This window comes from Cynara cardunculus (genome assembly GCF_001531365.2).
Source record: "Cynara cardunculus var. scolymus isolate 2C chromosome LG 2, CcrdV1, whole genome shotgun sequence".
Taxonomy (NCBI): Eukaryota; Viridiplantae; Streptophyta; class Magnoliopsida; order Asterales; family Asteraceae; genus Cynara; species Cynara cardunculus.
Genome location: NC_037529.1, coordinates 19,543,444 through 19,605,995, shown reverse-complemented (window position 1 = coordinate 19,605,995; position 62,552 = coordinate 19,543,444). Strand labels below are relative to the sequence as shown.

At 35.5% G+C, this 62,552-nt stretch overlaps 1 protein-coding gene across 1 annotated transcript; it reads right to left on the bottom strand.

Moving 5' to 3' along the window:
- Positions 1-24,608: 24,608 nt before the first annotated feature.
- Positions 24,609-25,703, bottom strand: LOC112507631 (probable carboxylesterase 6). The gene has a single exon (XM_025112280.1). The coding sequence runs from the start codon at positions 25,699-25,701 to the stop codon at positions 24,715-24,717; it is 987 nt and encodes a 328-aa protein (XP_024968048.1). The 5' UTR covers positions 25,702-25,703; the 3' UTR covers positions 24,609-24,714.
- Positions 25,704-62,552: the final 36,849 nt, after the last annotated feature.

The following is a 62,552-nucleotide window of genomic DNA, read 5'->3' as shown; positions in this document are numbered from 1 at the left end:
ATCACATAAAGTCATATTATAACATCGACTGAGATAAAGAATAAAATGAAATATTAAAATCACGATGTATCTCGCTGCATTGCGCGAGTACGCTTCTAATACTTAATAAAACGTTAAACTGATGATTTATATATATATATATATATATATATATATATATATGATTAAGTTGATTGGGTCATTAATAACATTTTCGACAACTATGTTATAATTTTAAAAAAAAATAAAGTATCAACAATTAAAATCTCTAATTTTTTACATCCAATTTCAACATTAGTTATATTATTAAATATTTATAACTTCATTATCCCAAAACATTTTTAATAAAACTTTATAAAAAATTATTAGCACATTCAACCTCATTGATGGACACAATTAAAATAACACGAGTATGGAATACATAATTTATGCATTATTTGTATAATTGATGATTTTGCATGAAGTTATTTATTTTTGTAAAAAAGATGGTACTTTTACCAATATTATTAAGGGGGTGATGGGATTGCTTATAAAAACAACTTCTTGACTTATTCTGGTGTGGTATCGGTAATAAACATTTTTGAGTGTTTGGATAAACAACTTATACCGATGCCAAACCGGTAATAAAGAGTTTTTGAAAAAGTTTTACCATTTTAACTTATAATAAGTTGATAAGTGATTTTGTAGAAAAACACAAGTTGTTTCAAATAAGCAATCCCAAACATCCCATAAAAAATAAACAAATATACACCTAAATATCACGGTAACTACCGCCCAAACGCATGTCCACTCTCCAAATGGTACATGGCCAAAATGTTAACATGAAGTCAACTAATCCAATGATGAGGCCATATGATTTGTTAGCTTAAGCATTTTTTTAAATGAGAGAAGGTACTCATTCATGTTTGTATGTTATAAACATCGTCCTACAATTATGAAACTCTTATAGTTCTATAAAGTCGTCTAATTTATTTTCTTAGTTTTAATATCAAAATAGAAAAACAAAAATATCAAGTTCCATATATATTTATCCCTTACTCCTATCAAACTAAAACACAAAAATGTAACGAATGGCATCCACAAAACTAACATAAAGGAAACTTGAGAAAAAGATAACATAACACTGCAAAATGTATATCTTTCTTTCAAAAAATACTTAAGTACATTCCTATGAGACTTTAAAAAGTATAAATTGGAGGAAAAAAAAGACTAATATATTTACTTGACATATGTGAAAGAGTCATGCCAAGTCGTTATCAAAATGGAACTCGCACCATGGTCGTGAGAGTAGTTCGTGCTAGGTTACCATGTGGTTCGACCAACCCATTGTGCCCAAATCAACTCCTTATAAGAGAAAAAGACCTTTGCGGTCCATAGATTTGGAAAACTAAAAGAGGAAATTAGTATAACATTAACATGTATTTCTTAAGTTGCAATTGTATATATCATTTTCCAACATTGAATGTGTAAAGATATAAGGTATAGTGAACACCTAAGTCGTAAGCTTGAGGCTTGTCACTAAACTTAAAAAACCAGAAATTCTACAATCCATAATTTAATATTATTTCATAAAAATGATATTATATATCTTGCTTTGATTAAAGTAGCTTAGTCTTAACCATTTTGTACCCCATATTCACTAGAGAATAACAAAAGCAAAGAATCGTGCAAAGTTATAAAACTTTCTTCATTGAGTGATGCTTTTGTTGCTATAATATTGAACCATTATAGTGGTTTAAGGTTGAAGTTTATTGTCTATTAGTAAAAAAATAAAAATATTGAGAAAGTGTTATAGTTGAAGATAGAACAATTGCAGCAACGTATTCGGCTTTATGAAAAGATAACAACTTAATATGATGTGTTTACCAAAATATCGAACATTATGATGAGATTACTGTTATTAGGGGATCTCAAACACTTATCTTCTTTTGAAACGATGATAAGTGAAAAATCAGCTTTCTAATGGTATAAAAAATTTCAGTTTTGATGATCCATCATTCGAAGATACAAATGATATTATGTCGTTTTACGTCACAATGTAGATTAAATATGAAGATCACACAAAAATATATCCCCGGCTAATACCTAAGATTATGAATTGAGAGATATATATATATATATATATAGAGAGAGAGAGAGAGAGAGAGAGAGGGGGGGAGGTCGGGGGAAAATTCTAAATAAATAAAAAATTAGAAAACATCTTATTAACTGTCTTATTAGATGATCTAATAGATGTGATTAAACGGGCTGTTACAACAATATTTTTCAAATTAAAAAATCTCAACCCTTATTTTTTATTTGAAAAACACAAAAAATAAATAAAATTCGAGCGAAATAAATTACACCAAGAAACGATCATATTTTTCTCGTTAATTTGACATCTACATTGATATATTTTTTCATTCGGCTTTTTCGTGGTCTTCCCATTTTCCATTATTTAATGGGAGGGGCCAAAACCGGATGGAAAACTAACCAGCTTTTTTAACAACCGTTAGAAAGAAGACCAAATTCGATCGTTTCTGCAAACCACAATGGAAATTTGGAATTTTGAAACAGTAGGACCAAAAGTGGTATAAACACCAAATCATAGGGACCAAATTTGTAGTTTACTTTTGTTTTTAACAATTATATTAGTTTCTCCAAATTAACTAAGCCTAACATTTGCCCAACAACGGCAACCTAATCCTATAAAACAAACTAATTCGAGCATGAAAACTTATCGTCGCTCTAACCACCTTCGGGTAAACGTGTTAGAAATAGGGACTCAAAAATGATTCGTTGATTGGATGATCTCGTCGGATTGTGAAAGTTCACTTTCCAAATACAATAATTTGTCACTTATAGCCTTGGATATCATGAATTCCATATTAGAATAATCCAAGAGAAAGTCTTTTTCTTAAAGGCTGTAAGATTGAGTTCTTATATACACCCAAATTCTCGTGTACATATTTATATGACTTTTACGGACGATTATTGCCGTTAATAGATAAAATTTGAGAGCAGTTACATATGTATCGAAAATTTGGTTCCACGGTCTAGAGCTCTAATTGTTCTTTGGTTTAAAATTCTTATTCTATATACCAGAGCTCCTAAATTGCACTACGGTCTAGAGCTCTGATTTTGTAGACTAGAACTCTGATTGCACTTCGGTCCATAACTCTGATTCAGACTTAGTCAAACTTCTACCAATTTCAGGAACAATTTCAAAAAGGTTTCCAATTTTCAGAAATTCGTCCAAATCATCCTGAAACTAAAATTCTCTAAGTCTAACTCTACCCCTTAGACCATCATCAGGTGCCCTGCCCCTTGGACCCCACAAGGGGGCGCGACCCCCTTGACCCCCTTGTCTTATGGCAATATATATAAGGTGATAAAGACAACATTTGTGAATGTGCACTCTGCACCTTATAACTCACTTATGTTTGCCTTATCACCTAATCGATCTCACGTAAACCACAATCGCACTAAAATGATTGATTACATAAAAATCACAAACCAACATAGATCGGAAGATTAGTAGTCGGATCGTCGAACCCGTTACAGGCTTCCTGTTGGAGCAATAGATCATCTCAAAAACCTCAATAGAAGTGACTCATGGCCCCATGCTTTTGCCCACAATAACAACTTAAGCTGTTTGTAGAGAATAAAATCATATATATTCAAAACCTATTTACATTTAGTAGTAGATTTACCATGTGAGGTTGATGTTCTATTATACTAATTGTTCTTCTGTCTGCATGGATGACACGCACTCAAACGGGATTGCTCAATTGCCCCTAGCGGCCTAGAATAAACGACTTAAAGCGTTGGTGTCTTGCACCAGTTAAGACATAACACATAGATCATTGTAAACAAAATTATAAAACAATACAAATATTAAACCACATACCTGAACAATCATGGCCAACCAATGCGGCTTTGGGATCCAGACTTGATAGTGTCCCCTAAGGGCTGTGAGGTTCTGATTGTTGAACGTCGTATTGTCCAGGTCAAAGGCTCGTCCCTGGGCCCATAAGCGTGCCTCCCTCATCTGGTATGCATACTGTTAGTCCCGAAGGGTAAGGCAATAAACAGAAAGGAATTGTAGAAGGGGGGGTTGAATACAATTACACAGACTTTTTTTCAACTTTTTAATTCTTATTGATTTATATCAAGAATTAATACACACAGAAAWACAAAAGATTGTTGCGGAAGATAGGAAAGGAAAACCTAACCTAAACAATCTTACAAAGAGAAGAACTTTCAAGAACAACACAAAGAGTTCTTGAAAGGAAATGAAGAACACTAAGAAATTCTTCACACACAGGAGAGCTAGGGAGTAGCCGATTGCTTTTAGAATGCACAGAGTAATCTTTCAAAAGCCTGGTGTGTGCATGGGAGATGCACACTGCCTTTATATACTGCCTTCARCATTTAATGCATGGGGACACTTGTCACTTGAGGATAAGAAGGCAGAGGTTGACCTGACCAATGTTGATATCTCATTTTCATCGTACACTGCATGCATACAACACAGTTCATGCAGAGACAAACTTGCACAGTTCATGYAGAGACAAACCTTACAGAGATATGGTCAGTCTGTAGGAAGATCTCCTTTGGATGGATATGAAGCTTCAAGCAGCTACACATAAGTCTTCGGTCCATGGAGATTTTCAATCTTCGGTCCATGATCTTCAATCTTGAGTCCATGAAGATTTTCAATCTTCGGTCCATGATCTTCGATTTTGAGTCCATGAAGATTTTCAATCTTCGGTCTATGAAGATCTTCCTTCAATCGGCTTGTAGCTTCAAAATATTTTCAATAGGCATTTCAGCTACTTCGGAGTCTTGGTGTGTATATTAGACAGTTGATCCACAACACCGCATCGGTGACCTTCTGTCTTCACATCAGCTAGTCTTCGATTTTGCCAATGGCTTTAAGTATGTACCAAGACACCAACTTACAAAGAACCAATAACTACTAAGTGTTGCTAAGGTAGAGGAACAGATCAGTGGGTCATCACCAAATCAATAGGTGACCCAACACATACATATTCTGCAAGGTACAACAAAAGACAATATAAGCATATGTATCCTGGTCTCACTGATACTTACCACACATATGCATTATTTGTAATAAGTTATAAAAAATTGAAACAAATATTTTGCATTGAGTTATGAACAATCCCGAAAGCGCTTGAACATGAACATGTAGTGAGCGTTAGGGATATCTCATCCTTATAGTGAGGCCACAGACCACTAAACATGTACCTAAATATTGAGTTGACCTCATAGACAGCATGTGTGTCTAGAAACCTACACACTTGCAAAATATATAACACACAAGATATTAGTACAAGTTTATTATGTGATGTAAACTTGATTCCATATTTACTTACCTGTTGCCTACCAGCACAAATAATGATATATAATTAAACCTTATACCACATTTACTTAACGACAGACACCTGAATAAATAATCAAAAGAAAATAAAAATTAAACAAACTAATAGCCGTCGTATATATGTTGGTAATCTTTAATATCACAGGCGGATGACCACTTCATCGGAAAAAAATACACTTAGTCGACCATTTGTTGATGAGTCGTCGGTATGAAAATTATTAACATAAAAATACCGTTAGTGATACTTAGTTTTCTATTTGTGAAGTTCATGTATTTTGTAAAAAAGATGTTTGAAATAAGCCTTTAAAACTTGGATCTAAACATAAAGATGTAAAATTGTCCAAATCACTAGGGACTTTCTTGTGCTCGTCCGCATCCCAGTTTTTCCTGAAATTTTTTACGTGTAAACGTTAAAAAGAACCTCAACTCAAACGTCTAAAATACGTGAGGTAAAAATAGTTAGTAACTACTTCTCAAACCATTGATTGCAAGTTAACACTCAACAAACCAATGCTATTTTTAAAAGGTGATATTTGGCATTTAATGTTTCAGGTGGTATTATTTAAACTTAAAAGCACAAACAAAGTTACTTGTTGATTGATTTGAAAACATAATATGAAATTAAGATATTTGAATATCAAATTATTATAAAAGTTTGAATATCAAAAATGATTATTCCTATTAAACGTGAAAATGTAAACATGATTTATGAATTTATAAAGTCCTCATCTTTGAAAATAATATATCTCCTATCAATCTAAATCGAGTTTCATAGTTATTAATGCACGACCACTAAGTTCCCTCATTTGTATTATCACATATAATAAGAGTATGATGTGATACTATAATCCATCACATGTGATACTAAATCATAGACTCAGATGACCTTTGACACAGCCTAAGTCATAGGACATGTCATCCGCACACCACCAGGTCCCCTCACGTGTGTTTTCATGTGATAAAGTTGTTCTTACGTTCTCATAAAATAAAATATTATCGTTTAAACCTTCACTTATAGATATTATTAAATTAATGATACAAAACATCGTACACTTTCGCAACAACCACTTCAAAAGTAAACCGTTAACGTTTTGTTGTTGAAGTCGTATGAGAAGCAGCCTTATAGATAGATATTTTTATTATTTATATATTATATAATATGATACTTGATTAGTTTATAAGTTATTACTCTACATAATTTTTTTAAATCTTATTCTTTGAATTTTATAAAATTAATCCATAAATTTGTTCAAATATTTATAGATATTGAATCTTGTTAATAAGTTGCATCCCTATTTTCAAATCCAAAATGTTTTGTTGAAACTAAACAAACTTTTATTTATGAATGAAAAGTAAACAAAAACCTTAAAAGCTATCAAGAAGATGAGAGACTTTACAATGATGAGAGAAGTCTGAAAAAGAAAGATGAATCAATTGAAAGAAAAACAATAGCTACAATACAGAAAACAAAAGCTTAAATACCCAACTAGAAATATACACAAACGGTCCTTGAACTTTCATCAAATGTGCACCGCTAACCTCCAGATCTTCACATCTTTAGCTCAGGTCCTTCAAATTCAACAAATCTATAGAAATAGCATTTTCAACCGAATTTCCAACAAAATAACACCAAAAACATATAAATGACAAGATTGAACAACAATACACTATATTTAATACCCCCCCCCCCCTTCAATCTTGACATTTATACAAGTCAATCATCATTAACTTTGAACATAGGTGTTGATTTACACCAAGAAAATTAGTGAAAATATCTGATGGTTGTTATGTTGAGAGTATCATAACAATCTTTAACACTCCAACACTAACCTTTTCNCGCTAACCTCCAGATCTTCACATCTTTAGCTCAGGTCCTTCAAATTCAACAAATCTATAGAAATAGCATTTTCAACCGAATTTCCAACAAAATAAGACCAAAAGCTTATAAATGACAAGATTGAACTACAATAGACAATATTTAACATCCCCCCTCAATTTTGGCATTTAAACAAGTCAATCATCATTAACTTTGAACATAGGTAAGTATGTTGATTTACACCAAGAAAATTAGTGAAAATATCTGATGGTTGTTATGTTGAGAGTATCATAACAATCTTTAACACTCCAACACTAACCTTTTCACGAATATAATGTACATCAATTTCAATATGTTTAGTGTGTTCTAAAACACAGGATTGTAAGCTATTTCTATTGCAGATTTATTATCACAATATAGACTTACTGGAAGTAAGTTCTTAATTCTTGAATTAGATAAAAGCTTAAGAACTTAGACTATTTCGCAAGTAACAGAAGCCATACCTCTATATTTTGAATCAGCAGAAGAACGAGAAACTATATTTTATTTTTGCTCTTCCAAGAAACCATAGAGTTTCCAAGGAATAAACAATAACAATAACAGACCTTCTTGAAGAAAGACATTTTCCCCAATCAACATCAACATAAGCAGATAAAAGAAAAGATTCTGACCTGGTAAAACTCACTCCCTTTTCTCGTGAAGATTTCAAATATTTGAGAACCCTTAAAGCTAATTTAAAATGAGACTGTCGAGGTGAGTGCATAAACTGACTTAAGCAATGAACAACAAATGCAATGTCATGCCGAGTTGCAAGAAGGTAAATTAGTCTCCTAATCAATTTTTGATAACTAGTAAAATCATGTAAGGAAGGATCACTGCGTAAAGAGTTCACATAATCTGTAATAGTAAGGTTCATGTCCATAGGAGTATTAATTGGTTTACATCCTAAATAACCAAAACCATTTTGTAATTCCAAACAATACTTTCTTTGAGACATGCATATACCTCCATCAAAATTTAAAAAATTTCAATTCCTAAGAAAAATTTCAACTTGCCAAGATCCTTAATTAAAAGGTTCTTTTTTCAAATAAGTTTTGACATGATTTATTTCCATTAGATTATTTTCAGTTATAACTATTTCATCAACATAAACTAACAGAATAACAAACCCAAAGTTACTTTATTTGGTAAAAAGAGAATAGTCATTTATACTTTGAACAAAAATATTAGCAATGAGACAAGAAAATAATTTTGCATACCACTGATGTGGTGCTTGTTTTAAACCATATAGAGATTTTATAAGTTTACACACTTTTTTGTCACTAGAGTTGAAATATCCTTCAAGTAAAGACATATAAACTTCTTTAGACTAATCACTATATAAGAAAACATTATTTACATCAAGTAGAAACAATGACCAATTATTTTGAACAACAAGAGCAATAATACATCTGACAGTGACCATTTTTACAACAGGAGAAAGTTTCTTCATAATCAAGACCATCTCTTTGACTATATCCTTTAGCTACTAATGTAGCTTTATACCTTTCTATCTCTCTAGAGGATTTATATTTAACCTTATAAATCCATTTACAACCTATGGGCTTCCTCCTAGGAGGTAAATCATTAACAATCCAAGTACCACTTCTATACAGAGCTTCCATTTCATCATTCATAGAAGAAATCCAATTTTTATCACTACAAGCTTCAGAAAAAGACTTTGGCTCAATGGACTTTATTCAAATTTGACACAAAACAAAAAATTTCAGAATCCAAGTTAGAGTAATTTACCACTTTCTATTCCATACTTAACTTTGCCTTATATTACAAAATCATCAAAAAAAATTACGAGAGTTGTAAGCTCTAGTCATTCTTCGGATACTAGGACCAAATTGGAAAGTAAAACTACCCTTAGGTTGGAGATCTGGGTTTTCAGCATCACTGAGTCTATGGTGATCATCCAAAGATTGCACACAGACCCTATATTATATCTGGCAGCTACCTCTGAGCTACTTAGTGGTTGCATACTCGTAACTCCTCCAGGATTTCATTGAGGATATTTAAGTCACCTAGTTGCTTCCGACTGGTAGCTCTACTTGGGCTAATACCAAGAGACAGAGATTGGTTATTTTCCTTCAAGGGAGGTTGATCTCTAGCCTCATCATCGGGTGGTAAATCAAAAAGATTAGTAGAGGAACCAAGGAATAAGTCAAAGAAATTTAGATTATTTATTTCACTGTTAATATGACTATCTAACTTGTTTGAACTCATTTTAAAGGGAAATTTAGTTTCATAAAACTTGACATCTCGAGAAACAATTATTTTATTTGTATCAAGACTAAACAACTTATAACCTTTTTGACAATTAGCATACCCTAAAAGCAAACATTTCTCAACTCTTGAAGAAAATTTATCAGAAACATTAGTTTTGGTAGCAAAACAAAGACAACAAAAATTCCTCAAATGAGTTAAAACAGGTTGGAATCCATAAACCAGCTCATAAGGACACTTCCCTCCTAAAATAGAGAAAGGTGTTCTATTTATGAGATAAGTGGCAGTCAATATACATTCATTCCACATTTTTAAAGGAATACCTCCCTAAAACATAAGAACTCTAGCCATATTTAACAAATGATGATGCTTGTGTTCCAGAACCCCATTTTGTTGGGGACTATGAACGCAAGACGTCTAATGAATAACTCCTTTAGTTTTGAAAAACTCACCTAATGAGGAATTAGTAAACTCAGTTCCATTATCACTTCTAAACACCTTAACACGTTTGCCAAATTGGGTTCCTAACAAATGATAAAAAGATATACTATTATCAACAACTTCGTGTTTACCTTTCAACAAATTCACCCAAACAACACGAGTATAGTCATAAACTATAGTCAAAAAATACTTAAAACCTTCCTTGCTAATAACCCTATAAGGACCCCCAAACATCTAAATGAACAAGATCATCTATGGACTTGATTTATGATCACTTGAACTAAACTTTTCCCTAGTTTGTTTTGCCATATGACAAATTTCACAAGGATGAGTAGTATCACTTCCAATCTGTAATTGATCTTTTAAAACAATCAAGACTTGGTCAAAAGGACGACCCAGACGACTGTGCTACAATTGACTAGAAACACAATGTTGAGCAACAGAAGAAACGAAAATAGGGAACAACTTACTCTTAGCACAATGGTCAGAAAAATACAAACCACCTTCTTGACTACCAATCCTCATTACATTCTTTCAATGAGAAAATTGAATATAACATCCAGACTCATCAAACCCCACATACAACTTATTATCTCTAGCAAGTTTATGAATATACAATAGATTGACATTGAAGTCAGGAAGCACTAAGACATCAAATAGAGTAACATTGTTTGACAACTTTAAATTTCCAATTTTATTAACTTTTGCCTCTGTTCCATTAGGATGGTAACCTTTTAAATTTAAATCTGAAATGTCAACCACATTATTCAAACTTGAAAAACTAAATGTCATATGTTGATTGGCTTCTGAATCAATAATCCAACCAGATTTATAAAACTTTGACACACCTGCCATATTAGCTGGCACAGTCTTGGGAATGCTCGTTTGATTCAACAAAGCAAGGACTTTAATCACTTGTTCTTCAGAAAGAGATGGTGTGAAAGGATGAAGAGTTTTTCTTTTCCAAGAGAGTTTGTTACACAAACATTACTAGACAAGGACTTAAAACCAGAACTTGATGGTTCAGGTGATCTGTTTTGAAAATCTTTTGGAAAACCATTGAGTTTCAAACACCTTTCGATAGTATGTCCAGACATACCACAGTGTTTCATAGTAAATTGGACGGCTGCCTACCTGTCCTTCTTTTGATTTCACCAACTTTGCTAAAAAAGGCATTATTTTCACATTTATTACCAAAAACACACTAGAACCCCGAAGATGGAATTCTTCCCAAGATATAAGAGAAAAAGCAGTTTTGATAAAAGGAAGGGGATCCCTTGAAAGTATATTACTTTTGATAGGTTGATACACATTATCAAGACCCATTAAAACCTGCATAAGCTTTATTAACTAAGAGTCTGATAAGTGCAAATTTATACATTTTTAGGTCAAAGTACCTTACAATTAATGTTAAATATATGCTTAAAAAGGGGCAATTTAATTTAAGTGAATATAACTATATGAGGCCATTAAAGTTGAGAAAAATGTGTTGATTAGTTGTGTTTTTTGGTCCAAACAGCAGCTGCTACACAGCCCAAAAGCAAAGCCTAAGAAGCAGCCCATGAAGAAAAGATCAACAAGCAACCTGTGAAAGAAAAACAGCAAAGGAGAAAGCCCAAACAGCAGCAGTTGGGCTGCTGCCCAGACCAGAAATCGAGAGAGCGAGAGAGAAATCGGGAGATTGTAGGCAGCCAAACGTGAGTAGAGACGGGAGACGTGGGCAGCAAGGAGAGATGGAGGTGCAATTAAAAGCTGTCAATAGGAGAGGGTCGATTGGAAGAAAAGAGAAATCGGATAAGGAACAAGACTGTCAATTGAGAGGAGATTTAAGACCTATCGATCGAGTAGCAAACAGAAGTCGAAAGAGGGAAGAAATCGAGAGGATTTTCTTTTGAAACAGATGCTGTCTATCAAGAGGTTTTAGAGGCTATCAATTGAGAGGTAGTAGCAAAGGGGAAAAACAAAAGCTGTGAGAGGAAGAAATCGGAAGCGAGCTCAAGATAGAACTTGTCGATTGAGAGACGATAATCTGTTGATTGAGAAGATTCAGGCCGTCACGAAAACCCGAGGCAGAATTCGATTTCACAATTGGAGTCGATTTTGGAGCGGGTTTTATAGGGTTCTTCCTAAATTCCAATTTTACAAGCCTTTTGTAAGTATTCGATTTCCAATTCCTAGTATGCGTAGCTAATTTTCAAACTTCTAGTAATGGGTATGTGATTACTTTGAATTTGGATTCGTTGAGACTCACGTCGATTTCAACATATCATTTGAAGCTATTTATGCGATTTTAGAGTTAAATGGTTATCGTTTTGAGTTGGATATTTTGAGTAGGATCCCTTGTTATGTCTAATTCAATTTCGAGTTGCTAGATAAACCTTTAAGTCCGTAATTGATTTTCGGTTTATTGAAGTAGCATACGACACATAGTTGACATTTATGTTAAATGATGATGTTGTAAGATCGTATAGTCTATTTTAAACAATCGGCGCCCGATTGTCGGTTAGTGTTGGGTTTGTTTGACGTTAGTGCAATTGGCAATTAAACTTTAAGTCCGTGACTAGGTTTGATTAGCTAATTAGAGGTTAGTCATAGAGTGTTCAAGGCTGATCATGCTTTTATAACGAACATAATATTAACGCATGTCGATGACCTAACCAACTTGGCTTCTTTTGATAAAACGGTTTGAATGAGTCGATGATATATAATCCAAAGGATTAGTTGATTGATGCTCATTGCTAGTCTCGTTTTTATAATTGGTTAAAGTTCTCAATTTATTTTGCATATTTAGGCTATTTATCAATCTTCCAACCCCCCCTTTTTATATATAGTGTTTTATTGTTAATGAATTTGCACGCGGTTACGTCTTGGACTTACGGCTAACACCGATCCCTGAGGAGATGACCCTACTTATCGCTATCACAAATTATGTTTTAGAGATAATAGACTTAATTTTATTATTTTTATTATATGCCGGACTCGACACCCGTCAAATTTTTGGCGCCGTAGCCGGGGACTCGACAAAGTTTAACTGTTTATGCCAAGGTCGTTTCGTGCAGGTTCACCATTGCCAATTGATCCGGAAATTGAGAAAACCGCAAAGAAGCTAAGAAAGCAAGCTAAGCTTCGAAAGAAGCAAGACGCGTCTACTTCTTCACCGATTTTCAATATTTGGAAAGATATTGAGTTGTCATCCGATTCAGAAGACCAAACAGAGGACGAAGAAGAGAAACCTCATTCTGAGCAAGAAGAACCGGTCATCGAGACTGAAGAAGAAATGGCAAATCCTAAACGCACTTTAAGGGAATGGGCAGCACCCAACGTCGCCGAGCAACCTCTTTGCATCACTTATCCGCCGAAAGAGGTAAGTGCTGAACTTAAAACTGGTTTAATACACTTACTACCTCGTTTTCATGGTTTAACTAACGAAGACCCGTACAAGCATATGACCGAGTTCCACATGGTATTCTTGGGGATGAAGCCACAAGGCACGACAGTGGAGAATCTCAAGCTGAAGGCATTTCCATTCTCCCTAGTTGACGCCGCTAGGGAGTGGCTTTCTACTTACCGCCGAGATCCATCACCACTTGGGCGCAAATGGCAAGAGCATTCCTCGACAAGTACTTTCTCGCATCCAAAGCTGCAAGGCTTAGAAGAGAAATATGTGGGATCAAGCAGAAGGACATGGAGTCATCATACGAGTATAGGGAGCGCTTCAAGCGCCTTTGTGTAAGTTGTCCTCAACATGGAATTTCTAATGAATTACTAATTCAGTATTTTTATGAAGGTTTGCTATCGAAGGAAAGAAAGATGATGGATGCTGCGAGCGGAGGAGCTATAGTGAACAAGACGCCAACTCAAGCGAGGACCTTGATAGATACCATGGCGGAAAACTCCAAGCAATTTGGAGTAAGGAATAACATTGGCCGAGGCGTTAGTGAGGTACATGTTAAATCTTTATAAACTAAAATAACTGATTTGACTAACCTTGTGAAACAACTTGCCATGGGTAATATGCCTCAAGTCAAGGCATGTGGATTTTGCTCATCAGTGGCACACCCCACCGATGCATGCCCGACTTTACATGAAGAAGAAGAGCAAGTGAACGCCATTGGGGGTGGCAACTTTCAGAATTCAAGCAATCGGGCTCCCGACCCTTTCTCGAGCACATACAACCACGGTTGGAGGCAACATCCGAATCTGAGCTATGCCCCAAGGCAAGGACAAGGTCAGCAATTTCAGCAAAGAGGTTCATTCCAGCCGCCTCAGCAATTTCAATCTCAACAATTCCAAGCACCGCCAGGCTTTCAGCAACAACATTAACCGAAGGCACCATTTCAGCCAGGTGCCCAACATCAAGTGTCACTGCAAGCTCCTAGTGGCTCAGGTATGTCATTAGAGGATGTAGTTAAGTCTATGGTTGCTAACATGGTGAAATTTCAACAGGAAACTCAGGAAAATTTTCAGGACCTTCAGGCCACTGTTGGCCAATTAGCAAACAAAGGTAAATTGCCATCTCAAACGGAGACGAATCCGAAGGCTAATATGAGTGCCGTCACTTTGAGAAACGAAAAGGAGCTTTAAGAGGTTGTAAAGAAGAAAAAAGAAAAGGTTCATAAGGAAGAAGAAGAGTTAGAGGTCAAGACATCCACTTCGGGTGCAAAGGATGTCAAAGAAGAGGAGGCAAAGAAGAAGACACCCAAAGTGATAGTTCAAGCACCGCCATTCCTGAGCCGGTTCGAGAAGACAAAGCGGGAGAACGAAGAGAAAGAGATCCTTGACACATTCCGGAAAGTTCAGGTAAGCATCCCTTTATTAGTTGCAATTAAGCAAGTTCCTATATATGCTAAGTTTTTGAAAGAGCTTTGTATGAATAAATGGAAACTAAAGGGTAAAGAAAACATAAGCATGAGTCAAAATGTGTCTGCTGTTTTGCAAAAACAGTTACCACCAAAGTGTAAAGACCCGGGCATGTTTACCATACCATGTAAGGTAGGCAATGTCTCGGTAAATCAAGCCATGTTGGACTTGGGGGCATCAATTAATGTTATGCCATATGCCATTTACTCAACCTTAGATGTAGGGCCCCTTAAGCCAACCGGTGTTGTAATCCAACTAGCGGATAGGTCTATTGTCTACCCTAAAGGGGTATTAGAGGACGTGCTAGTTCAAGTGAATGAATTGGTCTTTCCGGCAGATTTTTATGTTATAGATATGGAGGAGAAAAATGCGTCCAAGGCCGGTATGCTTTTGCTAGGTAGACCATTTTTAAAAACCTCTAAGACTAAAATAGACGTCCATAGTGGTAGTTTGACCATGGAATTCGATGGCGAGATGATTAAATTTAATATATATGATGCCATGCGATATCCGAGTGATGTTTCATCTTTATGCTTTGTCGATATTATCGAGTCTTTATCTGACACTATGTTTGATCTATCTAATGAGGATGTGTCAGAAGTGATTCTAGACAAGGACTTAACGAATGGAAGTTTGAAGAAGCTTGCCCAAGAGTACAAGCTTGATGATGATTTTGCAAAATTGGTGTCTTGGATGGAGAAAGGGCGAGCACAAAACCCAAGGTTTGAAGTTTCTAAAGTAGATTTGTCTATATCTCACACTAGACTTTTTCCTTCTGTTGAACAGGCACCCGAGCTAGAGTTGAAGATGCTACCACATCATCTGAAGTATGCCTACTTGGGAGATAAAGAGACCCTTTCGGTGATCATATCCGCAACACTATCACCGAAGAAGGAAAGAGAGCTTGTGGATGTTTTGAAGGAGCACAAGAAGGCGATTGGATGGACCATCGCCGACATCAAGGGCCTTAGTCCCTCACTTTGCCAGCACAAGATTCTATTAGAGGAGGAGTACAAGCCACTCCGAGAGGCGCAAAGGAGGTTGAACCCACCGATGATGGAAGTTGTCAAGAAGGAGATACTCAAGCTTTTGGACTCCAATATGATCTACCCAATCTCTGACCACAAGTGTGTAAGCCCGGTCCAGGTAGTCCCTAAGAAAACTGGCATTATTGTGGTAGAGAATGTCGAAGGTGAGTTAGTGCCCACCCGTGTTCAAAACGGGTGGAGAGTATGTATTTATTATCGTAAGCTTAATTCATCGACTAGGAAAGACCATTTTCCCCTTCCATTCATAGACCAAATGTTAGAAAGGTTAGCCGGTCGTACTCACTATTATTTTTTGGATGGTTATTCAGATTTTCATCAAATATCGATGGCGAGAGAAGACCAAGAGAAGACCACGTTCACCTGCCCCTTCGGTACATTCGCCTACCGGAGGATGCCTTTCGGTCTTCGCAATGCACCGGCGACATTCCAACGATGTATGGTGAGTATATTTTCAGAATATGTAGAGAATATTATTGAGGTTTTTATGGACGATTTCACAGTTTATGGTGATTCGTTTAGTTCATGCTTAGATAACTTGACCAAAATTTTAAAGAGGTGCATTGAAACTAATTTGGTTTTAAATTATAAAAAATGTCACTTCATGGTCAACCAAGGTATAGTACTTGGTCATGTTATCTCGGAAAGGGGTATAGAGGTTGACAAGGCAAAGATCGATGTCATAAAATCCTTGCCTTACCCCTCGAGTGTTAGAGAGATCCGTTCTTTTCTCCGTCATGCAGGTTTCTACCGGTGTTTCATTAAAGACTTCTCGAAGATCACTCAACCCCTTTGTGAACTTCTAACAAAAAGAGGTAGACTTTATCTTCAATTAGGTATGTAAGAGTTTATTTGATTTATTGAAAGATATGCTTACTTCTGCCCCTATCATCCGACCTCCAAATTGGCAATTGCCATTTGAGATTATGTGTGATGCTAGCAATCATGCTGTCGGAGCGATATTGGACAGAAAGATGGTAAGAGCTCTTATGTTATTTATTATGCATCACGATCACTTGATAGTGCACAATGCAACTACTCAACCACCGAGAAAGAGTTGCTAGCAGTTGTTTTTGCTTAAGAAAATTTTAGATCTTATCTGCTTGGCACTAAAGTGATTGTATTTTCAGATCATGCCGCATTGAAGTACCTGCTCAAAAAGAAAGACGCAAAGCCACGGTTGATAAGGTGGATTCTCTTACTCCAAGAGTTTGATTTGGAGATTAGAGATAAGAGCGGAGCTGAAAATTTTGTTGCCGACCACCTTAGCCGGCTAGTATTGGATGGAGAGCCAAGCCCACTCATTGATGAGTTTCCAGATGAGCACCTTTTCTCCATTTCGGGTAAAACCCCATGGTATGCGGACATTGTTAATTATTTGGTTTCAAAGAGCTTCCCAAGTGAGTTATCTAGACCCACTAGAGAAAAGATTATGAGAGAGGCTCGTCTCTACATGTGGGACGAGCCATACCTTTGGAAACATTGTACGGACCAAGTTATCCGGCGATGTGTGCCCCAAGGGGAGTTTCAGTTTGTTTTACAGTTTTGTCACTCCCATGCTTGTGGGGGCTACTTCGGCCATAAGCAGACATACCAGAAGGTACTTGAGTGTGGGTTGTATTGGCCGTTATGCGAGATTGTTTTTGTAAGAGTTGTATGAGATGCCAAATGACGGAAAACATTAGTTCCCGAAATCAAATGCCCTAATTTCCTATGCTAGTATGTGAGATTTTTGATGTTTGGGACATGGATTTCATGGGACCTTTTCCCGTATCATGTGGTAATCTTTACATTATTTTGGCCGTTGACTATGTCTCAAAATGGGTTGAGGCAAAGGCCACTCGAACTGATGATTCTCGTGTAGTTGCAGATTTTGTTAAATCTCACATATTTTCCAGGTTCGGGATGCCCAAAGCCATCATCAGTGATCGAGGCACCCATTTTTGCAACAAGGTCATTGGTGCGCTTTTCAAGAAATATGGGGTTATCCACCGCATCTCCACCACCTACCATCCACAGTCAAACGGACAAGTCGAGGTATCAAATAGAGAGATCAAGTCCATTTTCGAGAAGACTGTGAATCCCAACCGGAAAGACTAGAGCTTAAGGCTTAATGACGCTTTGTGGGCCTATCGTTCGGCCTACAAGACACCTATAGGTATGTCTACTTTCCGATTGGTGTACGGTAAACCTTGCCACCTCCCGATGGAATTAGAGCATAAGGCGTATTGGGCAGTGAAGACGTGCAATATGGATTTGGATGAAGCGGGATCGCATAGGAAGCTTCAAATTCAAGAGTTAGAGGAGATACGGAACGACGCCTACGAAAATGCTCGCATCTATAAGGCGAAGACCAAGGCGTTCCATGACTCTCGTATTTCATGTAAGTCTTTCACTAAAGGTCAGAAAGTTCTCCTCTATCACTCTAGATTAAAGTTATTTCCCGATAAATTAAGGTCCAGATAGATAGGACCTTTTATTGTTTTACCCGTTTTTAGCATGGTGTAGTAGAGATACAAAGTCTATCTACGGGGATAACGGCCATAGGCTAAAGTCGTTCTATGAAGGCTTTGATGGAGGGGATTTAAAGAGGGTAGCTTTGGACACGCCAAGCTACAAGAATTGAATCGAGAATGGTCTAGCTAAAGACATAAAAGAGAAGCGCTGCGTGGGAGGCAACCCACGAATTTCCATTTCTTGTTATTTATTACTTTAAGTTATTTAGTTTGTTTTTAGATTCTCCAGTTTCACTCTTGGATTTCTATGTTCTCAAGTTCGCCCCGGATGTTGGACGCTTGAAGAAACGTGCCCATCTCCACGGATTCTTACATTGGGAGGTCACTCATCAAATCAGGGGAGTTTTCTATTCCCTTTTCCTTAATTGCTTAGAGTGTCCTCTACTTATTGCATACCTTGAGGACAATGTATGAATTAAGTGTGGGGGTGGGGTTATTTGCATGAATTGGGTATATAAATGGTTTTAGGGGTYAAATTTTTGCAAATTTTGTGCTTAAATGAAGGTCTTTGTCCGTTTTGACAATGTGTTAGCATGCTTTTAATGAGCTTATTGATGATGATGAGTGTGGATGCATGTATAACATGGTTAAGCTTGATTGATAGCACTTAGAGTTGATTAGTGGTAGCATTTCGGTCAAAGTAGACAATTGCTAATCTCTTGAGCTAGTATTGAACACCGTGAGACTTTGAGGTTATTTAGACTAAATAATTGATATTAGTCTCAAATTCATTTCTTGTGTGATTGGGTCATGCCTAGATATGCATCTCTAGAACTTGATCTTTTTCTCCTTAAGACTACATGATAACTACATGCTAATAAACATGATAAAGGTTGTTGTTTGCTCGTTTTTGTGTTAAACCACTAGTCTTAAGCCTACCCCTTTTGTTGTCATTATCCCTTTTGCCCACCACTTTGAGCCTTAGCCTATTTCGTTTGTCGCCCACATCATAAATCAATCCAAACACGACTCACCCGATTAAGCACCAATGGAGTGATCCCAATATCCCTTTATATTTGAAAGTAGAATTTGTATGTTGGGGAAGGAAATAAAAAAAGAAAAAAAATAGAAAATTCAAAAAGAAAAAAAAAATATATATATATATATATAGAGCAAAATTACGTCGTCAATAAAAAAAATAAAATAGACGACGAAAATGACGATACGGTTGAATATAAGCGTTTCATCTCTATTCCCTATCGTCCGAAAAGAAATGAGCTTCAAATATAAATACAAAAGTCCTTTGTGAAAATAAAAAAAAAGTGTAGTTGAGTAGCCGGATTCTCCGTTGGTGTTAGGTCTTAGTCACTTTTCTTAAATATTTCCCTACCGTACCCAAAGCCTTGTTTCTCGTTACACCTTTTAAGACCTTTTGATTTATAAGCATGTATTTTATACAAATAGTGGAGAGTGACAGACTTTTCAAGTATATGGTAGGTACATGCTAGTACATTGACGATTTAAGCGATACACTTTAACCCAAGGAGTGAATCGAGTGTTGCTTTCGTGAGAGTTCTCGAGATTAGCTTGTGTCTACTTGATTATGTATGCATCCTCTTTTCATTGCTTTGTTGCAAATCTCAAACTCATGATATGCTATATGTATTGACATTCTCGTTAGATTCGATTTTTATAACTACGTGTTAACTCAAGTCATTGTCGGGACGAACAATGATTTAAGTGTGGGGGAATTTGATAAGTGCAAATATATACATTTTTATGTCAAAGTACTTTACAATTAATCTTAAATATATGCTTAAAAGAGGGCAATTTAATTTAAGTTAATCTAACTATATGAGGCCATTAAAGTTGAGAAAAATGTGTTGATAGTTGTCTTTTTTGGTCCAAACAGCAGCTGCTACACAGCCCAAAAGCAAAGCCCAAGAAGCAGCCCATGAAGAAAAGATCAACAAGCAACCTGTGAAAGAAAAACAACAACGGAGAAAGCCCAAACAGCAGCAGTTGGGTTGCTGCCCAGACCAGAAATCGAGAGAGCGAGAGAGAAATCGGGAGATCGTGGGCAGCCAAACGTGGGTAGAGACGGGAGACGCGGGCAACGATGAGAGATGGAGGTGCAATTAAAAGTTGTCAATGGGAGAGGGACAATTGGAAGAAAAGAGAAATTGAATAAGGAATAAGACTGTCAATTGAGAGGAGATTTAAGACCTATCGATCGAGTAGCAAATAGAAGTCGAAAGAGGACAGAAATCGAGAGGATTTTCTTTTGAAACAAAAGCTGTCTATCAGGAGGTTTTAGACGCTATCGATTGAGAGGTGGTAGTAAAGGCGAAAAACAAAAGCTGTGAGAGGAAGAAATCAGAAGCGAGCTCGAGATAGAACTTGTCGATTGAGAGACGAGAATCTGTCGATTGAGAAGATTCAGAGCCGTCACGAAAACCCGAGGCAGAATTCGATTTCACAATAGGAGTCGATTTTGGAGCGGGTTTTATAGGGTTCTTCCTAAATTCCTATTTTACAAGCATTTTGTAAGTATTCGATTTCCAATTCCTAGTATGTGTAGCTAATTTTCGAACTTCTAGTAATGGGTATGTGATTACTTTGAATTTGGATTCGTTGAGACCCACATCGATTTCAACCTATCATTTGAAGCTATTTACTGCTGCCCATAACAGCAGCCCGTGAACAAAAAGAAAAGAAGAAGAAACAACAGCAGTTGGGCTGCTGCCCAGACCAGAAATCGAGAGACCGAGAGAGAAATCGGGAGATCATGGGCAGCCAAACGTGGGTAGAGACGGGAGACGTGGGCAACGACGAGAGATGGAAGTGCAATTAAAGGCTGTCAATGGGAGAGGGTCGATTGGAAGAAAAGAGAAATCGAATAAGGAACAAGACTGTCAATTGAGAGGAGATTTAAGACCTATCGATCGAGTAGCAAACAGAAGTCGAAAGAGGGCAGAAATCGAGAGGATTTTCTTTTGAAATAGAAGCTGTCTATCAAGAGGTTTTAGAGGCTATCGATTGAGAGGTACTAGCAAAGGGGAAAAACAAAAGTTGTGAGAGGAAGAAATCGGAAGCGAGCTCGAGATAGAACTTGTCGATTGAGAGACGAGAATATGTCGATTGAGAAGATTCAGAGCCGTCACGAAAACCCGAGGCAGAATTCGATTTCACAATTGGAGTCGATTTTGGAGCGGGTTTTATAGGGTTCTTCCTAAATTCCAATTTTACAAGCATTTTGTAAGTATTCGATTTCCAATTCCTAGTATGTGTAGCTAATTTTCAAACTTCTAGTAATGGGTATGTGATTACTTTGAATTTGGATTCGTTGAGACTCACGTCGATTTCAACATATCATTTGAAGCTATTTATGCGATTTTAGAGTTGAATGCTTATCGTTTTGAGTTGGATATTTTGAGTAGGATCCTTTGTTATGTCTAATTCAATTTCGAGTTGCTAGATAAACCTTTAAGTCCGTATAAGTCCATAATTGCTTTTCGGTTTATTGAAGTAGCACCAGACACACAGTTGACATTTATGTTAAATGATGATGTTGTAAGATCGTATAGTCTAATTTAAACAATCGGCGTCCGATTGTCAGTTAGTGTCGGGTTTGTTTGACGTTAGTGCAATTGGCAATTAAACTTTAAGTCTGTGACTAGGTTTGATTAGCTAATTAGAGGTTAGTCGTAGAGTGTTCAAGCCTGATCATGCTTTTATAATGAAAAGAATATTGACGTGTGTCGATGTCCTAACCAACTTGGCTTCTTTTGAGAAAACGATTTGAATGAGTCGATGATATATAATCCAAAGGATTACTTGATTGATGCTCATTGCTAGTCTCTTTTTATTATTGGTTAAAGTTCTCAATTTATTTTTCATATTTAAGCTATTTATCAATCTTCCAAACCCCCCCCCCCCCCTTATATATAGTATTTTATTATTAATGAATTTGCACACGGTTACGTCTTGAACTTACGGCTAACACCGAGTCGCTGAGGAGACGACCCTACTTATCGTTATCACAAATTGTATTTTAGAGATAATAGGCTTAATTTTATTATTTTTATTATATGTCGGACTCGACACCCGTCAGAGTGATTGAAAACCTCTTGAGAGGCATTACAAGTGCAGGTGGGAAGAGTAACAAAAGCATCAAACTGTTTCCATAAGAAATTTACTTTGTGATAATACTCAAAAACAGAAGATCCATTTTGATTTAAATAGTTAATTTATTTGATAGAGATTAAGTGTAACAGACCCATCAACTTTGTCATAAGATTTTTTCAATTTTTCCCACACTTTAGAGAAGTCCTTTGAAAACACTTGACCCAAAAACAAATCTTCAGTTACAGAACTTAAAATCCAACTTAACAAAACATAATTACATCTATCCCATTGTTTTTTGAAGAACAAAGTCATCAATAGGTCTAACACAGGTTCCATCAATAAATCCAAGTTTGTTCTTGGTTTCAAGAGCCAAGGTCATAACACAAGCCCATATTCGATAACTGTCAGTACTACTTAACTTCAAGTTTAAAATGGGCGTTCCACTGGTGTCACTAGGATGAAGATACAAGGGATCACCAAAATCTAATTTAGAAAATTGGGACATCCCTTGAGTCTCAATGGCAACCGATGGACCAACCATATGAAGGAACACATACAATCAACCACAAAAACAGTGGACAAGATAGCAAACAACAAGAATCCTAAAACACTCAGGGTGCGAGGTCAAACTAACTATCCAACATAGATTACAGAATAAAAAAGAACAACAACAAAAAAGGGCAGACAATAAAGCAAGACGAAGAACCTGCCTATAGGCCAAGAACACTGACTCAGTGCCCTTGCTACTGACAGGAAGGGAAAGAGGACTTACATAGATACTTAAATAGCCGAGAGCAAGGGGAGAACACCACATGTGACTCTAGTAGTATAACAAAACCTTAACCACAAAAGCAAGGAAAGAAACATAACCAAAACAGGGGCCTCGCACAACGAAGGATTGGTTATAAGATCTTGGATAACACCAAGAGTAAAGAAGAAAACTAGAAATCTTACCACAATCGATTACCTGGACACAGAATACAAAATTCTTCGATGGGAAGAACATGCAGAAAACCAAACCCAAAGAAAGAGTAAAGAAAGGGTAAAGAGACTTACCTGCAAATTGGAGAAAAGCAATGGATCTAAGGAGAAAGATCTCGATTCGACCAAAGAGCAAATGCACCCAAAACAATCAAATCTGAAGAACACATATCTGCAGAAACCAACAGTCGCTCTTCGCAAACGACGAAAGCAAACAACAAATCACCGGAACAGAACATTCTATACAACTTAGAACGAATGAAGCTCTGATACCATGTTCAAACTAAACAAACTTTTATTTATGAATGAAAAGTAAACAAAAACCCTAAGAGCTCCCAAGAAAATGAGAGACTTTACAATGATGAGAGAAGACTGAAAAAGAAAAATGAATTGATTGAAAGAAAAATAATAGCAACAATACATAAACAAAAGCTTAAATACCCAACTGCAATTATACACAAACGGTCCTTGAACTTTCATCAAATGTGCACCGATGACCTCCAGATCTTCACATCTTTAACTCAGGACCATAAGATTCCACAAATCTATAGAAATACCATTTTCAACATAATTTCCTACCATGTAAATGAAAAGACTGAATAGCAATACACTATATTTAACATGTTTGGATTATAATTTTTTTAATTAAATAAGTTATGGCCTAAAAAGAAAAAAATTGCAATATTTAATTTGACATTTAAATCAGTGAATTTTTATCGGATTTCGTTTTACCCAGATCTTCAAATTAACAAACTATGGTTAAATATCATTTGTAATTTGTGTTTGTTTCATTGAATGATTGCATTATTTTTTTATTTATAATAAAAAATATTACAGGATGATACAGGTACGAAAACCTAGTTTGACAATAATTTATGCCATCAATTTAATTAATAAAAACCTATTAATTTCCTCATGTAAACCAATTTAATTTAATTTCTACTGTCAACTAGGATTAAGAAAATAGACAAATTAAAATGGCCGCCAAGTTCAGATGCAAATTGGATCTACCAACATTGTTCTTTAACTAACCCAATTAAGTCATGATTCAATTAACTTTCCATACTGAACAATTGATTTCTTTGATGGAAGCCTGATCGAGGGTTGTGGATTTTAATCATTTTGGGAATAAAAATCATCTGTTAATTATGTAACCTGCATGTTACTGTTGGGAATATATAGTTATGTAAATGTAAGGGGTGTAATGGTAACAGAAAATAAGAAATTGGCATGTCAACTTCTTATTCTAGAGAATAGAATAGAGCTAAGAAATGATCATATTCCTGGGGTTTTGTTTGGGTGATAGCGAATTGGAAGATGAACGTTCACCGATAACAAATATACAATTTAAAATTAATGGTTTCTAATGAAGTGGGTTATTTCTTGGATCAATTTATGAGTCTGCTTCGAGGTCACTGGATCGACATCAATGGCGATTTTGTTCAGGTAAAAACTATGTCCAACTTCTGGACTCACCAACAACTTGACGTTATTCCCACTTTTCTTCATGGCTTCATAAAACTCTACCTCCGTCGCTATCATAAGGTCCTGCTCCGCCACACACACCAGATACGGTGGCAAATCCAACCCCTCCAGCGGCTCCGCCATTGGACATGTAATCTGGTGGTCTTTGGTGCTGCCTTCCGGCAACCCTAGCTTCAGAAACTTATCCAACATGTCCAGAGTTAAAAACGGAGATTCTGGGTTTTCCAACTCCGACTTGCTTCTAACCGACCGGAGAAACCCCGGGTGGATCAGGATTGCTCCGGCAACTCCCATGTTTTCTCCGGCGGACTTTTTGGCCACCTGGTGGACTATGTTCCCACCGGTGCTGTCTCCGAGGAGGAAGATACGGCTAAAATCTCCATTGGACGACAACAATGATTGGTGGGTTTTACGGTTTTCCAAGTCTTGGAGCCAGAGAAGGGTGGAGTAGCCATCATTGATGGCGGCAGGGAGTCGGCATTCCGGTGCCAGACGAAGATAGGTGCTGACGACAATGGCTTTGGCTTCACGGGCAAGCCGCATGTAGAAATTATAGTACATGAACCAATCGGCTTGGCTGATGCAAAATCCTCCGCCATGGAAGTGCAAGATTATGGGCAGCTTTTGGGTGGAGTCGGGTAGCTCCGGCAGATAAATCCGGACACGAAGATTGGTGTTGGTGTCAATCGAAAGGTCATGGGTGGCGACACCGTCGATAAAATGATGGTGTGGTGGGACGGTATCAGACATGAACTTGAATTGCGGTGGTCCGGTCCATGTCCGATCAACAAAACCATCGTCGTATAGAGTGAGCCACCCGGAAACCTGGTCGATGGCTTTTCTGTCGGAAAACATATGGTTTTTTTGGTTGTTGATGCTTGTTTTGGAGGGGGTGTTATATAGTAATATTGGGGTGGGTGAGGTACGTAGAGGAACAAGTTGGAATTGTTTGAGAAGTTATCTGATGTAAAATATTTCTTGAAACTTTGACGTCATGAGAACATCGACTTTATGATTATTGTAAAGTGAGTGCTTAATTGATACGTAGAAAAAAGAGTTGACATGACGTAAATCTAATTACGTAATTATGGGTTTGATAAATTTAATAGATTACATCAATATTTTTTACTCATATACTATTAAAAAAATTGTGAATCCGCAAAACAATAAAAATCCCTTTGTGGTCATAAAGGTTTAAATACGGTGATTCCGAGCTATCTGCAAAGTAGGTGATTATCCTGAGATTAGTCGGCTCGAATAGCGGGCTGGATATCCAGGTTAATCAAAAAAATGTGGGGTATAAATTAAAAAAAAAGGTTGCGTTAATTAGCAAGCTTTTGAATATGTATGATATTTTTTAAAAATTATTTGAAATATATGGAAATTAAATGGAAATTATTTGAAATACATGGGGTTAATTTTTCTATTACATACATAATGTTAAAGTAATATTTTTATGTTTTCATTGTAATGTAAAAAAAGAGGTGATGATATTTGGGTCTTGTGAGAAATCACAAACAATATGAAATTATATTCTTTAAACGATTTTTTCAATCTTATATTGTTTGGGTAACATGAAGTTTGCTCAAACAATCTCTAGATACAAAAATTGTAATGTTTTTGTACATTAAAATAAGAATGGATGTATCATTAATAGGTAGTGATTTTAGCAATTTTAGTTTTATTTTAGTATTTTCTTAGTGTAATTTTAGGTATGAACTCAATTGTAATATTCATTTTACGTATAATAGAGTTTGATCAAAGTTGAGTTTCTCTCTGATCAAGTTTCCTTCCATATTATTCTTAAATGTTCTTGAAGATTGTCATGAATTATTGAAGATATTTGTAGATTGATCTCAAAGTGGACTCACAGCAAGCTATTGAACAATTATTTGATTGTTACAAAATGGGGACTACATACACTAAAGTCTAGAAAATGGTTACCTTATGAATCCAAGTTTGATCTTAAGACGACTCTTATCTTCTCGAATGAAGTCTAGAACATAATTTACCTAAAAAAGTCAAGTCTAACCTTATGAAGGTTCTTCCCTTCTAAGTTTTACTGATTTCAGAAATGATATAGTTTTCTAAACCAGGCTTGGACTTGGCATTTTTCAGAAAGCACATAGCTTTCTGAAGATGCTTTCGAATACATATTGTTTAGGGGCATCACTAATACCCCTACAAGAGGGTGTGGCCCCTTGACCCCTACCATACGACTACATTCCACTATCCAGGTTCTAGTTAGCTTGTACACGTGTATTATGTACCTCCTAACCTTTACTATATATAGCTTAACTACCAACATTTTCATTCTCTTTTGAATCCAACTACACAAGACAACCTAATGATTCACTAAAATCACCAACATGTGCAAATAACAACACATACTTTTCAATTTTGCAATGGATGATTGTTGGTCCTGGAAAGTGATGACCTAAACATGAAGTGTTTGTAGGAGGGGGATTGAATATATAAACATAACAGATTTTCAGTTTTTAAATTTTTGCTTTATAAGTTGTATAAATACAAAGAATTACATATTTGTTGTGGAAATTAGAAAATTAAGGCCTGTGATCCTAAACAAGTTGATTGTGACAAATTTGCTAATTGAAAGAGAGGGTTAGAGAAGGGTTCTCTTACATATCCGATGAACAAATGATGTTCTTTAGATGGTGATGCCAAATTTACTTCAGAAACGCTCTCAAGAATTGTTCTTCCAAAACGGGTGAATTACAATAAATGCCAAGAGTGACTTTTTTATAGCCATCATTGCATTTAATGCCATATGTCCGACTTTTGTACGGGTCTTCTTCTTCTTGGTTGATCCATGCATCCCAGTATTCTTCATATCAATATTTGAATTTGATGTAGACATACTTTTAACTTACTTTATCCTTTTAGTATGCCAAGAAACAGTAAAGCAAATAAAGTACCGCTTGCATGGTGCATTTGTATTTGCTTAGACGGACATGATATATATGTTTTCATACTAAGATTAGGATGCAAGTGAGTTGGAGAACCAAACTTGCTGTCCAAGTTTGTACTTCAAGATTTGGCTTGCAAGTATTAGTATTTGTCAGACTACTAGTTGATTTTTTACTTTATATTGATCTTTTTTCGGCTAGATGACAAGCTAATTCGCTTTGGTAACAATTTTGAAGTCACTTCAACTAGTCTTCGATTTTACTCAAAGCACTATGCTCTTTGATTAATACAGATAGTTATAAGACTTTTACAAATAAAAATTCTATTGATGGATGTAGACACTATGAAGTTTACATGGGATGTATATGGATAGTTGGTGAATGCTTGAATCTTTGTCCGATGGATGACTTAATCGGGTCAAGATTTCTTTTTAGAAGAAATGCCAACTATATATCCTAAGAGATGAAATATTTGAAGTAAACAAGGAGGTCGGAAGATACCAATAGATAGATAGTAAACAAAGAGGTCGGATATGTACCTAGTAATAAGGAAAACAAGAATGTTTCTGTTGTAAGTATTTTGGTCGGATATCTATAAGTATTATATACAAATCCGGTGGTTGAGACCAACAATAACAAATTGAGATATACCACTTTTCTTTTCTTTTGATTTCCTTTATCTAGCTGCAAGTGGTAGAGGCATGAAAATACACATGGGAATAAGACCTGCTTTGTTTGAAAATCCGCGTACCCACCTCGACCAGGGTTGGGGATTCCTCGTAAAACCGAGGACGGGGGGATCTCCAAAAGTTAAAACCAGGAACGAGGACGGATAACGTGATCCCTAACCCACCCGTCCCCGTACATTTAATGTTTTACATATTTATTACTAAGTATATTATTTGTAAAGAATTAGATTTAATATCTTTTAGATTTAGAAAGAGTATTTTTGACTTTTTCTTCTCTTATTTTGTGAACCACTGTTGATATACCACTTTGGCTCAAATGATTTAGATTATAATTTTGTTTTGGTATTTTTGATTTAATATAATAATTTTGATTATTGATTATGTTGATTTGGTTTTGTTTGAAATTAAATGTTGGTAAATCATTGTTGACAGTGACACTCGATAACACCTGTTCCGTTTGCAAATTTGAATTTGAAAAAAAATCCTCAATTCTCCGTTGTAGTTAAGGATGGTGATGTGATTATATTCCATAGGAGGGATGGGACGGAGACTGGGACTGAGGAACAGAATGGTGATTGGGGTTGCCGCTCCATTTCCATGCCTACATGAAAGATTGAAAGTTATCTGGTATTATATATCATCCATGCCAATAGCGATTATATTTTTATGGTTTTTTTTTAGAGTTTTGATGTATAGTTCTATATCACTAACTATTAACCTGGATATCTAACCCGCTACGCGAGCTAACTAATCCCAGGTCGACCACCTGCTTTGCAGATAGCCCGGAGTTCCCGCATTTGAACCTCCGTGGCCGCAAAGAGATTTTTATTCCTTCTTGGATTTGAACCTGAGACCTCTTGGTACTTTTAACCTTTGGAAATGAATTTGTATGGTATTTGCGGTTAATTTTTTTCTTGTTCATGTTGATGATCTACATTTGAGAAAGGGTCAATTTAGGTTATTAATTAGAAATGGTTAATTTGTGTTTTGATTTGAGTGGGTTTGTGGTGGGTTGATTAAGAAAAACGTTACAATTGTGTTTTGAATTTGGAGGGATTTTGGTTTCTATTATACCCAAGACTAAGAGGTTGTTTGGTAATTGTTCAATGGTTTAGTGTAGAATGATTAAGAGGCTCTCATGATATTGTGTAAAATGAAATATAATTGTTTACAATGAAATTAGAGCGCCGGATGGTTAAGGGAGGCACATGATACAAAATTATTCAGAGGGTTTTAGAACCATTAAGAGACAAACTTTTTTTTGTCAAATAAAATTCATCTCTTAACGATTCAGAAGTTGTCTCTTAATAAAACTATTAAAAGGTAAACAAACAACCTCTAAAGGTTTGAAATGAAGCGCGTCCATTTATTTCAAGTGAAAGTGTGTCAAAGTTGTCATCGATGAGGCTATAAAACAACCAAACGAATACAAACGAGGTCTTATTTATTTAATTTTAACATAATAAATTAACAAACACAAACATATAAACGGGCAATCTTTTTGTTCATGTTCATTAATGTTGTTGTTCTCGAATTTGAGAAGGTAAGAAAAAGAAAGAAATTTTTTATTTATGTTCTTGAGGATGAAATGGAAGTAAATGGAGGTTCTTGACTAAAATAACCATTCCAAAAACTGAAACTACAAGACTAACCCTAAATTAAATGGTTTGCAACAATTAACCCTCCATTTAGCATGTGTCATTGTCTGATGCGTAGAGGGGCTTAATTGCAAAAAAGAAAAAATTAAACCCAACGAAGTGACGTGTGATAAGACCATGGGCTGACATCACCCTTATCGAACTTGACCCCTACGCATTGGCCGGTGTGCAGTACGTAAGGGACCCACCCAACGCCCTTTTCGATTTTGTTGTTGACCAAATTATGTTCCTTTTCAATACAACATTTATCCTATTTTTTCTCTTCAAACCCCACTATATGTACAAACCGAATTTTTAATCACCAAGACAAACAATCACTTTCATCTTCACTTTATTACCATTTTCCAAATTTTTTTCAAATCTTAATATAATCTCATTTTTACACCATCAATTTTAAATATTCAGCTACCTCTTTCACCGTTGTTGACCGACATTTGACCGTCTTCATCATGGTAAGTATTCTTACATTAAACCAAAAACATATTTTTATTTCAAAGTAATTTGGATTTATATGTGAGCTGTCCTGCCAGACCGAGTTCTTCCAATAGCTCGTATAATGCTTTCCTATTTATAATATATCTACCAATGGAATTACTATGAAGCATTTGTGAATATAAAATAAAGTATCGAAATTTCGAATACAATTTTGAGGGCATTAGTGGATATCGAGAAATATACTACAAATGTTTAGGAATACTTGTGTCAGTCATTGGCTCGAATATTCAGTCAACACATCAAGATCGATGCTTGTGCATTTGATGTTACAAATGCATGTGCAACCAGTAGAGCAAGACCATAAAGAGGCATTGCATTATAATGTTGGGGGATGTTTTTTGCGTTTTGGGTAAGAAGAATTATATCTCATTACCGGTAGGAAATTTGGCCCGAAAAAACTTTCATTACCAGAGATAATAGTGTCGTCTTTTAAATCATGGGTTTTAGACCTTGATGAAGATCATTTGGAACGCATAAGTGATTTTAATCGAGTTTTTAAAAAAACAAAAATTCGGAAATTAACAAACATTGATGCAGTACGTTTATGTCTTTTTCTTCTGTTGTCCATTGGATTTATCGATCAACAGCCACACCATATAGTTTCAGATGAATATGTACGGTTAGTCGATGATTTGGATGCATGGAACAAGTATCTTTAATGTTTTATGGCACAATTATCCATGTGGTAATAATCTTTGGTGTCCCTATAATGTCAACTTAATTATGCTTTACAAAACATAAAAAAACTCACGTTAAAAAACACGAGTCATCTGAACGCAAATACAGATACACGTTAAAAATGGATTCGTGTTTGCATTTAAGGTAACTTTTAACTGGTTTAGTAACAGTTTTATAACTGTAAAACAACAAAATTGTATTTAAATTAAATTGTTTAATAACTGTTAATTTTAATCGATATAGACGTGGATATTGAAAACATTTCAACATGCTTCGTTTTCTTACATTTTACGACCGATGGAGTGATTGCCAGGACATGTGCTTGTGCAGCGCACGAAACAGTTATTGTGGCATGCTTGTCTTAGGTACATACATGTCGATGATATTGAGGATGTAAGTTTGACCAACTTATCTCGAGCAATTTACTTTATTAACGATAATTAAATACTGAAATAAATAATATATTGAAGAGGACTTGCTTCCATGGACTACGTTGGCACCTACTGACGTAGAGTTATAGTGTCCCTTATGTCAAATTGTCATTATTTCTAGAGGGTTGCACAAAAACAGGCCAGCGCCTCGAGTTTGTCGATGCCACAATCGTCGGATGATTTGATAGGTTATATTGAACAACTTAATTGTAATATTCAAGAAACTATTGAACTTGTTCACAACGGCACCGTCGATCCAATGATTGCTCAAGTGCACATTAAAAAGCTACTAGAGTAGATTCAACGCTCAAATGATGCCATTAAGGTGTACTTTTTAATTTTTCTTGGTCATTGTTGGATTTTGTTTGTATAACTTGTCACTATTTATTGGTCAACAGTTTCAATAGGATGTAAATAATCAAGAGTTTCATCATCCTGAACACTCTCAACAATTTCAGCGGTCTGAAAAAAGTGAAGAGTTTCAGTAGCCTAGACACTCTCAAAATAGTCCTGTTTACATAATTACAAAACCCCTGGAGATGACGATTTTGTCCCAAATTTTGACTCCCAATTTTTTTACGATTCCTATCAGCCGAATTTTAATTTCAAACCCAATTAAGTTAATAACACTGCCTCATCTATGATACTGGAGCAGAACCCACCTTTTCTTAAGAAACGCATCAGGCACTCGGGTCCGATGGTAAGATCTCTGTATATGTCGTTACCAGATTGGACACCTATATACAAGGCGTCGAAACGGAGGACTGAGCCTAATATCTTTGAATTATATACGAATAATAAGCTATAACGACTTAGTATACCTCCCTTTGAATGTGAACCATGGAGTATGCACTATTGGAGACTCTTGTTGGAGGACGGTTGGTTCGATATAATTGTAAGCAATAGTTATTGTTTTTATTTACGATAATACATATTTACTAGTTATTATTTTATTTTGCTGAATCAAATGTTCTTTTAACAACATCTTGATACGTGAGCACATTTAACAATGAAAGAGAGACATGACGGTTTACGACATACGATATTATGGTCACAAGCATTAAAGTTTATGTCACAACCTGGACTACCATATCTCAATTTGTTCGATGACACAAAAAAATACTATCCGCCCTGGTGGTTAATTGACGAGGGTAAGAAATAAGTAATATATGAAGTTCCAGATAAATATTGATTTATAATGATCCGTTTAAATTTTTTGTAGGTAGTCATCCCGATGCATGTACATGCATGTCATTGGGTTATCACGCTTCTAGTACTAGAGACATGAGTGATCTGCATATATGATAGCATGATTGGTCCTAACTGTTTTGCTGGTTGTCTACAAAAATTTGAAATTTTGGCTTGTCATCTCCAAAATAACTGCATAAGATCAATTTTTGGCGCAAAAGAAGAAAACACGTGCCTCATGACTGGAAGCTTAACCACGATTATATCTCTAACGTCCCTCAACAAACACCTTCGTCGGTGGACTGCGACGCTTTTGCTTGTTGGTTTATGGCAGAAATCATGGCCAATGGTGATATAAATTATATTCAGAGTTACTCTGCTTACGACCCTGAAGTACTTAATAGGATATCTCATATGTATCTTGCTAATGAGTTCTAAGCACCCATATTTGGTAATATATGAGAAAGTTGTGTATTCAATGTCAAATTGAGTTGTCACAATATATGATTCATCATTTAAGTAGATAAAACGAAACAAGAAATACAACGTAGAATAATCATAACAATTACACACATTAACATGTTTCTCACACACATGAACATAAAATACGATGACTTGATGCTAGAAACTGAAACCAATAAATTAGATACATTAATATAACAAGTTTTAACATGATCAGTCAAATGTCAAACTCCTGCTACATGATGTCTTGTCCATGCACCATCCCCTTCAAATTCTTGTATGGTCAAGTGATATTTATTTTGAAGTGTTGTAGTTCTCTTTTTCAGTGTATATTTCAATGACGGTATCGCCATCAACCTAATTACGTATATTTATCACATCTTCATCAAGAAACAATGCTTGTAATCCATTTTGTAACTCCTTATTTGGTTTTTTAAAATACATTTTCAAATATTTGCGTTGGTGTTCGTCATAACCTATTTCTTCCATTATTTGGTTCATAAGCTGCATGCAAAGATTGCCGACATACAGTAGGTCAACATATATTTCCATGCCATCGACATAACTCCTACCCGGTGGTTGTGTAAAATTCCCTTGATGATGGACCTTCATCATGAACATCTATGGATAATTAACCGTTGAATGAAAAAAAAGGTAAAGTTGTACTTTTTGTTAAATTTATGTGGAAAATTAACTGTTTAATTTACTAACCACAAAAGTCGTTGGCGGTAAGTGTAAGCGGTTGAGATGGACATCTAAAACTCCATACATGAAGCTTTCTTGATGACATTTTCGTTAAATTTATGAAAAGAATTCATAGGAGTAATGGAAGTTTATTTATAGGGAAATATAGTAGTACTAGTCATGAAACAAGAAATACAACATAATGCAAAACAGATAATACAACATGAACATAAAATACTAAATGAGAAATTTTCACGTCAGTATTGTGTTGTCACGTCAATATATGGGTATATACACCACCCATGTTGACAAAAGTTTTACAACAATCTCTCTACCAAACTCCCCTTAGTCCCTTACCAAGCATCGAAAGAAAATACTTCTACAAACAAATGGCTGGAAACGAGTCATCATCAAATCCTCCATCTTCTCAAATCATGCCTAGCAGTATGAAGTTATCCATTGAAAAAGCCAAAGTTGAAATCAAAGAGATTTGATAAATGACGGAGTAACATAACGTTGCAGGATCAAATCCTTCAAGGAATTGAAAAGAAGAAGAAAATTGTAAAGGAACTGCAAAAAGAGATTCGAGCTAATAATGCTCGTGCCATTGAACTGGGTCAAGCACTTGAAGTAATGCAAGATATGATTGATGAAAACCAGTTCTGGATTACTTCGTGTAATTCACTTTATTCAAAGGAGAATTAAAGTATACATTTAGTTTTATTTCGCGTCGTATACTTATGTTGTTGTTTTCATTGATTGCTATTTATTGATGGTTAATGTTTATGTATTGAAATACTACTTCACATTTAATTTATAGAACTCCAGATGCAAAATATCTAAAAAATACATATGCAATATATTAATCTAGTCATTAATAAAAAACACAAATGCAACATAGTCACATACTATTTTTATTTAGATCAAATATGTCCCCGGTTATTTTTTTGTAGATACCGGATACCCTCCCAGCTACTCTCATAGTCTCTTCATCTGCTAGTAATGTACTTGGAAAATCTCGACGATTATGTCCTTTCTGACCGCATCAACTGCATTCTTTCTCATATATGACCTTTCATTAAGAAGGAATGCGTGCACGGATACCTTGTTGATTTCCTCGTTTTTTTATCCATTAGAGGTGGTTTGATGGTCATATATTCAGCGGGATATTCTCATGCCGCTGGAGGATGAACATAATTTAGTACCTCCATATGTGTAGCTCGATATACTTGTGTCGTGTAGTATTTTGTCGCCTAAAAATTCGTTTTTCTCATTCCACTCCTCCTACAAACTGCTATCACATGATCACGTGGTAGATAGTTTCCATTTCCTACAAATACAAGTCTACTCTAGTAGATCAAAAACATCATTCCTACAGTCATTGCTTACTTTAAACACGATGCTTGTAACATTGTATATTGTCCATGGTGCACTCTTGTTAATTTTTTTAATTACTTTTTCCTCCGTCCAAGGTGTAAGTTCCTGTTCATATAAGACTACACAATGTATGATTCATTAGTTTTTAAAAACAATTACGTAAAATAAATATGTAGATGTTTATATATTTACCTCCCGCTTCTCCATGGTCATAATACCACTGCTGCAGTGAGTTCCGAAAATAATAATCAACATTGAGATTGAAAGGCGTCGTGCATATGTTGACCATGCGTTTATAGACTCCGCACTGTTGGAATTTATGACACTATAACGCATTCCAACGAAATATGATCTTGACCATTTCGTTTTGTCAGTATTGTCAAGTGTTTTCCTTGCACTGACTGGTAGAGCTTGATGTCAGCTAACTTTTGTTCAAAGTCTTCTATCGTATAAGCTTTGCAAGTGCTCCAAAATATCTTTCCCAACAACTCATCTTTTTTCACGCTAAATCGTAAATTCATCTCGAGATGTCGACAACAAAGTTCGTGATTCGTGGTAGGAAATATAGCTCTGATGGCCATGTTGATGGAAGCAGCCTGATCAGCTATGATGCACAAATTTTTTGGCTCCCCATTCTCTGTCGTGCCTACCCCATAAGCAAAAGACAAGATTTGGTTGTTTCCTTCCATGACAACCGCCAAAATTATGGTACCTAAGTAAGGACCTTTCAGATGAGCACCGTCTATTACAATCAGCGGTAGTAAGTGATTAATGAACGATCGAATCTAAAAAAATTGAAAAGAACCAACGAAAATGAATATATAAAAAAATAATGTAAATATATACATATAATTTCGACAAAGAACCAATAAAAATGTTCTTACCGCACAACCAATGACAACAAATAACCACTCAAACCATGTCCTTTCATCCGTCCTGATCTTCGTTACGGTCCCTGAATTAGCCTTTTCCAAATTGTATCACTACACTGGGAGTAGGGAAAAAAATTCTTCCAGGTCGCCTCTTAGTAGGAGAATGACATAACACTTCGCACTTGAAGCTTGCATATAGATAATTGAGATTTTATAGTTGTTCTTCATATCGATGATGATATCATGACTCTTGTATACTCTACTTATGTCATTCATTGCATCTTTCAATATATGACCCAACACCTTCTTGTTCGCTTAACGGTGATTGGGATACACTTGCATTTGTGAACGTATGTGTAAGTCCTTAAATGTACGAACCTGGAACAACTTTGTACAATTAATTATGGTTGTTCTTATTCATCGTTCGCACTTTTCTGATATACATACTGCTTCAAACCTAGATAGCGTGTTGCAGGTGGTTTTCATCCGGTAAACCTCTTCAAGACATTTCAGAGCAAAATCCAGAGTAAACATGCGATTAGAAGACATATGAGCACAAACAAGGGTTTTACCTGTGGTTTTGTGTTTCATCATACATTTACGATCGTCAAATACAACTATGTGACCAGATTCAATCAGTTGTCCGTTGCTCAATAGGTTATGTGCCAAACGAGGAGCAAAGTGAATATCTTTAATACATTTTTTCTGGTTGTCGACTATGATCTTGACTATCCCTTTACCTTCATATCGTAGTTGTTCATCATCTCCAAGCCACGCTTGTGATTTGACAGTTTCATCCAATTCTTTAAATTTTAAGCGATCACCAGTCATATGATGTGAGCAACCACTGTCTACGTACCAGATTTCGCCCTTATCCTCTCTTCATGTGATTATTGACATAAACATAAAGTCTCTTCTTGTTCAACATAATTTATCTCTTCTGGTTTAGACCAACAATGCTTATTGGAATTCCCACATGTATGACAATATGAGCATTTTAGCATATTGTTTCTGCCTCGGCCCCTTCCTCGATAATTTCCTCGGTCTCTTCCTCTTATGTGCTGATTTGAGGTTCGAACTCCATTTTGGTTGGAAAAACCTCTTCCTCCTCTTTCTTGCTCGATCGATTGATCCTTGACTCATGAGCTTGAAGCGAGCCCATTGACTCATCAAAAGAGAAGGTGGTAAGATCCTTAGATTCTTCTATTACGGCCATTACATGATCGAATTTTGATGGTAAGATCCTTAGAACTTTAGCAACTACTGCTTCCTTAGAACTTTAGCAACTACTGCTTCTTCCCGTAGTTGATCTCAATATGGTATCATCTGTGCTACAATCGCTAAAACTCTTGCTAGAAAAACTTGTATAGATTCGTTACTCTTCATCAAGGAAGTTTCAAACTCACGTCTTAGTGCTTGCAATTTGATGGTGATTACTTTGGAGGAACCCTGAAGCTCTGTTTTAAGTGTCGTCCATGCTTCCATGGCGGTGTTAGCTGCTGTTATCCTCTGAAAGACCGCCTTGTCTACTGCTTGCTGGATGAAGAAGGGTGCTTTGGCATCCCTCTTCTAATGCTCTTTGTTGCGGGCCTCATCATCTTTACTTTCCTCATAGACTGTTTTGTAATATACTTTTATATATTTATAACAGTAGAGAACAAGATAATTAAGAATCAGCAATTAGTGATTCAATTAAATATGTTGCTGTTACATTGGAATATTGCTGAATGAAAATATAGAGAAAGAGGGTACCATATAATGCTGTGGTATTTAATGGTGACAGTTACCATTTGGTTCTCTGATGGAAAAGAACCGTATCTTCAGATCCTCTAATTTGGAGAAGGGTTATATAAACCTTTTGGCGCCAACATCGTTCATWCTCTATTAAGAACACTGAAAATCTATTGAGACAAAATCCATCATGGGATAGATATGCAGAAGTGGATCTTATAAAGAATGGAACAACAACCAGCAAGAACAKGGAATKCTTCTTCTTCATCTRCAATTCAAGGTACGTATCAGTTTTCYTRTATATTGTATACTTGATTYAATTCATGGTTATACATACAGTGTGTTCTTCATACCTTTCAATTGGTATCAGAGCCTGTAACCAATTGAATTGAATCAGTAACTTCATACGATTGATTGGGTTTTAGAACAATCGGTTTTATTGATGCACAAGTACACAAATATAAAACCGACTGACTTGATTTGCATCAAGATCGTCTGCATAAGGAATTATATTCTGTCTTGATACAACATAATCAAAATTGAAATTTCAAGAAGATCCATATATCACCACAGTGAATCTGGATGTATATATGATTCAAATATTACCACAGTAGTTAAGAATCATATGTAGAATTTATAAGATTCGGTGTCTGATTTCTTCATATGCTACCATAGTAGTTCTGATCAAAACAGACACTCAAATACAACATAATCTCGGATTCGATATGCTTTCATAAAAAGAAATCAAATTCGTAATTCATGTTTCCAGTAAAAGAAAAGATTCATTGAAATCTTGATGATGAAATATAATTAATTACCACACTGCATGGATTGATGAGAGCAAATCTATTCCATAAATTCAGGATCACCAACCAAAATGGATCAGCAACAATTTCTGTCACATACAACGCAATATCCTATGAGTGTGGCCGATTTTGCACCATTAAATGGTGTGAATTATAAGAAATGGAAAGAGGACATTGAACTCATGTTGGGTATTCTGGATTTCGATCATGTCCTCAGAGAAGATCCACCAGCAGAACCTGCAGATACAGCAACCAAAGAGGTTAAAGTTAAGTATCAAGAATAGCATAAACACAATAGAATAGCATTGATATACATTAAGAAATGCATAACTGATGCTGTCAAAGGGGGAATACATGAGTCCAATCTTGCCTCAATTGCCGATAAATATAAAGTGTCAGACAAGGCAGAAACTGGATACCTTATGAACAAACTGATCAGAATGAGTTTTAGCAGACAAGAGAGCATAAGGGAATACATTTTGCAAGGGATCGACACTTCATGCAAACTTAAGGAAATGAAGGTCGAAATTGATGATTCGTTCCTTGTGCACCTCCTGCTGAATTTGTTACCCGATCAGTACAGCCACTTGAGAAGTCTTTACAACACGTAGAAGGAAAAATGGACTTTAGATGAACTAATTTCAATCTGTGTCCAGGAAGAACCTGAAATCAAAAATAAAAGGAAAGCTGTAGCTATCAATTACATGTCCAAGTTCAAAAACAAAAACAAGAAAGCTTCCATCTTTAATAAAGGAGTTCTTCCACCTCTTTTGTTAAGAACAACAAGAACAAAGAAAGATCCTTCAAGAACAAAAGGGAAATGAAATGCTTCTTCTGTAAGAAGACAGGACACTTTAAGAAAGATTGTGAAGGTTTTAAGGAATGGTTGAACAAGAAAGGTAATTTTAAACATTTCTTTTCTTTAGAAACCACTAATGGTAACAGTGACAATTCATGGTGGTTTGATACAGGCTCACGAATACATATTATTAATTCAATACAGGGATTGTCAAGGACAACAATTCCAAGACCGAATGAATCAAGGATATGTACCGCAAATGGACAAGCCTTGAAGGTTGAAGCTATTGGTGAATGTAGACTACTATTTAAGAACAATTATGTATTAACTCTTAATGATGTATATTATATACCTAAAATAAAGAGAAACCTGATGTCAGGTTCTCAAATTGTCACTGAAAACAATATTTCCTTCTATGCAAATAAAGATTATATGTTATTTTATTTGGATGATGTATGCTTTGGGAATGCATATTTAATTGATGGATATTGGCATTTAATTTGTGTGAACGAAACCATCAATAAGGGTCTTAAAAGGCATATATGCTCAATAAGTAAAATAACAGGAGCTAAGAAAAGGCACAAACAGAATACATCATCTTTCTTGTGGCACAAAAGACTAGGACACATTCAAATCAAGAATGCAAGACTTAGTTAGACAGAAAATTCTACCAGAATTGAATTTCGATGACTTTGAGACATGTGTAGACTGTCTTAAGGGAAAAATGACCAATTCTAGAAATTTTTGCTCTAAGAGAAGTCAATGTATTCTTGAATTAATACACACAGACATATGTGGACCTTTTCCAATTGAGACAATATGTGGAAATCAATACTTCGCTACATTTATAGATGACTTTTCAAGATATTGTTGTATATTTCTCATGTCAGAAAAATCACAGGTCTTAGATTGTTTTATACAATTTAAGACAGAGGTAGAAAGGCAATCTGAAAATGTCATCAAAGTAGTTAGATCAGACAGAGGAGGAGAATATTTTGGTAAATATTCTGAAAAGGGACAACATAAAGGACCTTTTGCTATATATTTAGAACAGGTTGGAATCAAAGGTGAGTATACAACTCCTTATACTCCTACGCAGAATGGTGTGGCAGAAAGAAAGAATAGGACATTGATGGACATGGTTAGAAGCATGTTTGCAAGATCTAGCTTACCAAAATTTCTGTGGGGAGAAGCCTTAAAGACAGCCAACTACATATGCAACAGAACACCAAACAAAGCAATAAAAGGTACACCATTTGAACTCTGGAATGGCTATAAACCTAGTCTAAACCATTTTCATGTATGGGGATGTAAGGCAGAAACCCGAGAATACCATGTTGAAAAATTGAGTAAATTGGATTCAAGGTCTCTGTCAGCCTTCTTTATTGGATATTCTAAAAAATCAAAAGGTTTTAAGTTTTATAATCCAGGAAGAGGACAAAGAATCTTTGAGACAAATAAGGCAGTATTTTATGATGAAATATTTAATGAGGATGACGATATGGCAGATTCATCCCAAATTCCACAGAATTTAGATGACTGGTTGACATATCATGAAAATGATCCATCCTTAATTCCTGAAGATGGAAATATAACATTGCAATCCATACCTATTATAAATAGCAATGTAGTTGAAGAGATAGATCAAAACATTGACAATCCATTTTTGGAATCTCCACAAGATCAAGTACATGAACCTGTAATAGAACATGTACCTGAACATGTGCAAGAACAACTGCCTGAACCAATACATAACATAGAACCATTAAGAAGATCTACGAGAGAAAGAAGATCAGCTATCTCAGATGATTACCATGTATATTTGACTGAAATAGAGTTTGATTTGGGAGAAGATGATGATCCAATTAGTTTCAAGGAAGCTATGGAATCATCAAATAAAGATAAGTGGCTAAAGGCCATGGAAGATGAATTGACAAGCATGTCAAACAATAAAGTATGGGACCTAATTGATAAATCAAACTCTATAAAACCTATAGGATGCAAGTGGGTGTTGAAAACCAAAAGGGATGCAAATGGAAAAGTTGAAAGATACAAGGCCAGATTAGTAGCTAAGGGCTATAATCAAAAGGAGGGCATCAATTATAATGAAACATTTTCACCTGTTTCAACTAAAGATGCATTTAGAGTTTTAATGGCTCTCGTAGCACACTTTGATCTTGAATTACATCAAATGGATGTAAAGACATCTTTTCTAAATGGAAAACTAGAAGAAGAGATCCATATGACTCAACCAGAGGGGTTTTCAATTAACAATAACCAGGTTTGTAAATTGAATAAATCCATTTATGGTTTAAAACAAGCATCAAGGCAGTGGTATAAGAAATTTGATATTGTTATGAATAATTTTGGTTTTGAGGAAAACAAATTAGATGAATGTATATACTCAAAGACCAATGGGAACAATTTCATATTTCTTATATTATATGTAGATGACATCTTACTAGCAACTAATAGTAAGAATCTCCTACAAACCACAAAAGCATTTCTTATGAAAAGCTTTGATATGAAGGACATGGGAGAAGCACATTATATATTGGGAATTGAGATCATTAGAAACAGAAAAATTGGAACATTGGGATTATCTCAAAAGGGTTACATTGAGAGGGTATTGAAAAGGTTTGGAATGGAAAATTGCAGAAGAGGTGAAGCACCAATCTCAAAAGGGGACAAATTGCATAAGGGACAATGTCCTAATAACACATTGGAAAGGAAAGAGATGGACAAAATACCATAAGCAAGATTGGTAGGGAGTTTAATGTATGCACAATTGTGTACCAGACCTGATATAGCTTTTGCAGTAAATATGCTATCTAGGTTTCAATCCAATGCTGGTCATGCACACTGGATTGCAGGGAAAAAGGTACTAAGATACCTAAAAGGGACAACAGACTACATGTTATCATATAGAAAGATTGATGACCAAGAATTAAGAGTAGAATGCTATACGGATGCCTCTTACAAACAAGATCATGATGATCTTAAGTCTACCTCTGGTTACATATTCATGTTGGCAGGAGGTGCAATATCATGGAAAGCAAATAAGCAATCTTTGACTGCTACTTCTACTTTTCAAGCAGAATACATAGCAATCTATGATGCAACATTGGCTCAAAATATTTATTGCTGGATTAAAGATTGTGGATTCAATAGAAAGACCACTTATGCTATATTGTGACAATGTTGCTGCTGTGTTTTTCGCCAAGAATAACAAGAGAAGCAGTGGTTCAAGAAATATAGGTGTTAAATACTTTGCAGTAAGGGAAAATATCAGAGACAAGGAGATAGAAGTCTTGAAGATAGGTACAAAGGAGCAGCTAGCAGATCCCTTTACAAAGGCACTTTCTGTTGAATGCTTTAAGAAACACGTCAAGAATATGGGAATATTAAGCGTTGTTGACTTTTGAAGTACTGATAAGTTGCAACATTACAGTTTACATTTCCTTGTAATATGAACATATCTAATATATAATTATGTGTATATATGTAATATGGGAGCTCTTGCAATTATGTGAAATTAAGACTTGTACAAATTAGGACATTCACATGAATATATAAGAGCATTCTTATTTAAATTTAAGCAAATTTATCTGATAGATTAGAATGTTAAGTGTTTGGGGATTTAATAAGATCAAAGATTATCAATCTTAGTATTGATCAAATTAGAACCAGGTACCAATTGAAGTTATTGAAATTCATCGTTGTGACCATGAAAGTCTGCACAATCTTATTGCCCAGTAAACCTTCATGATCTGATGATTCATTTCAATTATAAACGAACTGCAGATTCAATGTAACAAGGTGAATCAAGTGCACAATTCAGAATAATTGTTGTGTTAAAATTATCTTGTTCAGTGGGAGATTGTAATATATACTTTTATATATTTATAACAGTAGAGAACAAGATAATTAAGAATCAACAATTAATGATTCAATTAAATATGTTGCTGTTACATTGGTATATTGTTGAACGAAAATATAGAGAAAGAGGGTACCGTATAATGTTGTGGTATTTAATGGTGACAGTTACCATTCGGTTCTCTGATGGAAAAGAACCGTATCTTCAGATCCTCTAATTTGGAGAAGGGTTATATAAACCTTTTGGCGCCAACATCGTTCATACTCTATTAAGAACACTGAAAATCTATTGAGACAAAATCCATCATGGGATAGATATGCAGAAGTGGATCTTATAAAGAATGGAACAACAACCAGCAAGAACATGGAATKCTTCTTCTTCATCTACAATTCAAGGTACGTATCAGTTTTCTTATATATTGTATACTTGATTCAATTCATGGTTATACATACAGTGTGTTCTTCATACCTTTCATGTTTCGGCATAGTCCCAAAGGACTTGTGATCGAAACATATTCTTCATTCTGATGCTCCAAAACTCATATGAATCTCCTTTAAACATCGACATTTTGTGGCTGAGAAATGTCAACACTGTTGTTGTTGTGGGCTGCCATACTTGCAAAAAAAAAAAAAAAATTCTGAGTTCAGAAAGAACCTTGCTATGATACCAAAAATGTAAAAGATACAAATGAAACAAAGAATTTTAGAGGCCAATTTAGAGATGTTGCAGTGCGATTTATTGGAAAACATAGAGAGCCTTTTTATATTTCAAAACTACAATGGAAAAGAAAGAGAAACAGCCACGAAGACTTATTGACTACCTCTACAACCATTTAACTTAAACAAAAAAACGTGATAATTAATTTCGTTCAACAGCAACAGTAACATCCATACCATCAACAATATTATAACATCATGATTGTCCATCATTTTTTTTGTTAACTCGACTAATGCTATTGGCCCAGAAGATAAGAGACAAAAAAAATCCTTAACCTTGGCGAGACAGAAACTAGAGACTTATGGGAAGAAACGTAACCTTTATTTGTCATGTGAGCTTGCCCTCAAGGTTTGGTTACCCATCTTAATTATTACTTTAGTATATACCAACAGCAGCAAGTTCATACTAACCTCATTCATTTTAGACAGCATTCCTATTGCAAAAATCAACCACCATAGTAGCACCTAGACATGGTCGCACCAACATGGGGGATATGGTGGCCCCACTTCATACTTGTACATTTGACTTCTCATGTTCCAGGTCAATACTATCATGTAAATGAAAATCCATTCTCTCATAAACAAAGCATGCACTCACATTCAAACGCAGGAGCAGCTTTGTCCCTTCCACTCTATCAACATCAATCAACAACTTTTGTGGGCTCGTAATTTTCTCAAACGGTTAGAAGATAATTACTCCCCACCCTGAGTATTATTGTAAGAGTAGTAACTTAACGATGGACTTAAAAGTCCTTCCGATGATTTTTGTTTTCCATTCAAGTCGGTATAGCACCAAGAATTGCAAAATCCATTGTTGATAATTGTGGCATTTCTTCTAACTAATATAATTATTGTTCATTAGGTTGAAAAACCATCAAAACACTAATATCGCACCCTTGAAGAGTAATTAAGGAACAAGGAAGAGTGTACCTGCTTGTCTATTTATAATGGTCATGGCCACAATTCCGCCAAATATTTCTTTGGAACGGGTCTCTATTGAATTTTATCCATTTACTTTTTGCATATACATGTCATCTGTCTTTGGATGTACATAACAATGTGAATTTGATAATTATTTTAGGTCAAAAATAACGAAGTTGCCGAAGATGAACTTCCCACAAGGTCTTTCATGTGGAGGAATGACATGAAAACACACACAAAGAAGATGATCTTTTAGGGTTGTGGCAAATGAAATTGTAGGAAAACGGAAACTTCTTGGGGAGATATCTATACTATATTATAAAGTATTAGATAAAAACTTAAAAACCATTTTTTATGCATGAAGTACTGTTTATTGATGCATATTACTTGAAATTCAAGATTATAAGTAATTTTGCGTAAGTATAACTTATTAAAGCTTTATTTTTAAATTCGTATAACTAACTGCAGATAAACATAATCAAATACAGGATAAATATCCATTTTTAAATATAGAAAATCTAAAATATAATTAAGATAATCATTGAGTTCTAACAGAATGTTTAACTATTATCTTTATAAGAAATTATATTATTAAATCAAAAATAAATTACTTTGTTATTAAATCTAAATTAAATTATAATAAAAAATTGAATTAAAGAAGTTAAAAAAAATATGACTATTCAATAGTTAATTTGATACTAATATCGATATATTTCTTTTTCCAAATTTTTATGCTATTTTCAAATTTATATTTTATTAAAAAATAAAAACATTATCGCTTTCTCAAAACCATATAAAATCGTATTATACTGATAGAGACAGAATAAAAACTAAACACTAAAATCGAGATTTATCTCGCTGCATTGCGCGAGTATCCTTCTAGTTTATAACTAATGCAAATGTGCAAATCAAGTCTTAACATATTTGTTGCTCAATTATGTGCATAGACTTATCATGCAAAGAAGATTGGAGATGGATCCGTAAAGCTTGACCAGGTTACTAATTCCCTCACACTTGTATTCAGCGAAGATCATAGTTTAGGCGTGTAAGAGAGGTTGGCAAGGGAGTCACTCCAACCAAATAGTGGCACATTCCTGCACGTAAGGATCATCAAAATAATGCATTGCTCATCTTCAAAATCAGCAGAGTAATGGAAGAAGCGAACGTAAATCAAAGGATGAAGAAGTTAAGAATATCTACTCATAGATGGAAAAACAAACAAGTACTACCTTAGTATCTCATCTGGCCTCTCAATTAAGGAATAGTCTTACCACTGTTGCCAACTACTACAAAAAAAGCAAGTATGAAAGTCATGTAAATTAATTGATTGAGATCTTGTTTGTTTTTTCATTTACACATTGATACAAAAGCATGTTTAAGAGACTTCTAATAAACTGTTTCAAAGCATCTAAGATTTCCTTAAAATGTTCAGTTGCTCTCTCCATAAATGTTTGAAAAGTGGTTTGTCATCTACAATAGGAACTCCTTTAACTACCAACAACTCTAATGGATCTACACGGAACCGTATTATTCAGACCGTATGTAACACCCCACTTACCACAATTTCATATAAACAAGTACTTGATATATTAAGAAATACAAATACACCACTTTGATCCTACTAGTACAAGAAATTATAATATAGAATTTACAACTCAAAAATTCCAAAATAATCTTCTTGCACATCATTGGCATTACAAAAATATCAGACAGATATTCATAGAGCAATTAAGCACAAAAGAAAAAATAATCACATCTTCTCCTTCCCCTTATCCGTGGATCCAGCCGGACCTGCAATGCATATTTTTAAAACACAAAATGAGGATCACCAAAACCTGCTATAAAAACCACATTCGAACATCCAACCATCTTAATAAAATATTACTTCAGTAATACAACAAACTGCAAGTAATAAAAAGATTTCTTACCACAAAGGATAATATATCACTCAGGTTCTTCCAGACATTCCGAACACAACTCTCAAAGCTCTCAAGTCTTATCAGACTAGAGTTTACAGTCTCAACAACCAAATTATACCAAGAAATACCAATCACAAGAGTTTTTGGTTATTATCAAAAAGCTTTTAAGATAAGAACAATTTTAAACTCAAATGAAAACTAAATTGAATAATAACCATGTCGGGTTTGAGTTTATGTGCTTAGTATTGTATTCAATCTTAGTTTCTTCATTGTAATTTTGTATTATAATTTCCTACTATAAATAGTTCTTATCTTTGTAATCTTGCTACAACACTTTCACTTTCTAATCATTTTTGTAAGTACACTTTGAAGATCAATATACAAGTTTCAAGATTCTCTCTCAATCTCTACTACTTTCAAGATTCATATTTTGCCATTTTAGTGTTCTTGATCTTACATGAAGATTGGTTATTCAAACTGGGATTAACAATTGGTATTAGAGCTAAATCAGAAAGACTAGATTGGATTTGGATTGAATTCTTGCCTTGAATTTTTGATTTTTTGTTCCGAATATGTTTGGTTTCTGTTCTTGCATTTTTTGATCCATAATTGTTGCATTTGATAGTGTTCAATTTGTTTCTGCACCATTTTCGATCATATATGTATAGTTAAATTCCTTCAAATTGCAATTTTTGGTTGATTTCGAGAATTTCTTGCAATTCTGGGTTTAAGTGTTCTTGAAATCGGTCGTTGAATCTCCATTGTCCGATAGACTCTATCCATCGAATGTTGAATCTTCTTTGTCCGATAAAGATCTGTTCGTCGGATGTTGAATTTGTTTTTCTTTGATTTTCTATCTCACGGGATAAACTGTGTCCGGACAAAGGGTATACAGATAGTTTTGTTTGGTATACGGAGAAAAGTCATCCGGAGCAGAAGTGGTATACGGAGAAGAGTCATCCGGAGAAGAAGTGGTATCCGAAGAAGAAGTATCCGGAGAAGACCTTATTCGATAACCTTTGTTATCCGGATAACATTGTCTCCGGATTAAGGGTATCCGTAGAAGTGTATTGTTTGATAAGCTTTTGTTTTCTTTGTGTCCGGATAACACTATGTCCGGAGAACATAGTAACTGGAGAGTTCCTTATCCGGATAAGTAGTCTTGAGTGATAGGATTTCTTTGTTGTCCGATAACTCCTTTCACCGGTGAAGTCTTGTCCGCTGAAACAATTTTTTCTAAGGGAAGTGGGGTACTTCATTATCTTAAGTAAATTCTTTTTTTCTCGGGGCGCTCCCCTAGACCCCGCAAGGGCGTTGCCCCTTGACCCCCATGCTAAGTCGCAGGAGGGAGACATTATTCTTGAAGATTTCAAATCCAGTTTTTGTCTATTTTTGAAAAGGATCATTTTTCAAGTCTTAGATTGTTTTTAAGTGAATTTGTTTTTTGAAGTCTTGAATTGCAAAGATCATTTTTGATTAATCAATTTTTTCTGTAATTTTTTCAAATGGCTTTAAGTGTTGAGAGAGAAATAAGGATTTAAAAGAGAGAATTTCCGAGTTGGAAAAGAAATATAAGTAGGAACAAGATAAATATCTTAAAATGTTTTACGAGAATCATTCAAATATTTCTTGGGATAAAGGTTTATGAAGAAAAGAAATTCTTACAAGAACGAATTGATGAATTCATGTGTAAAGGTTTTTTTTCCTGATTTACAGGAAAGGAATGCGAAGCAGATTAAAGAAAATAATAAGTTGGCAAAGATAGTTTATGAAACAGAGATTGAACTGATTTATGAAAGAAAGTTATTTGAGAAAGAAAAAGAGAGGATTACTGAAAGTGTGAATTCTGATAAAAATAAGTTTTAAAAGGAAAAGCAAAAGCAAAAGCAAAAGCAAAAGCAAAAGCAAAAGCAAAAGCAAAAGCAAAGGTTCGCTGAAGCTGAAAAGTTTTTTTGTGATGAAAAGAATATTCTCGATAGTAAAATCAAAGTACTTGCGCTGAACAATGCAAAACTGTTAGAGAAAATTTCTGAATTTGAAGAGATTATCATTTTGGAAAGAGCCAAGTTTGATAATGAGAAGAAATATTACTTGAAAGAATCTGAAAAGAAATGTCTGGAAATATCCAAGAGCATTGCTGCAAAACAGAAAGCTTTAGAGGAATGGAGAGAAGCTTTTGCATCCGAGAAGAAGAATATTGCTAAGAAGAATGCAACAATTGCCAAATAACTTATTGTGAAAAAAATGGCTGGATGTTGCTTCAGACAATGAAAAAGGTAGTTTTGAGGAAGAAAAGAAAGAAATAGAAAAGGAAGTACTTTGAGAAGAAAAGAGCTATGTTAGAAGGGAAGTTCTCTAAAACTTCAAAGAAATTGTCTGATTTAAAGATAGACCTTGTAACTGAGATAAATATGAGTCTGAACTTAAAAAGAAATATGATTTAGTTACTAAAGAGAGAGATCAGTTATTAAAGAAAATAAAAGAATTTTCTGAATCAAGTACTGAAAGCTCAACTGTTTCTCAATCTAAGTGTAAAATCTGCTTAAATGACTGTTCCAGTGTTAAGTTCAACAGTTTTTCAAATAGTCCTAAATCAACTGTTTCAAAGACCAAGTCTCGTAATACAAATCAGTTTTACAAAGGTTATGTAATTGAATCAGCCAATAATTTTTCAGAAGTGAAAAAAGTTTGGGTATACTTTCAAAGTTCATTCATTTTGAAGTATGATGTAAATGCTTCTCATTTTCATCATAAGGGGGAGTTTATATTGAAAATGAACGAAGATTTTTCTGAGTCAATTTCTGAAGATCAGGGAAGGTGTCAAAGGTTCAAAGGAGGAGATCATCCAAAGATTATTATGCTGCAATATTCAAGGGGAGTGAATGTAAAAATTATTATCATCCAAATTTTGAATCCTTATCAGTTTGTTAATAAAAGAGGAAGTTATTTGGGGGAGATTGTTAAAGGTGAAAGTTGCTAAAGCTTTGAAGATCATATCTTGAAGAATCAAAGTTTTTGAAGATTTTTGAAGTCTGTTGCTGGTTTGTACTTGAATCCAAAGGGGGAGAATGTTGGAACGTAATTGTTGTATTCAAGTCCCGGAGCTTAAACAGTTTTAAATGCTTTGTAATTGTTAGTTTGTTGTTATTTCCTTTTATAGAAGGTTAGTTTAGTTTCCTTTTATAGCAGGTGGTATAAATAATGTTGTTAGTTTGTGTGATCATTCCTGTAATCGTCAAATTCATACGGATTGATAGATTGAGAGAGAGATTGAGAGATCAAGAACAATGTAATTCTTTGAATGAATAGAAGCAAGTCGACAAATTCATCTTATCATTTTTATGTTCTTGATATTTGTATGAATTGGTGATTAGACTTGAAATTTGGGATAACAAACCAAAGACCCTTTGGGTTTTATTTCAAATCTCTACTCTTTTGAATAACCAAATTACGATATGTGATATCTCAAAATCATTTGAAACACGAGCAATTAATGCCTCCGACTATAAGCCATTTTCCCATTCTCAATAGCATCGTTGTTATCATTTCAATAAGAACAATATTTCCAAGTCATCATATCACAAAGAATTGTTGATTCAGAATTATCGCATCTCATGGATGTGACAACAAGAGCTATAATAGTAACACACACACACACACACACACAAATACCACCATTATCCAAATGTACACCTTTCCTTGATATGCCACCCTTATCCCATGGTACATCTCTCCTTGATATGCCACCCTTATCCCATGGTACACCTCTCCTTGATATGTCGCCCTTGTTTCCTCATTAAATCTATAGATTAATCTGTAGTTTTAGCCAAATAATGGCTTCAAAACAGTTTCATTTCAAAAACTTCATCTCAAGAACTCTCACAGTTCTTAAATCCACTTTTCAATCCCATCTCAATGTTTCTTTTAGAAACAAGAGTACATTTCCGTAATTTAAAATCAATATTTGAAAGATATAGGTTACTCTTTTCTCAACACAAAACCGTTTGAAAACTGTTAATCAACATTTTGGAAAACATTAGTTTTCATCGGACAAGATATGGGCGATGACTGTCCCTCATCGAGCAAATCTATGGGAGATAAACTCTCATCAGACAACACTTCAAAAATAAGAACATACTCAACGGTCAACAATATGTCCGATAACAACCTCACCGATCAACGCTGTGTCTAGTAACAACCTCACCGGTCAACAGTTTAAAATCCCAAGCATTAAACCGTTCAACACATAGGCGATAAAATGCCTAATTTGAAAAACTCTTGTCCGATAAAGGTCTTCACCAGACAACACTTCATCCGGTAAAGTCCTCACTGGACGATGCATAAATTAAACAACTCCCTCATCGGTCTAAGCATGAATGATAAGGTAACTTCATCGGACAATACAATGTCTGATTACAAGTCCTCACCGGACCATGCACATACATAAAAACATATATACAATATCATACACCAGCAAATCAAAACCATAATAAAACAACCAGTATTTCATAATCAAATTTCAAAGATTGTATGTAAAAACTCACCTTTATGCAGGTATGAAATTTGAAGATGAAAACAATAATTAGAATGTATTTCAACTTTTTGATCCCAATCCCAACTTCTAACTTGGCAAGAAATTCACATAAACTCTCTCCTTTGTAAAACTTTCCACAAATGGCAGGAAAAACTTTCTTCTTCAAAAACGCGACCTTTTATACCTTGCTATATGAAGCGGTTTAGGAAACAATATAAAAATCCTGATTCCAGTTCCTAGGTTGCCTCTGAACATTTATGGAAATGTCACTGAACTTTCACCAGATTTATCTCTTTATTCATTAACACTTTCTTTTTCTGATCAGCAACAGCTTTAGGTGTTTCCACAAAGTTTAGCTTGATGTCCAGTTTAACCTCAGGTAACGGTACTGCCAGAATCGGATCTGCCAAACACTTTCACAGGTTAGACGCATGGAAAGTGTTATGAACCGAACTGAGCTCCTCTAGTAGCTTCAATTGATAAGCAATCAATCCGACCCATTTGCATATCCATAACGACCCAATATACTTCGGACTGAGCTTACCTCTCTTACCAAATCTGACAATACCCTTCCACGGAGAAACTTTCAGCATCACATAATCCCCCACTAGGAACTCAATCAGCTTACGGCGTTTATCGACATAACTCTTTTGTCGGTCTTGAGCTACTTTACCAAAACAATCTCTGGACCCATTAATTGTCTCTAATCCATTTCACTCAAACACAACGGTGTTCTGCACTTCTGACCACACAAAAGTTTATACGGTGCCACATGGATGCTGGAGTGATAATTGTTGTTATACGCAAATTCAATCAAAGAAAGATGATCTTCCCATGATCCCCCGAAGTCGATAACACAGGCTCTTAACATATATTCGAGAGTCTGGATCATTCTTTCACTCTGCCCATCTGTTTATGGATGATACACCGTACTCAATTGGTTTTGATATTCCATAACTCTTTGAAAACTCTCCCAAAACTTAGAGTAAACCGACTATCCCGATCGGAGATGATAGATAATGGAACAGCATGACGAGTTACAATCTCTTCGATGTAAATCTATGCCAATCTTTCTAAAGGATAGTTCTCTTTTATTGGTAGACAGTGCGCAGATTTCGATAAACGATCTACAATTACCCATCCCTTCGGAGTTGACGGTAGCTTCATGATGAAATCCATCGTGATATGATCCCATTTCCACACAGGAATTTCCAGAGACTGCAGATTCCCATATGGTCTTTGATGTTCATCATTTACTTGTACACATGTTATACAACGTTCAACATTAAACGATTTTAAATCTCTATGCATTTTATTGGTACACAGATGAATCGAATACCGAGATTTATGACTTTCATCCAAAATTAACTCCCGGATACTCCCATAGTGCGGTATCTAAATCCTTCCCTAAATACATAAAATCCCCTTATCATTCTTTTCTAGGATGGAAATCATTTTACCCATTCTTTTTACTTTGAAATGATTTTCTTTAACAAATTCTTCTTGAAACTACAAAATTTCACTATGGAGATCTGGAATTAAATTTGTTCTCATTGCCACGGCCTTGATCGTACCACTCCTCTCTTTTCTACTCAAAGCGTCCGCTACCACATTTTCTTTCCCGGAATGGAAGAGAATCTCACAATCATAATCATTAACTAGTTCAATCCATCGTCGTTGTCGCATATTCAACTATTTTTGGTTGAACAAATGTTGAAGGCTCTTATGATCTGTAATGATTTGACATTTTGTTCCCAATAAGTAGTGCCTCCCAATTTGAAAAGTGAATACTACAGCTGCAAGGTCCATGTCATGAGTTGGATATTGTTTTTCATGATCCTTCAATTGTCTGGATGCGTAAGAAATGACTTTTTCTCTTTGCATCAGTACGCAACCCAAAGCCAGTTTTAAAGCATCACTATAGACCACAAAGTCTTCAGGTCCCTCTGGTAATGATAACACCGGAGCACTACAAAGACGGTCTTTTAACAATTGAAATTGTTTATGCTGATCCTCTTTCCACTCAAACTTTATGTTCTTCCGAGTCAACTTGGTTAGCGACACAACGATTCTTGAAAAATCTTGAATAAGCTTCCGATAATAACCTGCTAACCCCTGGAAACTACGGATTTTAGAAGGAGTTCTTGGCTCTTCCCATCTTTCAATTACTTCAATCTTGGCAGGATCCCCTGCCTTAGAAATGACGTGACCCAAAAACTATACTTCCCTCGACCAAAATTCACACTTGGACAATTTAGCGAATAACTTTTTTTTTTCTTCAAGAGTTCAAGGTTTAGACGAAGATGTTCAACAAGCTCTTTTTCATATTTCGAGTATATAAGAATATCGTCGATAAACATAATAACAAATTTATCAAGATATCCACTACATACCCGATTCATCAAATCCATGAAAGCTGCAAGAGCAATGGTTAAACCAAAAGGCATAACCAAAAACTCGTGATGTCCATATCTGGTTCGGAAAGTTGTTTTGGTGATGTCTTCATCCTTGACCTTAAGCTGATGATATCCCGACCGCAAATCAATTTTAGAAAAGTAATTGGCTCCAACCACTTGATCAAACAAATCGTTGATTCTCGGTAAGGGATACTTATTCTTGATGGTTAGCATATTCAGCTCTATGTATTCGATATACATCCGCTTAGACCCATCTTTCTTTTTGAAAAACATAACCGAAGCACCCCAAGGTGAAGTACTTGGTCTGATATAATCTTTGTCAAGTAGATCTTTCAATTGTGTTACCAACTCCATTAAATCCGATGGTGCCAAACGATACTGGGCCCTTGCTATTGGTGCTACCCCGGGTATCAGATCGATTCTAAATTTAATAGACCGATCGAGCGGTAGACCAGTCAAATCCTCTAGAAAAACTTCTGGATAATCACAGACTACCGCAATCGATTTTTTCTTACTTTTCTCTTTCTTTGAATCGATTACATAGGCCAGATATCCACGACACCCTTTCTGAATACATTTATGAGCTTTCAAAACAGACAATAAACTAGTATGATGATCCTCCCGATCACCATAAATCACAATCGACCCTATTTTTGGCAAATTGATACTGATCATCTTCTTATTGCACATAATGTTGGTCTGATTCTCTGCCAACCAATCCATTCCCACCACAACATCGAACACTTTCATTGGTATAGGAAACAAATGGATTGGCAGCCCACACCCCTCAATTTCAATTATGTAGTTATAAAAAACATAGGTAATAGATACTTGACTATTAGCAGTATCAATTATTAATTATATTGTCAAGAGGCACAAAGTTCATATAGGCACTCCCCGCAAATAATGGTGATACGAGAGAGAAATTCGCATTAGAATCAAACAACACTTTAGCGTAAACAGAGTTAACAACAAAAGTACCTGTAGCTACATCTGGTTTTGCCTCAGCCTCACTTTTTATCATCTTAAAAGATCGTCCCCACGCCCCTCCCTATCTTCCCCTTGGCACATTCGGTCTTCCATGATTACTCTGAGTATTACCTTCCATAGTTAGTCGTGGAGTTCTTAATTGAGGACAATTAGGTCGGATATGATCTGGTAAATTGCAGTGAAAACATCTTCTGGAGTTGGACAAATACTAGACAGATGACCCGACTCGTTACACTGGTAACATTTTCTCTGTTCTGGATTGCCGTCACCTTGATGAACTTGGTGACATCAGGAACAGGCTCTATCAACAACTCATTGAACAAGTTGGTTATCTATTTTTGCATACTTTGGCCCTCGGTAACCAGTCGCAGGACCTTCTCATTTTCTCTTTTCAATTACCTTTTCTTCTCCCTGTCTATTTTTATTTCTCTTGGTCGTTTATGCAGCATCCACGACTAAAGGAAAGGTGGCATGACTCATTGCAATCACAAATTCCCGAATGGAGGGTTTTGAACACCAGATATACCTCTTAAAGACTATCACTTAGAAGGAGACATCAAAGCATATATGGGAAGTGAAATACTAAGGAAATGTGAGAGTGAAGCAGGCTCATCTACAAAGACTTCGCATGTCGTTCGATGCCATAGAGATGAAGGGGGAGAGTCGATTACATATTATTTTAGAAGGGTGTTAGTGTTGATCCTCTCTTTCGTTGATTTGATGATGATCACTTTTATCTATCAAAGTGTATCGTTGAACATCTATTGTAAATCATTCAGAGACTGCTATACTTCAAGAAGACAAAACTACACCACAGATCCTTCAACAATGTCGAAGACAGAAACTGAAGATTAGAGACTAGCAAGTTCGTGATTTAAAGAGGAATTCAGTGATAACAAGCTTGTCTATACAAGTGTGATGTCTATGCAAGTTTCAGCAAACACTGATGAGACCTTTCAGCGTCATCCCAATATTCACTGATCAAATGAAGCTTGTCAAGCAAGATTGTTTTTTGTTTTGTCCTTCCACTCAAAATGGACAAACCCAAACCTTTCTAACTATAGTACAGTACATAGCCACTCTTTTGACTATAAACTTGCTTACCTACTTTATGAAAGAAGATTGTTCATAATACGACCAAAAGCCTGCCATATCAGAACAATGGACAAACGTCCCTCTAAAAGTTTGATACGTGTGTGTATCTTCTAAATTGCATTTAAAGTAGTAGGTATAAATAGTTGAGTGGTTTCTCTCTCAGTTATCAATCTTCCTCTCTAAGAACTTACCCAAGAAGTTACTTTTCTCACTACTCTCTCTAAGAGAAAGACCACTTTAACAAGTGAAGAGCACATTTATTCTTATCCTCTATCTTATAGAAAATCTTTTCTTGTTGCTATTGTAATCTTGTGTGTACCTTGGATTGTTTAGATAGGTTCTTTATCCTTTCTATTCCACAAACAATCTGTAAAATTTTATTGATCTTCTTTATCAATATATAATTTTTAAAAGTGAAAGCTATTGTGTTTGTATTCATCCCCCTTCTACAAACTGTTACCTATAAACTCTTGTAGATCCATCTACGAACAAGTGGTATCAGAGCAGTGCTTGATTTTTGTGTTGTATTGTTGTTCTATTATATTTTCTTCTGTAGATAAGTTATTCCTTTCAAAATGGCTTTGAAAAACACTAGCATCAACTTTTACGATAATGGCTCTCTTACCGAACCTCCCCGTTTCATCAGAGATAACTTTAGTCTCTGGAAGAACCAGATGTTTCTTTTCTTGGAAGGTGTGGATCCTGAGATCCTGTACTACATTGAGAATGGACCTTATGTTCCATTCGTAATCTATCCAGCAGCACCTGCAACTACTACGACTGCCACGATTCCTGAACGGCAGATTCCAAATCGCCCTCTTTAATGGAGTGATGAAGATAAGAAGAAGATGGCTTCAGACACTCGTGCAAGGTCTATAATAGCCATGCTCTTCCTGACAAGGTTTATCACTCAGTGATGAAGCTTAAAAATTCAAATCCATGTGGAACACTTTATGTGTTCAATATGAAGGTATTTTAGAAGTATAAGAATCGAGGAAGATTAATTTAGTAAGACAATATGAAAGTTTTTTTAGTGGAAAATTTGAATCTTTGTCTAGAGTACATCAACGTTTTAATTGTCTTTTTATTGATTTGAGAACAGTTGGAAGAGAATATTCCAACTCTGAGACCCTGAACAAATTCCTTGAATGTTTGCCAGAAGCATGGGATCAATATACCATGTGTCTCAAGATGTCCAAGGACATGTCCTCCCTTTCTCTCAGTTTTTTTTATAGGTTTATTGCTTAATCATGAGCAATCCCTTCAGCTAAAGAAAAATCTTCTTAAAGACTATAGGGAAATGAAAAGGTCTCCGTTAGCTTTGATCTTTGATAGCCCTTCAGTTGATCCTTCTATTTATTCTACTCATTCACTTTCTTCTATTCATATGACTGAGTTAGATCCTTCTAACTATGAGGGCTTGTCAGACACTGATGTTTTAGAGTTTGATAAGTTGTTGACCCTTCTAACTAACTCTTTCAGGAGGTCGCCAAAAAACTTAACTATTGCAGATCTCTTTTGCTGACCTTAAATGAAAAGCCAAAGTCAAACTCCATTGATAAGGCTTCAGTGATCTGCTACAACTGTCAACGCAAATGTCCCTTTGCGAGTGAATGCAGGTCAAAGAAAACTGTTACACCATCTTCAAATCTTTCATCCTTCTCCAGGCCTTAGAAGGATAAATACATGAAGTTGAAGGAAAAGTACAAGAAGATGAAGAGTTCTCAAAGTAAAGGCAAATATCTTGTCGCTGAAGAGCATGATTGGGTTGGTTCTTCTGAAAAATCATCCTTTGACGAGGAAGATACGGCCTATCTCTATCTAATGGCCAAGGATGTCAAAGATGAACCATCAGAGACATCATTCTCCAGTGATCCTTCGTCATCAACCCCTACTCAAGTATATAATCTGAATGAACCCTCTTCTTCTCCTTCTGATAGCCTATTTGCACTAGATACACTGACGGTTGACCTTTACAATGCCCTAAATGGCAAGTCCAAAGCTGAAAAGATTAATCTTGATCTTCAAGAACAATTAGAGAAATGTCATTCTAAGATTAAAGAACTGACAAAGATTGAGGAAAATCTTAAGGATCAGGTTATTGTAAATCAAACCATAAGCATATAATGCGAGCAGGCTATCGTTGCGAGTGAGCAAGCTATTGCTAAACTCAAGACTGAAAATGTTATTATTGAAGGATGGTGCAAAGCTGCTTTCAAGGACTCTGAGATCATCAACGCTCCGATCCCTACCAAGATAAAGAGTGGTCTATGATTTTCCTATGATGAGGAAGAAAGTGTCACTAACAAGTCCATGCTTAAGTTTGGAAGTTTTGTCTTTTTCATTCAGGACACCTCTTCCTCCCATTACTCTTCCACTGAGACTCATCTTGAAGGAACTTCCTCGAGTTCAAGATGCAAAGACAAAGGTAAAGTCATTGTCAACATTTGTCTTCCCAAGAAGGCTAATAAGTCAAATAGACCCAGATCTATTCATTTAGCTTGTAAACCATCTTCCTCAAGGATCAAGGTATTTGAACCCACTCAAAAACCTAAGCCAAAGCTAAAACTGAATCTCTCACCCAAGGTATCCAAACCAACAATTGTTCCTCCTCGAACAAATGAGAAAGGAATCCTTAGAGCTTGTCCCTCTTTTATTCTCTTTGACCCTTCTAGCTCTAAAGTTGTCTTCAGCTATATGTAGTGTAGACACTATGGTGAAACTTCACATATTGCCAGTAAGTGTCCTTTAGCTACCAAATCTGGTCTGCCAGCTAAGGTAAAGAAAGTAGCCAAGGCTAAAAAATCAACCAAGGTGAAAACTGCCACCAAAGTTGTAAAAACAACTAAGGTGAAAAAGTCCACTGAAGCCTCTTCTTCAGGCTCAGTGAAGACACCTGCTGACCCTGAGTCTTCTGCTTTAGTGGATGTTGCCTCTTACTCCGCTAGACCCATTGAGAAATGGGTACCAAAGCAATCTTAATCTGTTTTCTTTTGTAGGAAGTCAAAGGTATTTGGTATCTTGATAGTGGATGTTCAAGACACATGAATGGATACAAATCCCTGCTCACTAACTACAAGAATAAAAGAGGTCCTTCCGTAATCTTTGGAGGAAACGAAAAAGGATATACCAAAGGTTTTGGTATATTAACCAACGATGCAACCACCTTCAGACGTGTTACATATGTTTAAGGACTGAAGCACAATCTTCTTAGCATCAATCAGCTGTGTGGTAAAGATTTCATAGTGAAATTTCTAAAGAACTCATGTTATGTCTATGATAAAGATGACAACCTTGTTCTTACAAGTTCTCATCTAGAGAATATGTATGTCATCAACATGGATTCTCCCTTCACTAAAAATAGTTTTTTCTCTCTAAAGCCTCTTCAGATATCAACTGGCTATGGAAGAAATGACTTTCTTATCTCAACTTCGAGACACTTAATGAGCTGTCTCAAAAGGATCTTGTCACTGGCCTTCCTCAGCACTCATTCGCAAGGAATCTCTTTGGTCAAATGCGAAAAGGGAAAACAAACAAAGGCTAGCTTCAGATCTAAGCAAGTCTCTTCAGTGACTTATCCGCTTTAGCTATTGCACATGGACTTATTTGGTCCAACCAGTGTGCAATCTATAGCTAGAAAGAAATATACACTTGTAATTGTCGATGAGTATTCCAGGTACACTTGGGTCTTTTTTCTTAGATCTAAAAGTGATGCACCTGAAGAAATCATCTCATTCATCAAACACATAGAAGTACTGAATAACATCTGAGTACGGTCTATCAGGAGTGATCATGGCACTGAATTAAAAAAAAATACCATGGATGTCTTCTTTGTGAACAAGGGAATCTCATACAACTTCTCAACTGTGAGAACTCCATAATAGAACGGGATCGTTGAAAGAAGAAATTGAACAATCATTGAAGCAGCTTGATCAATGCTCAGCGAATCTCGTTTTCCTACTCAATTATGGGCTAAAGTTGTCAAAACTACTTGTTTTACTTAGAACCGATTGCTAATCATCAAGAGATTCAAAAAGACAACTTATGAACTCTTCTAGAGCAGAAATCCTTCTATCAGCTTTCTTCACATCTTTGGTTGTACATGCTATGTTCTAAACAATAGAGACCAATTTGCAAAGTTCGATCCCAAAGATGATGAAGGAATCTTTCTTGGATATTCTTCAGTGTCCAAAGCTTTCAGAGTATTCAACAAAAGACAACAAATAATTGAAGAATCTATTCATGTCACCTTTGATGAATCTCAATCAGCTAACTCTAAACCCATCTGAAGATGATGAAGAGTTAGTTAACTGGATGATATCTCACTATGGAGAACCTGAAGCCTGCTGATCTCCCAGAAGTTGAAGATGATCCATTTATTGTTCCAGATACGACTAGTAACGAAATTGAATCCTCTTCAGGGATTGTTATCGTTCCCATTTGTCAGTTACCCTCTTCTACTTCAAATATTGACCCTTTAGTTGTTGAATCTCTTTCAGTTACTGAACTCTATCAGTTGTTGAATGGCTCTCTGAGGCTCTTTTAGTAATTCAACCTGTTGCTGAAAAATCTATTGTCGATGCCTCATCTTCTATGCCTGAGCCACCAATCTCATATAGGCCTCTTCAACCAGATCAACGATGATGAAAGACCATCCAATCCATCAAATTCTTGGTGATCCAAGTGCAGGTATTCAAACACGACGTGGTCTAAGTAATTTCTATCTCTTTGTCAACTTCCTTTCTCTAGTTGAGCCCAAGAAAATTAATGAGGCTATCACTGACCCGAGCTGGGTCATTTATATGCAAGATGAACTCATTAGGCTTGATAGAAGCCAAGTATGGTACCTTATCCTATGTGCATTTGACAAAACTGTGATAGGCACCAAGTGGGTTTATCACAATAAGTTAGATCAGCATGGAATTGTAACCCCTAACAAGGCTCGCCTTATTGATTAGGGATACAAGAAAAAAGAAGGAATCGATTATAACGAAACCTTCATGCTAGTGGCTAGACTCGAAGCTATTTGACTCTTTCTAGCCTTTGTAACCTTTCTGACCCCAGGGATCCAAATCATGTCTATAGATTGGATAAAGTTCTTTATAGGTTAAAGAAGGCCACTCGTGCCTGGTATGATACCCTTTCTTCATTTCTCATCTTTGAGAAATTTGTCCGTGGAAAGGTTGACCAGACCCTATTTCTTAGGAAAGTCAAGAGTCATATCATTCTAGTCCAAATTTATGTCGATAATATTATTTTTGGTTCCACTAGTCCCTCTTTATGTTTTCGGTTCACTGAACGCATGAAGAAAGAATATCAGATGAGCATGATAGGAGAACTGACTTACTTTCTTGGTCTTTAGATCAAACAATTAGATAATGGTATATTTATCAATCAAAGTAAGTATGACAAGGATATGCTGAAGAAATTCGACTTAACCAACAGCTCATCTATGAAGACTCCAATGGCTCCTCCTCTCTCATTGAACAAGGATCCAAATGGAAAGCCAGTAACGTTACTGTTTATAGAGGAATGATCGGCTCCCTGTTGTATCTCACACCTAGTCGACCAAATATTATGTACTCTACTTGTTTTTGTGTAGGATATTAATTTGAACATAAGGAGTCCCATTTGATTGTTGTAAAACACATATTTAGATATCTGAAGGGAACTCTTAATCTGGGTCTTTGGTATCCCAAGGATTCAGGTTTTGACTGGTTACTCGGATAGTGATTTTGCAGATTGCAAAATTGATAGGAAAAACACCAATGAAGGCTGTCAGCTTCTAGGTAGAAAGTTGAACTTCACTTCATACCTACTGAGTACCAACTGTTTAACATTTTCACAAAGTCTCTTGATGAGAGAAGATTTATCTTCTTAATCAACGAACTTGGAATGTAGAACGCTGAGGATTAATTCCTTTAGCTTTAAGCAATACTCAGTGATACATAAGTGAAATGATTCAGTGTTCTTATTCTATCACTGAACTCTTGAGTAAATGTATCTTTCTCTCTTAAGGTATGTATACTTATCTTATTTCCTAAACTTAAAACTATCACTAAATCTTTCCTTATTTAGTGATCAAAACGTATTAAAAGAAAATGTTTAGTGCTTCTTTCTATCACTGAACTTCTTAAAGTAAGTATATCTCTAAGGTATATGTATTTGTCTTCTCTTAAAACAAAACCATCACTGAATCTTTTCTTACTCAGTGATTAAAATATTTTAAAAGTGAAATATATCGATGATTCTCCTTTTATCACTGAACCTTTGAAAATTATATCTTACTTTTAAAATATATCCTTTTTCTTAAAACTATCATTAAATCTTTCCTATTCAGTGATCACTTATTTTAAAAGACTTAAAATTTTCACCTTATTCTTTTCATATCCAGTGATCTTTTAAAAGGAAAATGATTATGAACGGTCATATTTTTTATC

Coding starts and splice junctions, on each gene's coding strand:
- LOC112507631 (XM_025112280.1), bottom strand. CDS start 25,701: ATGTTTTCCGACAGAAAAGCCATCGACCAGGTTTCCGGGTGGCTCACT.